The sequence below is a fragment of the Perna viridis genome, chromosome 7 (genome assembly GCF_037379345.1).
Source record: "Perna viridis isolate PV_CMFRI_1.1 ecotype Kerala chromosome 7, ASM3737934v1, whole genome shotgun sequence".
In the NCBI taxonomy this organism is placed as follows: Eukaryota; Metazoa; Mollusca; class Bivalvia; order Mytilida; family Mytilidae; genus Perna; species Perna viridis.
Genome location: NC_142451.1, coordinates 25,836,516 through 25,891,729, shown reverse-complemented (window position 1 = coordinate 25,891,729; position 55,214 = coordinate 25,836,516). Strand labels below are relative to the sequence as shown.

The 55,214-nt window shown below is 32.6% G+C and overlaps 8 protein-coding genes and 1 pseudogene across 10 annotated transcripts; 2 read left to right on the top strand and 7 right to left on the bottom strand.

Annotated features, from left to right (window-relative positions):
• Positions 1 to 687: 687 nt before the first annotated feature.
• Positions 688 to 6,793, top strand: LOC148612006 (flavin-containing monooxygenase 5-like). The gene is made up of 7 exons (XM_088595351.1): positions 688 to 693; positions 1,504 to 1,612; positions 2,125 to 2,339; positions 2,615 to 2,914; positions 3,236 to 3,790; positions 4,239 to 4,404; positions 6,082 to 6,793. The coding sequence occupies exons 1-7, from the start codon at positions 688 to 690 to the stop codon at positions 6,399 to 6,401; spliced, it is 1,671 nt and encodes a 556-aa protein (XP_088451477.1). The 3' UTR covers positions 6,402 to 6,793.
• A 4,769-nt stretch (positions 6,794 to 11,562) lies between these two features.
• LOC148612005 (uncharacterized) lies at positions 11,563 to 12,563 on the bottom strand (annotated as a pseudogene).
• A 1,704-nt stretch (positions 12,564 to 14,267) lies between these two features.
• On the top strand, positions 14,268 to 17,388 carry LOC148612004 (innexin-3-like). Its single transcript, XM_088593073.1, has 3 exons — positions 14,268 to 14,399; positions 15,391 to 16,304; positions 16,852 to 17,388. Exons 2-3 carry the CDS (start codon positions 15,400 to 15,402, stop codon positions 17,093 to 17,095), a joined length of 1,149 nt encoding a protein of 382 aa, XP_088449199.1. The 5' UTR covers positions 14,268 to 14,399; positions 15,391 to 15,399; the 3' UTR covers positions 17,096 to 17,388.
• A 122-nt stretch (positions 17,389 to 17,510) lies between these two features.
• On the bottom strand, positions 17,511 to 19,525 carry LOC148612003 (uncharacterized). Its single transcript, XM_088593074.1, has one exon. The coding sequence runs from the start codon at positions 18,031 to 18,033 to the stop codon at positions 17,575 to 17,577; it is 459 nt and encodes a 152-aa protein (XP_088449200.1). The 5' UTR covers positions 18,034 to 19,525; the 3' UTR covers positions 17,511 to 17,574.
• A 155-nt stretch (positions 19,526 to 19,680) lies between these two features.
• LOC148612002 (uncharacterized) lies at positions 19,681 to 21,867 on the bottom strand. Its single transcript, XM_088593075.1, has 3 exons — positions 21,710 to 21,867; positions 21,160 to 21,285; positions 19,681 to 19,811 (listed from the first exon to the last, which is right to left on the bottom strand). The coding sequence occupies exons 1-3, from the start codon at positions 21,777 to 21,779 to the stop codon at positions 19,699 to 19,701; spliced, it is 309 nt and encodes a 102-aa protein (XP_088449201.1). The 5' UTR covers positions 21,780 to 21,867; the 3' UTR covers positions 19,681 to 19,698.
• A 6,727-nt stretch (positions 21,868 to 28,594) lies between these two features.
• On the bottom strand, positions 28,595 to 31,842 carry LOC148612001 (uncharacterized). Its single transcript, XM_088595438.1, has 3 exons — positions 31,638 to 31,842; positions 29,823 to 29,957; positions 28,595 to 28,766 (listed from the first exon to the last, which is right to left on the bottom strand). Exons 1-3 carry the CDS (start codon positions 31,717 to 31,719, stop codon positions 28,657 to 28,659), a joined length of 327 nt encoding a protein of 108 aa, XP_088451564.1. The 5' UTR covers positions 31,720 to 31,842; the 3' UTR covers positions 28,595 to 28,656.
• A 4,064-nt stretch (positions 31,843 to 35,906) lies between these two features.
• On the bottom strand, positions 35,907 to 37,580 carry LOC148612000 (uncharacterized). Its single transcript, XM_088593072.1, has 3 exons — positions 37,468 to 37,580; positions 36,860 to 36,988; positions 35,907 to 36,060 (listed from the first exon to the last, which is right to left on the bottom strand). Exons 1-3 carry the CDS (start codon positions 37,547 to 37,549, stop codon positions 35,951 to 35,953), a joined length of 321 nt encoding a protein of 106 aa, XP_088449198.1. The 5' UTR covers positions 37,550 to 37,580; the 3' UTR covers positions 35,907 to 35,950.
• A 3,579-nt stretch (positions 37,581 to 41,159) lies between these two features.
• On the bottom strand, positions 41,160 to 48,580 carry LOC148611999 (uncharacterized). Of its 3 annotated transcripts, none has more exons than XR_015924293.1 (3): positions 48,562 to 48,580; positions 41,901 to 42,032; positions 41,160 to 41,319 (listed from the first exon to the last, which is right to left on the bottom strand). XR_015924293.1 is itself a non-coding variant. In XM_088593069.1 (3 exons), the coding sequence occupies exons 1-3, from the start codon at positions 48,170 to 48,172 to the stop codon at positions 41,204 to 41,206; spliced, it is 351 nt and encodes a 116-aa protein (XP_088449195.1). In that variant the 5' UTR covers positions 48,173 to 48,231; the 3' UTR covers positions 41,160 to 41,203. The 3 variants fall into 3 exon arrangements, 2 of the variants coding, with proteins under 2 accessions (XP_088449195.1, XP_088449197.1); XM_088593069.1 differs by lacking the exon at positions 48,562 to 48,580 and adding an exon at positions 48,070 to 48,231; XM_088593071.1 differs by lacking the exon at positions 48,562 to 48,580 and adding an exon at positions 43,406 to 45,169.
• A 3,220-nt stretch (positions 48,581 to 51,800) lies between these two features.
• Positions 51,801 to 54,371, bottom strand: LOC148611998 (uncharacterized). The gene is made up of 3 exons (XM_088593068.1): positions 54,045 to 54,371; positions 52,902 to 53,033; positions 51,801 to 52,137 (listed from the first exon to the last, which is right to left on the bottom strand). The coding sequence occupies exons 1-3, from the start codon at positions 54,130 to 54,132 to the stop codon at positions 52,025 to 52,027; spliced, it is 333 nt and encodes a 110-aa protein (XP_088449194.1). The 5' UTR covers positions 54,133 to 54,371; the 3' UTR covers positions 51,801 to 52,024.
• Between the last annotated feature and the right edge of the window lie 843 nt (positions 54,372 to 55,214).

Genomic DNA, 55,214 nt, shown 5'->3' with positions numbered 1-55,214 from the left:
GCTATTTAATCACTACTGGTATATTCACGCTGCAATGGAAAGGGGAGGTTTAGCGAAGCTGTAAAACCTAGATTTAACCCACCATGTCGTTTAAAATGCCTGTACCAAGTCAGGACCATTGCGGTACCAGCTGCTCCGATGGTGTAATATCTATTTTTCCAGATTTATTTTGGACATGACTTGATTATGGATCGGATTAGTCTTCTGTTATTTCGTTGTAACCCTTTATCATTGTGTGAATTTTATGGTGTGTTTATTTTTTTTTGTTTCATTTCATTGTTGAATTATTTTAATCCCACCGGAGACACGCGCCTGTCCACAGTCAGTATATGATGGTCATTGATGTCCATGTCGTTATTTGACTTTTTAGTTTATTTTGAAGAAGTTACCCTGTATTCTATTACTTTTCTTGTCGGGTCCTTTCAGAGTTTACGTAAGGAGGTAGACCTAGTGTAAGGGACACAACTCTTAAAAATCATTGGAACGTTTGTATTCAGCATTTTATATCAAGCTTATGTAAGTATCTAATTAACTTGGATTCATTTTATTCTGCTTCAAACGAAAGCTTGAGAGGCTTTGGTGAAATTGAATATGATACAAACATATCACTGATTTCATGGGTTATGTCCCTTACCCTAGGTCTACCTCCTTAAAGGTGTGTTTTCACTTATTGAAGACCTTTCGGTGATGTCTGTAAGTATTAAGGGTATACGATGACGCATATCTGTTCTATTTTCTATTAACAGGCTCTTGATAATATCAAATGCATTGCAAACTACATTGTATCTATGATTTAATATAGTATTTAATTGGTAATTTGACATGTTGGGATTATTTGTTGTGGTATTTAGCGGTATCGTGATATAAAATTGGAGTACAAGCAGATAAATGACAAGGGGGCAACCGTTGGATTTCTATGGAGGGATTTTTTTCTGTATGATTTCTGAGTAGTTTTTCTTTCTTTTTTTCACTCTAAACTGTCCTGGAGTTTTTTAAATTTCGCTGAATCTTGGTTCCCTTTATTACTTTTTCACTACGGAGGTGTCATTGTTAAGATCGTAAAGAATGGAAAATTTCCTAACACATGCGATATGTTTATGTGTTAAATGATCTTGATGCATTTAGAACATGTAATATGATGGATTACCTCTCTTAGAATGTCGTTCGGGAATTTATGTTACCATCAACAATGCAGACCTACGTTCTATATTTCAGAGAACTGTATTACATGTATGTTTTCATCCGGATGTTAGTCATTAGTTCCCTTTCAAGAATGTAAAAATCTAAAGAAAAAAATGATCTAAGCACCCCCTAATAAGAATAAAATATTGGCTCCTGTAATCACATACAAAATGTTAGATTCAAAAATAAAATCCTCTTGAATTTCATAAAAGTAGTTCACATAGTTTGTAAGAACCAAAATGAAACAATCTTGAATATTTAAAAAAGCTAGTGCATAGGTAATTATGCATGTTGAATTGTATGTGCGTGTAATGATTTCAGGAAAAGCGTGTAGCTATTATTGGAGCAGGCTGTAGTGGGCTAACTGCCATTAAGGCATGTTTAGAAGATGGTATTATCCCAGTCTGCTTTGAACGATCAAACGAAATAGGTAAACATATAATACGTACAAACATTAACGGTATGATTCTGTTATAAATATGCTATTTAATTTACATGTGTTGATTTAAATAACCTAGCGGCGGATCCAGAAGGATGCAAGGGTTGGCACCCCCTTTTTTAATGGAAAACATTGTCATTTTATGTGTATGATTGACAAAAAATGGCATATAACTTCCTAGCACTCCCACTTTTTCTAAGAAACCCCGGCTGGCACCCCTCTTTTTAAGGGTCTGGATCCGCCCCTGTTTACGGTAGCATTGACCTAATTTTTATAGTACCAATATTACAGACTTTCCTCAATATTCAAGACGTACCACCCGTTGAACTTTTATTTAGTTGGTATATATTATTATATATGTCACAATTTCTCGAATTAAACTAACATGCAACCATTTTACTTTATTTTCCTCTATTTTCCCGGCTATATTCTGGATAGTAATAATTTATCCAAGCATTATTTAAGTGAGAATAAAACCACACACTCCTTCCTTTATTGTATAGGAGGTTTATGGAACTATTCTGAGAAGTACGAAGAAGGACAAGGGAGTGTAATGAAGTCAACAGTGATTAATGTCAGTAAGGAACAAATGGCTTTCAGTGACTTTCCTATACCGAAGGAATTCCCCATGTTTATGCATCATAGTCTAGTTCAGAAGTATTTCCAAATGTATACGGACCATTTTGATCTCAGAAGACACATACATTTTAAAAAAGAGGTATTATGCATTGAAAGTTCGGAGTATGCAGATGCGTAAACTTCATTTTTTAAATTACACACTTTTATAACATGCCAATACACATTTATTTTTTGTATAGATTGTTCTTAATTGTATAGAAATATTGTTCCATTTAATGAATGCAATGCTTATTTATTTGTACACCCTAATCTGCAATGAAATTTTTGGATAGGTATTGTAGTCTCTGTTCCTTTGCCAATCATATCTGAAAAGAAAAAAAGGAAAAAATGAGAAATTCTGTCTGTCTTATTTAGGTAATGCACTGCAAGCCAGTCTCAAATTTCGATGATACTGGAAAATGGACATTAACAATAAAAGATAAAGAAACTGGACAAGTGTTTAATGAGATATTTGATGGCGTCATGTCAGCTTCTGGCCACCATGCTTCTCCTCATATTCCTAATTTCAAAGGCCTCGATCAGTTCCGAGGAAGAACTATACACTCAGTCAAGTACAGAGATGGAAAGGAGTTTACGGGGCAGGAAGTCCTTGTTGTAGGTCTTGGTAACTCCGGAAGTGACATTGCTAATGACCTAACCCGCAATAGTTCTAAGGTAAAATTGTCGGAAATAACTTTTACTGGATAATTTATATTATTGCACATATGTTGTAAAACAATTCCTGTGTTTGATCCGTTTTTACGGACAATTAAGACAATTTACCCGTATGTGATCAAAGGCCGAATTTAAACTAAAGTATGTTTATCGATTTTAACAACTTTTTGATTTACTTGCATCTGGACTTTATTCTTTACTTGGATTTTTTTCCCTGTAAAACAGCTATTTAAGCTGAAATCACATTGACGTTTCTCTGTTTTAATGCATATTACAGTAAAATAAAATCATATTCTTATTCAATAGTATCAATTCTTCTAGGTTGTTCTGAGTACCCGTAGTGGAAGCTGGGTCATCCAACGTGTAGGGGATCATGGTCTCCCATTTGACATGTTGGGGACTACACGCGCCGTACAATACATAGAGAACACTTTACCATTCTGGTTACTGAATAAACTTACAGAAAAGGAGTTGAATGTTAGGTTTGATCATGAAAAATACGGTATCAAACCTACTTATCCACCGAGAGCACAAGATCCGTTGATTAGCGACGAGTTCCACTTGCGGATTGCCAATGGCATGGTTGAAATTCGACCAAATATTGACCACTTTACAGAGACTGGTGTTGTGTTTACCGATGGCACCACCTTTGAAGATATAGATGCCGTAATTTTCGCCACCGGATTTCACATTGGGTTCCCTTACCTAGACAAAACTATTACAGATGTCAAAGATAATGTGGTGAACCTTTACAAGTTAATGTTTCCACCCGACCTGAGCAAACCTACACTAGCAGTAATAGGTTGTATACAGCCATTGGGTTCTGTGTCGTGTATTGTAGAACTACAGAGTCGAGTGTTCACCGGAGTTCTCACGGTATATATCATTTGTTTACATATACAGTGAAACCAGTCTAAACCGAACCTCTTGCAGACTAGTTGATCTCAACCGTTTATGGAGGTGTCCGGTTTACAGAGGTTCAAACATATTGACAAAAATTGACTATTTAGAAAATGTCTGGTTTAGAATAGTGTTCGATTTATTCAGGGGGTTCGATTTAGATAAAGTTTTCCTGTATATCTAATGTAACTAAGAAATTCAAACCCAAAAAGTGGAGAGAACTGTAGGTAAGACTATATTTCTAGAAATTAAAGTGTACAAAAAAATACAGAAAAAAAATTAATTTAGCAGATTAATTTCTGTGCCATCAATTTGTGCCAAGACGAAAACGCAATGTAAACTATTAAAAATGAGCAAGAGTCCTGCATAATTCATTAACAGGATACATTTTAATATTTTTAAAACAATTTATTTATGTTTAAAGGGTAGGATAAAGTTGCCATCGTCTGCCGTAATGTGGCGGGAAATTTTTAAAAGAAGGAGGGAACTTGAACAACGATACCACAACTCATTACGTCATACCGTCATGGTGGACTTTATACCTTATATGGACGAACTGGCAGTTATGGTGGCGTGCAAACCACCAATTTGTAAGTAATGTACGAAAGCCCCCTGAGCTCATTTTGTAAATTTTTTTCGCGAAATAAAGCGAAATATTTTATATATATTATCATAACACGCAATCATAATTAAAAGACGAAGGAGACCGATATTTTATTTTTTTTTCAAATGTCGAACATTTGGTTGTAATGTACATAGCAGTAAGTTTTTCTTACTATCACATTGGTCATGAATAATCTTCTCCTTGAAAGTGAAAACATTATTTTGAATAAGGTAGCCGTTTTCTTATAAAAAAGCTTTATTGAGATCACTATATAATCAGGGGGTTAGGGTGTGTGTGTGTGGGGGGGCGGGGTGAGTAGAGGACAGCTAGATAATTTGTATGCCTAATAGTTTATTTTGTTACCTAGCATTTATTGACTTGCGAAACAAATACATACTTTAAATGTTTTTATCATTTCTGTTCTATTTTTTTTTGTTTGCATTTTTTAGGAAAATGACATATTCACATAATGTTTTTGTTTTTTCAATTCAAATGAGGGTGTTTGAATCCGTAATTTTATGTCTGTACTCATAGAGTAAAACGAATAGTACTTTTCTGTTATCAGTAACAGAGAGCGCCGGCGAAGCGGTGTGAGCTCTACGGTTATTACGTGTACTTTCTAAATTTCCCTTAAGGATCCCCAATGTACTAACGAAAAAAAGTCATGTCCCGGAAGTCACAAAAAGTGGCTGTCCTTACGGAGAAAATTCATCGTTTCCTTCAATTAGGTTAAGATTACCGTGCAGTAAAAATAAATTCATCTTATCTGATAGTTTTTTTTCTAATTTGTTTTACTTATTTAAAGATTGACTGATTGATTGTTGGGGTTTAACGTCTGAGCAGTAATATTTCAGCTATATTCAGACAATGAACATGAAATGGATGATAAAATGAACATGAAATGACGATGAATTGAAAAAAAAGGATGGGACAAGGACACAAGGATAATAGGGTCGGAAAATTTTGATTGCCACTAGAGAAAGGGAGGGATGGGTAAGGTCGGGCGATCTAGCCTCCTGTGGTTCAGCGCAAAGGTTCCTACTCCTATCGAATATCACAGCAGGGTTCTTTATCGTGCGAGGAACGTGGCATCTTTCCCAACACGGTGCACCACTATGGTTTGCGGTCAGGTTTTCCGTATTATAGCCTGACAACCCCAGCACGCAACACGCCAGGGGTACCCAATTCCACCACCTGGTGCACACAAACCAGTTGCTTCGTGCGTGAGCAGAGCGCGTAGCCCCCGGCTAGGTTCCTTAGCACTATTTAGTCGACTTTTACGATAAGCTTAGCGCTGCTGCAGGCCTATTCTTTTGACACACGGACCTGCACGGGGCGTCCTCGTTTCGCAGTCTTTAAGTTAAATTAAACATATAGTTTCCATAGAAATCTAGGCCCGTGCAGGTTCGTGTGGGTCATGACTTCTTACAACTAAGATGGTTTTTACTCTTTTATTCTTGTTATCATTTTAATATCGTCTATTTGTATTCACGAAATAAAAGTTAATTGAATGAAAAACATAACCACTACTTTATATTAAGATCAGAACAGTTTCAATCACTCGACCTCCAACACACAAAAAAAGGAAAATTTAAACTCAAATTTAGTGTTACAATCGACAAATCAAATACGATTAAGACTTTTACTTTACGTTTTGTTTCAGCTAAATTATGGTTCACTGATCCTAAATTAGCCTACGCATGCGTGTTTGATCCGTGTGCGGCATATCAGTACAGACTTACAGGACCAAATCGATGGGACGGCGCGAGAGAGGCCATTATAACTCAATGGGAAAGAACTCTATTCCCGTTACAGACCAAACGCGCTAGAAGCGCCAGTAAACGCAATAACGGAAAATATAACAGATACTTGGTATTAAGCGTTAGTGTCTTGGGAATCATTGCATATATTTCATTACATAGAAGCTCAAAGATTAGTTTGTATCTCCACAAATGCTTAGAGAAAGTAACGTCGGTTATATGACACTTGATTTCCTTTTTGTTCCTTGCTAACGATTTCGTTTTAAAAAAGTAAAAAAAAAAATGAATTTTAGATCAGATTGAATGACCAATTCATTTTTTCAAATGATTTCTAATTACTTGATTCAGTTACTTATTGACACAGTATACTTACTGATTTATTGCATATCAAAAAAGGTATCGACGGAGAAAGAAATCAACAAAATATATTAGTATATAGTTTTTGCCAATACACTAAAAGGACGTCAAAGGAATTTGGACAAATTTGCATTTTTATGTATACCTCTAGCTTATCTTGTATGCATTGAACATAATTAAGAAAAAGCTGAAAATAATGTGAAAGGAGTATGATAATGAATTCCCTTGTCTGGTTTGATTTGCATGTCGTGTGTTTTAGTAAATACTACTACACCCTTAGACTTGGTTTACTTGGTATAACCTTTGTAAACATGTTGGTCGTAGCTATACTGAGCTATTCTGAAAGATTAAGTGACTGCCAGAGTATAGAGTTATTGATTTACTGATCTCCTTTTGTTTTCACACACCGATGTCGTATATTTGTTCTATAAAAAATAGAGAAAGACAATCAAGAAAAACTATCATACAAAATTTCAAGTTACTTGTAACGCAAGAAGCCTTAAAAACAGTTAAATTTGAATTCGGAATGTATCGCACTTATAGCTCTTTCAAAATCATAGGTTGTACTGCTCGTTGAAGGTAAGGTTCGACGAAGCAACAAACGACCATGATAGAGGACCGTTCCTTTAACTCTGAGGAATGTACTCTGAAACCTGTTTGTGTAACATTTGTACAATATGTATCGGCTATATCATACTTCGGTTGATATAACTTTATTGATATTTACACATAACGGTATTCAATGTTTAAGATACCAACGCTATACGTACCCCATAAACCCAAGACACTAAAAGTGTTTGTTTAGCGGTAGCACGTTTTCTTCTTGATACAGAGTTTCTACTCCTCTGAACGTAAATTCCAAGTTTTCAAATCGCTATTTTTTATTTCGAAACGGTTTAAAATCTATAACAAATCCTAACCTATTAACTGTGTTGTATATAGTATGTATAACCATCGTATAATAGGAAACAATTGTAAATGGTTATATGTATACATCTTAAGTTTTTGCATTTACTTCGGAAAATATTTTTTGAAAAAAAGATTTCTGCAATAAAAATCTTGAAATCGATTGACAATTGTGCCAAAGTGTTTAAACAAAGACGGTGGGCCAAGACACATGTTAGTGACAGGAAAGGTATGATGCATACTACGCAGTAATCCAAAGATACTGTTTCCAATTCAGCGGATCTGAAAAAAAATGCACGACGTAAGAAGGAATCTACATGGCACATTCATGTTCAATTGTGAAACTAAGATCACACATAAGTGTGTTGATTGCAATTTATTCATGTGCACTAAATACAGTAGAAAGATACATTCTAAATTCAAGAATGCGGATTATCATAAAATTGTAGACACCAATAACAAAGAAATTAGTGGTGAGTTTTTAAAGAGTAATCAAGGGAACCAAGGTTATAGCGGTAATCAAAAGAATGTAATCCAGGGACAAAGACCCGACATGGAAAACAGACATACACAACAAAGAACATACAGTAACTAAAATCATACATACAAAGTAACAAAAGCAAATGAGCAACTCGGACTCCACTAAAAACTGGGAGCATGGACCAGGTGCACCGGTAGGGTAAGCGTCCTCTGCTTTAAATTTCTAGGACCACCGGCCGAGTTGCTCATAAAAAATCAAGTCTGGGGTAGACAAACGAGGAAAGGAAAACTATGATCCGTTGAATAAATCAGTTTTCATGGTGCAGATGGATACACCATAACAATCCACGAGTTCATGATGACGACCATAGAACTTCTGTAGCGATGGCTTCAATCTTGTAGCAACATAACCCTGTTCCAGAAGCCTATTTGTTAGAGTTCTAGTGCGATACAAAAAGTCTGCGTAGTTTCGGCAAGCTCTGGCATAACGTATGAGTTGTGATATGAACACTCCATACGCAGGTGCTGAAGGTGTTAAAAACATCGATAGACTTTAGAGCAATAAAATGTAAGGCTCACCAAGAGCGTACAGCCGCGTTATATTGTGAATCATGTCAGTATGTCTGTCTTCACTGTGTTACCTAAGATCATTCAGGACACAGTTTCCTTGAAATGAAAGACATTTATGATAAGAAACTTCAGGCGGTGAAAGGAAGACTGAAGTATGCAGAATTAAGAGAAAACGACTTAAGTACGAGTGAAATGCAACTTCCTGCAGCCGAGAGGAATGGACAGGCCAAGTACAGTTCGAACATTCAAGCAATCGATGACAAAATTTCTGCAATTGAAAACAATGTCCGTTCACATGCAAATAAGTTAAAGAATGAAGCAAAACTTCACCTTAATACATTAGTTCAAAGTATTTCCAAGGAAAGGGGAACGTTAAATACGGATAGAATGATAAATACAAACAATTAAGAAGTTTGTGAATGTCTTATTGGTACGAATAACATTTTATATTTTTTTAAATAAAGAAGAAACTTTGGGAAAAACAATGGCGACTTAAGAAAACCCAAAACTTCCATTAGTTCCAGACTTCCTTCCAGGAAAATTGTGTTTAGCTAAAAAAAACATTGGATCGTTTTTCAGAAATAAGTGTTAAAAGCTAATATTGATGTACAAATGAAGATAAAGCAGCGATTAGATATTGGATTGGAGAGCTCTCATCATTTACTACTAGCAGAAGGGTACTTGTGGATAGGAGATTGGACAAACAAAACGATGCTCAAAGTGAGTGTTCCGTCAAGTGAGTTGGTGAAATCGTTGAATTTCCACGTGTAGGACATCGCTGAACATTCTGAAGGAGATATCTTAATGGCAGACGGGTCTCCTGTGCTTAAAGTTCTGGAAAATAGAAGCTGTACCGTTGTTTTATACTTATACTTCGCCCTTTGAATGCAATATCTCTACTTATTTGCGTAAATTCTGATGTATTAGTAAGGGCTATGAGTCCTGGCAAAGCTTTTCCTGTAAAAGGCAGAAGAGTGGTCATTACCATGGATAGAAAAGACGAAATAGAGTTAGACGATTCAGGGAGTCGGATCTTTTCTTACCCAACCGACATTACTGCTACTCGCAATGGCAATATTCATGTGATAGACCAAGTGGATAGCGATGTTGACGGCAGGATAGTTGTGCTTAATAGAAATTTTTCTATCATTAACACTTACACAGGAAACGCGGATAGAGACCCTATGCGTAGTCAATTCAAACCCGTTAGTATTGTGATTTCCCCATCAGACAATATTGTAGTGAATAATTTCTTTGACCAATCTTTTCATATTCTAAACAACACCGGATCTTTTATGACCTCGATCTGTATGAAACGTGTAGGTATAAAACGACCGTTTTCTATGATCTTCAAGAACCGAACTACTTTGTACATCGGAAGTTGGACCAAAGAAGGAAGTAAAAAAACTTCTACTGTGTACGAGGTTGAGTTCGTCGAAAGCAGCTAGACATTTGATGATAACATTTGATACAGTTTAAACACTTAAGTACTTCTCTGTCTAAGAATCAGGCAAAATGTGTATAAGGTGTGGCACATGAAGAAAAAATACTCAGAGATTTTATTGCATTGTCCAAGTATTCACACCTCATAACCTCAAGAAATTACTGTGAAAGTGTTTGTGATTGTGAAGTTTGCCTATATTTGATAGGTCAAATTTAGTTGAAATGTACTTTGGAAAAATGCCTGGAAAATTTTAACGAACTTTTTTTCTTATATAAGCAGTAAAAAAATATCTACCTCTCCAATGTTTCAGGATAAATTTAAATAGCTTTACAGTTGTTTTCCAGATGTATTTGAATATGTTTGAGGCAAAAAAGACCAAATTGAGAAAAATGACGTCCCACACATTGCCTGATTCTTACACAGAATGGTACTTAATTCATGATTTATTTCTAATTTGGCAAAATATATTATCATGCAGATAAATAACATATAATACTAAAAATGATAACTAACCCTTTTGCTTTAATGAAATATGCAATGAATACAACACACACTGAACGATTTCATATTACAGAAATTGAGCATGAGAGCGAATATGGAATGCATCCCACGAATGGCGAATTTCAGTTAATTGCATTGTATTTTGGAAAACGAATGTAGTAAAATGCATTTAATTTTGACGAATGTTGCAAGAGTGTAAATACAAAGTTGTTGTTTTCTAATGAAGATTTGGATATTTAAAATAAAATGCAGGTTCTTCAATTCATTTCGCGTGAAGTCATAAAAAAAGGCTGAACATTTATATGCAATCATAGTGATTATCTTACTGCTTTGACACCGTTCAAATTTGCTATTTTTCCGTTAGATATCGACAATGATAAGATATATGCTAGATGTAAACAGCCATACTCCAACTTGCTTAGTTGACAGGGTCCCAAATGTAGAGCCTTTTTTTAAATTAATTAATCTATGACAATTATCGATATCTAAGGTGTGCTGTTTAAACTCAGTTGTGGATGTTCTCATTGGTTTGACCTATACTTTGACTTAATTGACCGACTATATAATGGTCACACATGTACGTCGTTCTTACAAGACAATGCTTATTTCCCCTATGTCTTAGGATAGTTCTGACTTCGTGCTGTAAATGAAAGGCTTGGTCTTATTTTGTTTTGTTTTATAAATATCAAATGTGTGTATCTCTTGTTTTAGGGTATACTTACCGCCTTGGTGGTCTCGAGGTAGCGTGCTCGCCTTTGGTACGGGGGGTGGGGGGGAGAGGTTGTCATGGGTTCGATCACACAAAAAATTTCAGAAGACGACTGACTGGCTCGGAGTCAGAATATTATTATACGGGTGAGACGACATGCCTACCAGCGGACTGATGATTCTTCAAGCTAGCACAATAAAGATCCGACCAAGCGTGTCGGACTAGTACAATCAGTGTAAATCTCTCTCGTCTTGAAATGCACGAAATATCTGCTATATGACATTAACCAGATTCAGATTCAATATTTTATTATAGTCTCACCACTTGCAATATACATATACAATACAATAAAAACAATAGTTACAAATATAATACATTAACAAGCGCCATTCTAAAAAGAATTATGAGAGACTGTATAAATCTACAATGTATGTCTCGTATTATGACAAACCAATTACATATTCATGAATATAAAAAGGTATTTCTTCTATTTAAAATATTAAAACAGGTTTTGGCAACCATATAACCACAATCATCTGATTTAAAAAGATAAATAATTTTTTCATCTTCATTTAGATATCTAAACATATCATTATATCTATCAATCTCTTGAAATAAATTCAATCTTAAGTCTGCATATAATGGACACTGCATTATGACATGTTTCTCATCTTCAATAGAAGAATCATTACAAAAAGAGCACTCTCTATCTTCGACAGTTTTACCCTCGTATCGACCAGTTTCAATTTTGAGTGGGGCAACACCGCACCTAAATTTTGCAAAAGCACTGCTATATCTATAATTACTGATACTTAGTAAATATTTCTCAGTTTGATACACATTCTTAGATAACTTATAAGTACGTAATTTACCAACACTTTGAGCAATAATTCTATTTTCCCATTCTAATATATACTTCTCAAAAATAAGATTTTCTAAATTTGAAACATCTCGTCTACTTAAGACATTTTCAGTGTCTATAAAATTATAAAAGTTACACTCTGTTATCTTATCTTTAACTTTATAGCACCAATTTTTCTTATTTATATTTACACTCCATTGAAAAATTTTATAGTTAACTCTGTCTCTTTCCATAACAATAAATCTTTTCCACTGTCTAAAAACATTTGACCATTGGTTTGTGTATGGAAGTCTCCGACCCATATCACCACTGATAGCATCATTAGGTGTATACTTCTCTACCCCCATAAAAAAATCTGATAGCTCTGTTCTGGACAGCGTTTATGCATGAAAACATTTCTGGTTCCCCAAATAGCAGAACCATAGTTTATCACTGGCCAGACCAGGGTATCAAATAGTTTAGTAAATGTAGGATATTGGAAACCATCATGTTTTTTACTCTTTACTATAAGAAGACTAAGAGCTCTATTTGCAGACTTGGCCACTGTTTTAGCCATTTCATTATAATCTAAATGTTGTGTAAGTAGTAAACCTAAATACTGATAACATGGTACAATATCAATAAATTAACATTAAACCAATCAGTCATGTGATTGTTTACCTTGACTGCACATTCTACATGTGTATAAATACCTTTAAATGCACATAAAAATTTTCTACTCATACCTAATTGGTCTAAATCTTCAAAACGTATATTTCTATTTAACGTATCATATGCCTTTTAAAATTTACAAAGGCGGCAAAAGTTGACAACTTCTTAAGCTTTCTGATCTCTATAACAGATTTAATAGAGCTTATATGATCTATAGTGCTTCTATTTTTTCTGAAACCATTTTGCTCATCATGTAACTTATCATAAGTCTCAAGCCAAAAAGTTAACTTAGCATTCAGAATACTACAATATAATTTATAAGCACAAGGCGCTAATGTAATTCCTCTATAAGACATAGGATCTTTTGGATCAGACGTAGAACATTTCGGAATCGGACTAATAATTCCTTTCCCCCACGCTGAGGGAACAATACCAAATTTAAAACATAAATTGAAAATTCTATGTAAAAAAAACTATCAGAGAATCATTTCTAAACAATTCTGTAGGTAAAAGATCTATACCAGGGGTTTTACCCTTCTTTGCATTATTTATGACATTTACTACCTCTTCTATACTTATATCATTATCTAAAAATTCATCATAAATATGGTTTTTTACATCAGTATCTACCCTATTTTGTACAAAATTATTACAATTCAAAAGATTTTCAAAAGAAAGTTTCCATTTATTTAATATAAAGTTAATATTATTGCACGTTGTACCATTATCTCGTAGAGCTTCCATAGGAATATGCTTTTGTCTCTCATTGCCAACACCAATTTTCCCTATTTTCTTCCAAAATTCACGGGGGTCATCAGATTGAATGTTTATAAGTTCAGCTTGTTTATCATGCCAGTATTTACGTTTTGCTCTCTGACATTCCTGGTGAAAAGTTTTTCTATCTCTTACATATACTTCACGTAAAAGTTTTTTCTGCCTAGGGCATGCTTTACATATATGCCAGTCATTTTCAGCTTTACATGAATTGTTTCATAAAACAGTTAATCTATCAGACCAACATGGTTTCTTAATTCTTCGCCTTTTATTGTTTATATGACTATAATGAGGGCGTTTCTCAATCATAATCAATCAATCATTGTATACTTTTGCAGATAGTAATGAGCTTGTCAGAGAAAATATTATTTATTTACTAGTTTACAGTTTGTTTAATACATTAATCTAGCTATTTTCGACTTATACGAAGAATGTACTTGCATACATTAGAAATTATAGAACATTAGGGCAAAAAATACTTCAGTTAATCAGGTGCTAGATAAATTAACTTCAGAGGGAGTATAATGTTCACTTGTCACTAATTCTTTATGTTTCATTCTTTATAATTGGCTCAGAAGGAATAAATTAATTGTTTCACCACTAATAGGTTAATCAACAATTATTATGATGTTTGACGAAAGGCATAAAGGTGAGTTACCTCCCCTATCTTACGGAAAGATCGTAAGATTTCTTTTATTATTTTCAAAAGGTGTTTTCTTTGTTGCTAAGAAGTACGTCTGTAACCGAATTACGGAAATTCATTTTATGTAGCAGAAAACAACACGTACAATTAGATCTATAATGTACAATGCAAGGGCGGTTACATGTACTTGTACATCAAATGAAAATTGTACTTCAGATCTCTTAATTCGTATCATTCCCATTTCACGCATGTGACGAGAAACATAAGTTTGTCGTTTCCTAACCGCTTTGAGGAGCAGACTTTTCTTACAGATTCCACTATCTAGTGAGTATTTTGTACATTTTAAAATTGTATCATTACTTGACGCTTAACTTTCGTAAATATTGTTCAAAGTTTATCATGAACTAGAAAAATGCGGAAGCCCTTCTCAGAAGAAAGTTATTGATATTCATTAGTACAAAATTTATCACTTTATCAAACTTTGATTAAACTTGAATCATATTGAACATGAATATTCAGTTAGGTTTTTTTTTTCAGATTGAGGTTAACAATGTGTTTTTAATTTTGTGTGTGTGTTTCTTCTGTTTGTCTTGATATCATATATAATTTCAAGGAATTATTGTCTAATTTAAGTATTACTGATTTGTTTACATCCCAGCTTTTATGATCACCATAGTAACGGAAGCCTATTTACTAAATGGTTACTAACTGACATCATCATTTAAAAGAATAGGCCTGCAGCAGCGCTAAGCTTGTCGTAAAAGGCGACTAAATAGTGCTCAGAAACCTAGCCGGGGGCTAGGCGCTCTGCCCACAGAGCAACTGGGATGTGTGCCCCAGGTGGTGGAATGGGGTACCCCTGGCGTGTTACGTGCTGGGGTTGTCAGGCTATAATACGGAAAACCTGACCGTAAACCATAGTGGTGCACCGTGTTGGGAAAGATGCCACGTTCCTCGCACGTTAAAGAACCCTGCTGTGGTATTCGATAGGAGTAGGAACCTTTGCACTCCGCCACAGGAGGCTAGATTGCCCGACCTTTCCCATCCCCCTTTTTTTCCAGTGGCAATCAAAATTTGTCGACCCTATTATCCTTGTGACCCATCCTTTTTTTTTCATTTCATGTTCATTTTATCATCCACTTCATGTTCATTGTCTGAATATAGCTGAAATATTGCTGCTCGGACGTTAAACCCCAACAAACAAACAAACTAACTGACATCATAGTTTTCAATAGGAAACTCGTATGTTATACTTTATTGATAAACTACTTATTCATTACCAAACTAATTTTCTGTAATTATAATTTTATTTCAGAATTTAGATATGATTTCCAAATACTTTAAACCGGCTGTGAACTACAGTAGTTGGGCTGATAGATTCAGTAGCATTTGGACATTTTTACTTTTTCTTTTTATTGCCTTGGTAGTCGTGTGGCGACATTTCATTGGGCCTAATGTTTCATGTTTTTTACCTTCAACGTTCACTCCACAAATGGCCCAGTATGCGAACGACAAATGTTGGTCTGCACGTCAGCTCAGAGTGTACAATAGAGGTCACACATTATATGAATACTACCGTTTATCTGATGGAGGCTATGACCACCAGAAAGACCGTACCCGAACACTCTACCAATGGCTTCCGGTAATCATAGCTTGTCAAGCACTCCTTTTTCGTTTACCAGATATCTTATTACGGATTGGAGACGCTCTGCTCGGATTTGGCTCCTCCAAAATCGTGGGCTTAATAGGTGGATACAAAACTCTTTCAATAAGGGACAGAATTTCACTTGCCAGGGAAATGGCAAATTATTTCGGTAATGTTTTTTCGGTCCAACCTCTTAAGGTAGTTGGAGTGACAGCAGTACTAATAGCATTTGTAAAACTACTATTTTTTGTAAATGCTGCTGTTCAGCTGATTCTTTTGGATGGCTATTTGGCACCAAGTCACGTCACATCGTATGGATACCACGTTGTCGATGGGATTTCAAGGCGAACCTACTCCGCCATTGAGCCTTCGCCAGCCTTTCCGAGACAGGTTTACTGTTATATAGATCTAAACCGATACCAGCCTTTGTTAAACTATACTCTGCAATGTTCGGTTCTTGTGAACGACTTCAATGAACAAGTTTGTTTCTTCATGTGGATATGGCTACTGATTGTGTGTATTGTAGCCGGTGCTAGTCTGATAGTCTACTTAATCAAAGCGTTTATTCCTAGATTCCGGGAAAGGTAACCTGTTATTTAAAGTTAAACCAAAAAACTGAATTAGAAGTATTGATGAATGTTAGAGAAAGTATTTCCAGAATTTTCGATAAACGATATCCATCAGCACACGAAAGCAGTGGCGGATCCACATAATCATCTAAAGGGGGAGGCGTGTCACAAAAGTATTTCTTACATTGTAAACACCTTTTAAGCGTGCATATATACCCAAAATACGTTATTTACATAAATTTTTAAAATCATAAGGGGGCCCGGGTCCCCCTTTGGATCCCCCTATGGAAAGTTAATGTTAACCTGTTCCTGTTCCTACTTTTGTCACACGTGAAAGAACTAACTGAAAATAAACGTTTTTTTACGAAAAAGTTCACCATGGCGTAATAAGTTCCAAAAAAAATAGTAGAAGTTATGCTGTAAAAAGTGTGAATGTGTTTGTATTTAAAGTCTTACAATTGAAGAGATTTTACTACATGTATCATATTTTGTAAAATCATTTCTTTGATGTACTCATTGGTTTCGTCATAACAATCACTTTATTCAATTTTCCTTATTTTAGGTATATCCTTAGGTACTTAGAAATGGCCAACCTGTCACCTGCCAAATCTCAGTTGACAACATTCACGAAATCTATCATAGGAAATGACGGTGTGCTTTTACTAAAGATGATTGGTGAAGTATCGTCTGATATTCTTGTCCGCGATATTGTGGTTCGAATCTGGTACATCCACTACGACCAGGAACCCAGGAATAAGTCACTGGGTATCCAATATCCAGAAACAGTTGGCGGATATCGGATTTAGCGTCAGTCTCCCATTTATTTAAGTGAGAAATTATGAATTTTATTCATGAAACAAACTCTTTCATTTAAATCTGATTGGTTTATTATGGGAATGATTTTTCGTTGAAATTTTATTTTAGCTGACCGACCTCCATGATACGTTCACGAGAGATGATTAAAATTAAATGTTAAACATATTTTAGAAAAAGATCCTTTCAATGACATGCTGATTTCCTGAGCAGCTTAGTTGATTACTTCCGCAAGAAAAATGATATACCCTCATGTAAAAACCCTGGCAGTTTTGAACCAAATTCTATAGCACTTACCTCGCGGAAGTACCAACTAAGCCTGCTCAGTTTAGTACGAAAGCGTCGATTGAAAACATTTTATGAAGAAAGAACAATTTCCGCCCATGCGTTAAACAAAACACGGAGTACTTGACTGTATAATAGTTCTTTACTACATAATAAGTACATTGTATGAATATTCTTTTATACACTTTTAACGAATTACTTGTCTATTTCGGAATGTTTGTGTTTCTGCTTGATGCAGTCTCTCATATATTAAGTTGACTTCCGATTCAGAATAATTCATTCTTGGCTGTGATTCTTCACTTTTAGTAACACGATCTGATCTTCTCCGTCCGCCTCTTACACTTGGGTGATATAACCTATCAACAATATCGTCCACCGTCGCATCATCAGCCTCACGAAATGCTGGGGCCTTCGGAAGGTATATCTTGTACTCTGGAACATAGTCGTTCAGACGTTTAATGACTTTGTCGTTCATTATTGACTTCCGCAATTCTTCTATCATTTTTTCTCGCTTTTCTAACTTCCTGTTCAGAATAGATTCTTTACACGCCAAGTCCACCCTCGGTGCTCTCTCCGGACCACTGTATATATTTTTTAAGCCATTTCCTGATATATTTCCAAACGATGACCGGAATCCATGAGCCATTATACGTTTTTCTCTGTACGTTTTTGTCCTAAATTCTTAGTAAACCACAATTAAAAAAAAATAAAATCAGAATTAACCATTCATTAGAATGTCTGCTTTATTGGTCTCATTAATTTAAACACTTTTTTCAATTTAGTCAATTTAATATATGTTTTAAAGATTATTACACGGTATCACATAACGAGTAAATACAATATATTCACTTTTCTGTTTGAGCGATTACAAAAAAGACATAAATAAAGGACAGTTGCCACAAACAATTGTTTAAACAACTACGGTTTCGATTAGCCTACTATAAAACTATTGTTATACTAGAACTGCATAAGGTAGACAATTCACCGATTAAAAAATATTATTAAAGGTAAATGTTTAAGACGATATTATGTTGAGTAAACAAATGAATGGAAGAGCGCTATATGATTCGATACATTATGACACCAAGAATATAACATCTGTTAGGATCTCTGGTAATGCCAATATACGTGGAGCAAAAGCCTAAAGTTTAAATGGTACGACAGAATATAATTCAGACATACCCACAAAACAGGGAAAATAGGCACAGATATCAAAAACATTAAATCACCAAAATAACACATACATAGAAGCACAAGTAAATGATCAACCAAGACTCTACTTTAAAATAGGAGTGTACAGCAGGTATGCCGGTAGGGGTAAGGGTGCTCTTAGAAAAACCCATCGAGTTGCGCAAAAAATTCCATGTCTAGTGTGGATGTAGAAGAAAGGAGAACTATATGAAACAGTGAAAAAGCGGTTAAAATGGTACGGATGGTTCACTATAACGATAAACGGTTACATGATGACCTCAATAAAACTTTGTAGTGATGACTTTAACCTTGTTGCAACTTTTAAACAAATCTTTCCCAAATATGTTTCCTTTAAAATAAGCAAAAAAAGGTAAGCATTAAAACAGAAGGATAATTTATATGGAGAACTTTTTATAATCTTTATTAAAGCAATTAGGTCCAAATAAAAATCAGACACAGCCATATGCATGCAATGGTAATGTGATTCATGGTGTAGAAAAACCCACCTAAAATGACGCCCTCTCACTCTACATATGCTTTAGATTTACATAGCTGTATTCCTTTCCCTATTCAGATACATATTTTTGAGAAATCATACTTTCATCTTCCACTAAAAATCAACCAAATCAAGAACAATAACTCTGGCAAAGTTCCGATTTCATGTACAATTCATATATTTTTTTCTCAAAAGTGCAACAACTAAATGAAAAAACCAAGACGGGTTGTGGCCTGCATCTGTTTCTGAACAAGAAATAAAAGTAAGTTCGGTGGGTGTTTGACATGCATGGATCACCTACAGTCTGATTTTTTATGAAGACTGCTACTTAATTACAATACAATTTACTTTCATTTTACATAATAGCTTAGACGTATATCATACTGTGCAACGATTGTCAAGAAATTCAGAGTTTATTAATGTTATTTTAACGTTCAGGCAAGAATTAAACATAATTTAATATCTTATGCACTTTAAATTAACAAATTATTTGCTTGAAATATTTAAAAAATGTTGCAACTTTAATATTTAACAACCAAAAAAAAAAAAAAAACAAAACCAAAAACAAAACAAAAAAAAAACAAAACAAACAAACAAACAAACAAACAAAAACAAACACCGTTTTTATTTCAATCCAACACAACAGCTCATGTGACCTTCACAGGTGACAGCGTGGGGCAAAGATCCAACACAATGATAATCACATGAGCCTCCGACTCGTTGACACGCTGATTCATCTAAAAATAGAAAAACAATGATGAAGAATTCAACATAGAAGGAGATTTACCGATGCAGTATCACAAAATTCAAAACCCCTACGACACTGAGGCTTCATGTATTGAACATGGTACTGGCTTCCCATGGCGAGATCAAGTACTTTTGATATTCGATGTTTTGATATTCGACATTCAAACATTTCAAAACTGAATATCAAACGGTAAAATTTTACCATTTGAATTCTTTGATATTCATTTCTGGTTAATCTAAAGAATTTGAACTCGAAAAGAATATCAAATGACTATCAAACGATTTTTCTTTTCTGTTCGATATTCGTTTGACAATCGTTTCCGGGTTATATATTGAATATAGAACGGATTTGAATATCAAATTAAATATCAAACGTTTTATTTTCTATCCGTTCGTTTCCGTGTTATATATTGAATGTAGAACGGGTTTGAATATCAAATTGTATGGCAAATAGGATTTTTGTCTGTTCGATATTCGTTTCCGGGTTATATAATGAATGTAGAATGGATTTGAATATCAAATTGAATATCAAACAGGATTTTTTTCTGATATACAATTTGATATTCAAATACATTCTATATTCAATATATAACCCAAAAAACGAATGTCAAACTCATAACAAACAAAACGGAAAAAGCCGTTTGATATTTATTTGATATTCATTTAGAGTTCACATTTTTTACATTAACCAGAAGTGAATATCAATGAATTTCAGACTTTTACCGTTTGACATTCGATTTCAAATTGAAAAGTTTGAATGTCGAATATCGAACATCGAATATCAAAGTTTAACATACTTGATCTCGGTGCATCCTAACTAGATATTTTTGTTTTTGAGTACTTCTTCTGTACAATCTACTTCGGATTTAGATCTGCAAAAGTATGTGGAATTACATGAAAGAGTAATTAAGGAAACCAAGATTCGAAAATCATGAGAATATATTCGAAGGATATTAACTAGACAGGGAAAATAGACACACATAACAAAACACGAAATAACCAAAAATTCACGTATCTCTACAATGAAAAATGTTCAATTGATATTGATAAAATAATAGAGGAAGAAATGAAAATGTAGAAGCGAAAAAAGTGTTCTATTACACAGGAATATTTACAATTCTTTAGTATACAGTTTAGCATGTTAAGAATCAATACGGAGAACATACACCATTGATTATAAACGAAATTCGTTTGATTGTTACCTCTAAGACAATAAGGATATGCGCAGTCTTTTATCTGGAATTTGAAAGTCAACTAAAATTAAAACCACTGAAAGTTAGCCAAGATATACACATAAATTTTTGATGGCGTGTGTAAAAATGTTGAAATTTCTGTTACCTGTTTTCTTTGCACAGCAATATCTCTTCTGTCCAACACAAAGCTGTTCATAATATTTACCACTGTAGCATGGTAGACCTACATCTTGACAAGCACCACCTATAGCGTCACAGCCCTCATCTGTAGCTGTTTAAAGAAATTAACTAGGAGTTAGAGAACTGCATACTTATTTTATACATATGTCATCAGACAAATCAATTAACCTAGGAAAATTGACCGATTTCAAAATAAATCTCAGTGAGTAATTCTGATTGATTACGGGTAGCATCAATACATTTTAGTAGCCAATGTAACACAGATTTCTAAAAAAAAGAAACCAAAAAAAGAAACTAAAAAACAAAACAAAAAACAAAACAAAAACAAAAACAAACCAACAAACATTAAATTGAAAAGTTAATTTATGAGTGTTTTTTAACAGGACATTAAACGTACTGCGCTGTTTCGCATTTTGGTGACATTTGAAAGTGTCGTTATCATTGAAAAGGGAAAACATTCTGAAAAACATGCTAAAAAAGACTATGACATTAAACGAATCAAAGAAAATACTTACTCGGTGTTACAGCCAAACAAGCGTATAATACGCATACAGCAATCAGTATCGTGTATTGTATAGACGCCATTTATGAAATGTTTTTATCGTCAATTGATAACAGGGTTAAGGTTTGAAGATTGTCATTGACATGCCTGTTTTCTAACTGCATAGGTATGTCCCATGACTTCAAGGTTGCAGTTTAATTCAAGAAGTACAGGGTGATAATTTATGCAAATTTCATGCCCTTTAAAAGCAAAAAAGAAGAAAAAAGGAAATCGGTTTTCATTCTGCATTTGTGTAAGGAAACCCAATTCTCACATTCCAATCTAGTGATTAAAAACATACATGACTTTCTAACCATCGGACGGTGTTTAAATATCTGCAAAACGGAAATCTCGAGTAGAGAAACTCAGACCTCTCTACACAAGTTTAATGCAACGATCCTGATGATGAGGAAACACTTTCCACCAATTATAAAAAATGTTGTGGTTGTCCCTTCGGATAATATACCATAATTTACATCATTTTAATTTGCAAAAATAGAAATCACAACTTCGTTTGACTAAAGCCATACCAAAAACAAAAAAAAAAATCCCATGTATACAACCGCAAGGACAAAACCTGGAACCACTAGGAAGAAGACTGAGCAATCACGAATAAATGGAAAAAAGGAAACACTTTACCGTTTATAAATTCATTCACTTTGGCAGTAAGAAACCGGAATGACTTTATGTACAGCTGCGTTTAATAAACATACGTAACAAAAAAATAAATTTATAAAGAATATATTGTATATCACGGGCCTTGGGACCAGGATTTTTTTTTAATCACAAAAATTATCATTTAATCCGAGATAGACGAAAAACTGGGAATAGTATAAACGGCATTGTATAGCAAGCGGACTTGTCTGAGAACACACCTGATAACTCAAATACGGAAACAAAATAATTTAATGATATTTTTTGTGATTAAAAAAATCTTGGTCCCATAAGCCTGTATTGTATGTAAATGTTGGAAAATTTTCAAAATTACCGAACTGATAAAATCTAGACAAAACTTATAAAGTATAGTCAAACAGAAAGTTCGTATAACAAATGGCAATACCAGCGTAAGAACTGGAAATTTGGAAAACACCGCAATGGTCCCTGACTTAGTACAGGCATTTCCGATAGAAAACAATGGGTTAAAACAGATTCAATAGCACTAATCCTCCCGCTTCAATGTTATTTAGTTCCGGTATATTTCAATACAAATTCAGATAGAACTGAGAAATCCAACTTGAAGCAGCCAGGATAGTTACAGTTTTAACATCATACGCTAGTAGAGATTCACTTTATCAAGAGACTGGTTGGGAAACATTAAAAGATAGAAGAGAACAAAAGAAGCTTCTTTTGTTGTATAATATGATTAATGGACATTGTCCTGAATATTTATCAGATTTACTTCCCTCATTAGTATCTTGGATATCAGTGTATGACTTACGCAATAACCGAAATTATAGCGTCCCTCCAATTAGACTTTCATTGTATCAACAGTCATTTTTGCCAGCTACATTGAGCCTATGGAACAATTTGGATATCTCCTTACGAGAATCACCTTCTTCAAAATATTTAAATTACGTTTAAAATTAAAATATCGTAATAACAATGCTATTAATAGCCACCACCGTTTTATTTTATTGGTAAACGATTCATGAATTTGACTCATGCACGAATTAGAAATAAGTATAATGCTTTGAAAAACGACTTATTTAGAGCACATATTATTTTTGATATAAGCTGTTCTTGTGGAGCTTTGACAGAAGACGCAGAACATTTTTTTCTCGTCTGTCCAAATTTTACTGTGCAACGAAACATGCTTTTTCAAACTTTGACTGGTCTAGGAACAAATATTTGTCTCAACACTCTGCTTTTAGGGAGATAATTTGAGTTATGAGTTTCACTCATTGATTTTTAGTTATGTTCAAACGTTCATTGAAGCTACTAGGCGGTTTTTACGTGAGTAATTTAATGTCGTTACATTCAGCTCGTAGGGTATATCGTGAACACTACTTGTGTTTATTTTTATCATGTTCCACTGCAACATTGATGCATGTGTGTCTTGAAAAATTCAACTTATAACTTATTTAAACATAATACATTCAATTTGAGTAAATATTTTTCGATATCAATGTCTAAATTTATTCATGCTTAATTCCCAGTGCATGAATCTATGTTTATGGGTCACTACATATTTGTTTGTCTCTATAGTAACTTCGTAAATAATACTATTTATTGTAAATGTCATAAGTGTGTATTATTCAAATGTATATATTAGGAGAAGGCATTGATAAGTTGTACAACTTGTGTCTAATCCAATTGTCTTTGACAATAAAATATGTTTAAATCAATAATACAAATTGTCACCGATCAAATCGGTAAAATCAGTAATAAAAAAAGTACAGAAGATAGAAAACAATAAGTGACAATAAGATGAACTAAATACTGTAACAATTAAAATTACGTAAATACAAGTGAAGAATAATAACAAAGATATCGAACTGATATACCAGTCTCTAAATAAGGGGGATGGCGCATCAATTCCAAGACAGATAATAATGATATTCAGGTAAAAACTACAGACAACTAATTTGTTGACATATGAAAACCATCATCTATTATCTGTTTTTTTTTTAGAAACAGAATATATCTCTATAAGATCTGGAAAGTTGGAAATAAATCATTTTAGGCAGCGTATGAAACGTTTTTCTTTTTTTTTTACAATAATTTTTATCCAAAAGCATATCTTAAGCATTGATGACGCATTAAGAAGTCAAGGAAGCTGGTATACTACTGCATAAGAGAGGGAGGTTTTATAACTTTAAGATAAAAATCGTCTAGTTTATCATTTATTTTGTACTGAGTTGACTACTGTCGTCATATTCAAGGTGACAGTTTAAAACTGTCTTTTGAAAATTAGTCCCTTTAAATTTGGCAAATATGTTGTCAAAGAGAAATCTACCATACTGATTACCTGATGCTCGGTGTAGTACCATATCCTTTTGTTCAGTAGTGGAAAAATATGTAGAAACGTAGCCTAAAACAGCAAAATTATATAAGATTTAGCATTCTTGCAGTGAAATGCTTTATGGGTGGTTTCTTTTAGACGGGTTTCCAATTTATCTTGGGGGAAAGGTAGTATATAATATTGAAAAGTTAAAGGGTAAACTTCAGCGAAAGAGCGAGGTTTAAGACTATATTGCATTTAATAATACACATATGATTAATACTACCGATATTAGGCGAGTAAACAGCTTCATAGTATTTTTCCTGTCCCTCCCCATTGATTGCGGGCATAATTTTGGTGAGCCGTACAGACAGCTCTTTTGTTGAACAAGAAGATGTTCCTGCTATGTACCATTGCTTGTATTGATTTTTATGTAATTTTAGAATCCGATCCAAATAAGGTAAGTCACTTTAGGGAGTATTCAACGAGGCCATAAAGGGCTTGTGGTTGCTAGGATTTCATCCTTGTCGAACCTATTGCGTTTGTGTGTAGGATAATTCGAATTATCTTGTATTCCTGGTTCTTATACTTCGCATTCGCAGTAATGCGCTTTACACACAGAAACGATGTTGTTAGAATAAATAGGTATATATTTCGAATATTGTTGTCAATGCCAATGCGCATGTATTTCTTGTTTCTACATTTCCTGTCATGAAATGGTACGGGAATGGCTCCGATCAATATCAGTATCGTAAGAGGGTAGCGAGAGCAAGGGATCCGAACAAAACTTTAATTTGGAGTATGGTTAGTGTTCTACCCCAATTTTAAAATCCTCGACAAGATTTTTTTTCAAAAAGTCATAGGAAACATGAAAAGATTCTATTGAATTTGTTTCAACAATTTCTCGGAACAAACAATCTCACGGCAAACTTAATAATCGCTACAAACGAAAATTTCATCGTCAATCAGTTTTTCTTGATGACCTTCTTTCCATATTGAAGAATAACGGGCGACAAAATTTTCTTTTTTTTTCTTTCTTATTCGTTTATTTCAGTTATAAAACTTCATACATTGTTAAATGAATGTAATTCTATTTCACATTCTAGTCATCTATAGCTCTTATTATCATTTCTTATTGTCACTATAAATTGTTTCCTAAAATAGAAAAAAACCTGAAAATATTAAGACACTTTCTCAAACTGCCATTTATTAACAAAGGTGTTGATTTACTAAATTTATCTATTATTTTCAGAGATTCTAATGTAATTGAAGCTATACCTTGTTATTTTGAAAGTATAACCCCCCCCCATTTTATCATACAAGACACCTACTAGAATTATCATTCTTAATTACAATTCTGTTTTATACAGAAACAGACAACAATACGAATTGTCCATCAAACTGATTTTATGCCAGTTTAAGATTTCCGTATGAACCCTGTGGCTATATTATTACCATAGATCTAAACACCATTGAAGACCGAGAAATTATAAAGTTTTTGAAAAAGGTACAACATATCGGCATCCTACTAAAATCGAATGGAAAGAATCTCGCAATACCACCAAAGATGCATTAAATGCCTTTTGGAATTAATAAATAAGAAGAGAAAAAAGGAGATAAAAGACCTCTGGACAATTTCAACAATCAAATCATGTCCATGGCAGATATAAGAGTTTAATATAATGAAAAGAACTCTATATCACTTGAAACTCAACTACCAATTTCATAAATTAGAAATCAAATAATTAACATGGAAAGGAATTTGTTTTTTTTTTTGTGCCGGCTAATAATGTAGTTATGATATGACGTAATTATACAGAAGTACTTCAAAACAAAAATAAGTTAATCGAGTACTTTTCGCTTTTCAAATTCTTTGGAGAGTAAAGTACCTATAGAACATTATAAATCAGTTGATTGTTTGTGTAAAAATAACATTCTGACCATATACTGGATACAAAAACTTCACAAAAAGGCGTTCAAATCACAATTTTTTTTCAACTTCCATCAAATATTCTACTACTAATATTTCTAAATTATTAACATCTACTTCAACCACTTTTAAAAACTTTGTTGTTAATTATTGCAATAAATGCTATGAAAATAATGATGTAAACTATTTTTGGAGTGTTAAAAAATCATTTGAAGTAAATGACCTTTCTACTCTATATACAACGCTGCCACATAAAATTATTAAAGAAGCATTGTTAAATTCAATGAAATGATCCTTTGATTATTCAAAAAACATTGTCTGTTGAATGAATTCTATATTACCTTTAGATACCTTGATGATATTTTGACCGTAAACAATCCGTAATAACTTCAGAAACTATGATCAAGATATCTACCCAAAATAAAATGTATGACAAAACAGATTATTTTGATTTTATTTTTGTTACTTTCGCATTCCCAGATAGTGGTATTCCTGAAACACCCTCTTACGGTATTTATATTTCACAACTGGTCTGTTTTGCTCGTATTTGTAATAAAGTGTCCGATTCTAACAAACGCAACGCATTCCTTACAGAAAAGCTTTTGTAACAAGGGTATCGATTTAACACTTTTTAAAAAAAAATACTAAGTTTTTTTTTTCTCGGCACAAAACTTTGATGCAAAAATATAATATCAATTGCAGGTTGTTAATGGGAAATGGTATTGCCTACCTAGTTTTTTATGGAAATATAGTACATAAAGCACATTCTTTCAAACAAAAATCCTCTGAGTTTATCGACTGGCCTTAGTAGATATTTTGGTAAGAGATACTATTTTCAAATTATTGTCTATTCTTTGGACCTTTTTTTTCAAATATAGATATTCGACCCCTAATTGCATCGCTGCTTAAAAACAAAGTCATTTTTTAGTGTTGCACTACACCGAATCTTTGCTATTAAGTACTTGACGTTACTGTTCCAAATCCGGCCCACTGGAATTTTAGTGACCGATTATTTTTCAATACTGGTAGTTTTGACGGTGTTATTCTTTGATAAGTTCTGAGCTAGCTGTCAATAAAAGGACATCTCGTTTGTCTATATGTTTTTTTTAGGTATTCCATGGCGAAAACTGGATGATGTATTAATGAATGAACTTTGTGGTGTATTTTTTTTTTGGTTGCTGTTTCAGTTTGTTTTTGACTTTCCATTAAAGAGGGATAGTTAAGGCCTTATAAAGCAAGTTTAGCTAGTTTATGAGCAACTCGGCGAGTGTTTCTAGCAAAGGAAAAGACGTTTACCCTACCGGTGCACCTGGTCGATGCTCCAAATTTTTAGTGGGGTCCGAGTTGCTCATTTACTTTTGTTACTATTTATGTATTATTTTAGTTAATTTATCTTCTTTGTTCTGTTTGTCTGTTTTCCAATGTCTGATCTTTGTCCCTGGAATACATTTTTTTGATTTCCGCTAGAATCTTGGTTCCCTTGATTACTCCTTAGCACCACCACATATTTCACAGTCTTCACCTGTCCACAGTCAGGAGATATTGGTCATTATTGTGTCTTCGTATCGATATATTACTTTTTATTTTGATTTTGAATAATTGTCACCGTTCAGTTACCGTGGATTTTATTACATTTTTATCTGGTCCTTCAAGGCCTTACTTAAAGGTGTGTTTACGTTTACTGAAGACCGTTTGGTGAATCAATGAATCTATGAAATTTGATATTTTGTATTTTGGTTATACGGTGGTGCATTTGTTACGTTTCACCATTTTGTTTCTTTTTCTGTTCAGAAGTAGCAACTCACATTTCATGCTGTTAAGTGAAGTATGACAGGAGCTTATTGAATGTAATCATACTTTGAACATGTTTTTTTAAGGGGGTGGCTCTTTAACTGGTTATCTGAGAAGATGAGACCAATTGTCAAAGCCATAGCCTGAATGATAATAATGATCCATATGTAAAATAAAAGACCGGGTATACTTTTTAAAATGTTTGTTTCAAATTGTTATTTGCTCAAGTATTTATTTTATTACACAAGAAATTATCTGTTTACGGCAGAGCAATACAACATTTCATATGACCTTCACATCCAGGAAATGGAGACGATCCTATACAATGATAATTACAAGAACCTCCTTGCAAACTGCATGCAAACTCATCTGAAAAATAAAAAAAAGAATATATACAGAACGAAGAGGACACACTTTGATAATTAAAGAAAGCAAAGATTTATAGGGTTCGTCATAAGAAAAGAATTCGCATTTTCAGTTGAAACAGACCATTTATTATTTAGATGTTCCATTCCCGATTTTATAATTTTAGACTGATACGAACGCAGGCATGGCATATAATTCATTTCCTACATCACTTAGTACAACAATCAATAGAAAAATTTTCTTATGCTTATTTCTCGAAATCTAAAGTATCTATAAAAGAAACAGAATGCTTATATGTGTAACATTATAAGCCAAATGTACCAAAATGATATTCATACGATATGACAGTCATATGGTTATAATATGATTCCCATATGTTAATTTTGAAAAATGCCCAATAAAAGATTTCTCCTCTGAAATGGATATATGTCCTGAATATTCCAACTTTAGGAGGTAGACTTAGGATAAGGGAAAGAACTCTTGAAATCAGTGATATGTTTGTATCATATTAAATTTCACCAATCCCTATCAAGCTTTCATTTGTAACAGAATGAAATCAATCCAAGTTACTTTGATGCATACATGAGATTGGTGTAAAATGCTGAATACAAACGTTCCAATAATTTTTAAGAGTTTTGTCCCTTACCCTAGGTCTACCTCCTTAAGATAGAGTATTAAAATGAAGGCACAACGGTAAAGAAAAAAAGATTAATTTAGAGTTTTAATCATTTTTTAACATTAACAGTACATATGTTAAATGATACTTTAAGATCTATAAGAAATTTTATATCTATACTTTTCTACGATAGTTTTCCTTATTGGTCAAATAATTTTGTGACGGTTTTAATCATTTAGTATCATGCACAAAATAAAACTTTGCATGATCGGTAATTCAACATCAGTGAAACTAGAATTCTCTTCAAATCTCGCAAAATTATGTTGTGATTTAAGAAACAATAATTTTGATCACTATTTTACACATTTTTTAGTATATATTCATTGACATCAAATTCAGAGAATCACTGAGCTGATTTGAGATTTTGCAGATATATTGCTTACTTGTTTTCTTAGCACAACATTTAATAGATCGGCCGCGACATAGTCGTTCATAATATTTCCTTCCTCCTGTGTTACATTGATCAGAAACAAAATTCTGACATGTCCCGCCTATTGCAATACATGCCTCATCTGTACCTGTAAATATTGTCATATTCATTTGTATTAGTGAATATTACTTAAAAATACATCCAAATCATCCAAAACAAAGGCGAAGCGTGAGAATTCAAGTACATGGCTAAATGGATGGGAGAACAACAGAAAACAAACAAGATTTACATTATATATGTAGACAATAAAATGAAGAACAATTACATATAACGTTGAGCATTTAGCAGCTCTAAAACCTAAAGTATTGTAATATGAACTCCGACAAAAATACCGAGGTTGACATCTGGTGCTCTGAAATAGTATGTACGTCTTGCTTCGTCATATTGCAAATGAGTAAAGTCCGGTAAACGTCAAATTCGGTAGGTTGTCATTCCATTTTTATGCTTAATCATAATGAAGATACTTGTCTCATCTGTAAGGTAGAAACTTCATATTGGCCAATCAAATTGTAATGACGATGATAAAACCTGTTTATATCAACAAAGGCGCTGAACATACTAATTCCATGGAAGCTTATTTGGTAGTACTCTCGTTCTACTAAGAAAGTCAGTAATCAAATTAAATGCGCAGCAGTACGCGATAAAGTGTGAAAAGATGAATCCATATGCTGAAGATGTTGGTATATTTTTGCTAAAAAGGGGAAGTTTACAATTGTAAAGTCAAAATCATAGCGTTTGTATAAGTGTCGATTTCAGACGTCGTGTAACATCTATGTTTAGTTTAAGGTCTAGGTATTGAACAGATGAACATATATCATGTTTATTTTTTTATTTGAGTAGATCTAATGTAAATATGTAATCATTGTGAATTTGGTTTGTGGAGGATATTATTCATGCATAATACTGTTGTTACCCTTTTATCATGTTGAAACTAATGTTCTAGGCAACATCCCTGTGTGCTTTTATGGACACAAATGCATTCTTTATCAGGTAAATTTATTATTGAACTAGCTCAAATATAGGTAAAAACCTCATGAAAATCTAGTACAATAAATTTTAATTTCGAATTTCCCAGTCAGCGATTTATATCGTTATCCCTTAGTGTTGTACAATGTATTTGATATTGTCTTGTCAAAGGGTACACATTCAGTAATACTACTGCTTACATCATTCTATTTCAACATAATTTGGAAAGCTTCCATGCAAATATAAGTAGATATTGCAGGGAAAGTAAGTTTCGCAGGCTTTAACTAATATATTTACTGTTATGTAATGATATATTGTTGTTATGTTATGTAACAACCCCTAAAATTAAGTAAAACAACAATGTTATTTTTGAATAATTATGTTAAATATAAAAAAAGGTCCGTTCATATATGTGTATAATTTCGTTACTTCCATTTTTAAATATTATGTTGACAGGAGTAAAAACATTTTTTTTCTTTTTATTTGGGGTAATATTGATTACTGAAAAATTAATAAACAGAACGAGATTAATACAAACCCGGTTTGCAAATTGGTTTAAACGTATTTCATTAAAAAAGTGTCAGTTATGTGATTATGCAGAATATATATATTGTTATCAATTACTAAACAATATATCGATAATAGATAATGCCAATATGTCAAAGACACAGCAACCCCAACGGGATGAACATTTCAGCCCCCGGGCACCCATAGGTCTTCAATGATAAATCAAGTATATTTGTTCTTCCCATGAAAATGGTTTCATGAATAAAAAGTATATATGTTTATCACTGTTACTTACTTGGATCAATCACTGTTGAACAAACATAGAATATAAAAACACAAACTAAAACAACACTTAAACTTTTCATGTTAAACACCATTGAAAGTTTGGCTGTTGAAAACGTACATCTACTTATATCCACGGATATATTTTTGACTTCCTGCCACTCAAGACACCAATGGGAATGTTACGTTCTACGATTACGTGTCATTTAGCTTTTTCAAATGTGATACCATGTCTTCGTTGCGCATGCCTTGTTTATAAGACATATCAGTTCTATAAAAAATAGAATTATATTAAGTACATGTCCTTATGAAAATTAGACAGGAGGTGATTCATGCATATCACCAATGTCACTTTTATTTCTTGTTCAGAAACAGCAACGGCTATCGACTACATAACCAGTCTTAGTTTTTCATTTGGGTGTTGAGATTTTGAGATAAAATGTATATAGATTGTACATGAAATTAGCACTTTGCAAGAGTTATTGTTCTTGAATTGATTTGATTTGGTTAAATATAGTGGAAGTTGAAGTGTAGTTTTCTCAAAAGTACACATCTAAACACAGAGAAGACCAATGTCACATCAAAATATAGCATATGAAGACCAAAAAAAACATTGTTTGTTCTGTGGGTTTTTTACACCATGAATCACCTTACCATAGCCACTGTCTGAATTTTATATTGGACTGGTACTTAAATACAGATAAATAAAAATAAACCTACCTCCCTTTCGGTTTTAATTTTTGTGGTTTTAGACGTTCGGTTTACCAATATTCAAAATGTATTTAAGTCGATTTAAAGGAACTTTATAAAGTGTCTGGTTTAGAAAAAAAGTTAGTTTGATACTCAGGGTTCTGTGTAGACAGATTTTTGGCTATTCAGTGTTCGGTTTAGACAGGTTTCAGTCTAGTATTAAAGAATTGTTTTGGTAGAGCTTGTTAACATATTTGGGAGTGTTTATTTTAAGCGGGAATGATAAAGTTACATAATAAAATCATTTAATTTACTTTATTGAAATTCTAATATAATCTTCATTAGACAGTTTGTCCTAATATGTAAAACATGTACTTGCACAATCTAACAATGAATTGATGTATTATATTTGTATATACCTTCACCTGTGACAATCTGACAATCGCAACTTATTTCGAAATGAAAATAAAAGCATTTTGAAGAGTATAGGAAGAGAAACCAAAATCTCATTGATTCAATTCAATGGTTTTTAGACGAGTTTTAATCTGTATGGACGGAGCATTACCGAAATCCTATATATATTTATTTTCGAAAACATGAATGTCTCAAAATAGTTCTGTGTTTCAAAAATGACGTATGTAGTTAGAAAGTAATCAAGCGTACAAAAATGCTAGCAGAAATAAAAAGAATGAAATCCAAGGATGACGACTAGACAGGAAAAACAGACACACGCAACAAAGATCACAAGCAACTCGGATTCCACCAAAACCTGAGAGCATTGACCATGTGCACAGGTATGGAGAGCGTCCTCTGCTTTTCTAAAATCACCCATCGAGTTGCTCAAATAATGTCAATTCCGGAATAGACGAAAGAGAAAAGGTAAACTACGACACACTAAACAAATCGGTTCTCATGGTTCAAATTGATACACGAGTTCATAATGACGACCATAAATCGTTTTGTTGTGGCGACTTCAGATCTTGTAGAAAAATTGTAAGAAGACGAGGACGATACAAACAGTCCGCTTAATTACAGCAATTATGAGTTGTGATGTGAACACGCCGTACACAGGGATTTGCCACAGATGGAAAAAAAGTTGATAATACGGAATGAGAAGCCATCGCATTTGTCGTACAGTTAGTTTAGTTTTAGTTTTATTTTAGATTGAAAATATTTTACTGTACAAATAGGAACAAAAAAGATGAGGTACCAGTGTCCCAAATTAGAAGGGTCCTCTCCTTAACACACACATATATATAACATATATACATGTCGTACAGTTAAACCATGGGTTTTCCTTTACCAGCTGTCTCTTAATGTACATCAAATATAAGGCTGACTTCATAGTGTCTGCCATGTCCTTCATCTCAAGTTCGTTGGGATAGATGCGATGTATAAAATCCCCGTCATTAGAATTAAAGATAATACGTCAACTATATAGTGGAAACTGAGATCACATCGATTGGTCGAATTATAAACGTAGACGCACTGGGTGTATCATGAGAAGTATCGTCTACTCCTTGTGGTCGTGACAACACACAAAACATTCACAAACAGCTCTGTCCCTTATGGGCAAAACCTCTTAAGTACTCTTAAGTATGTCAAAATATAGAAATGGAACGTAAACGATGTTCTACAAAAATGTATATAAGTAGGAGGTCTGAAAAAAAGAAATCGTTCGAAATTGATCGAGAGTGATTGTTTGAAGTTTTAAAGCGGGTGGTGCAAAGCGGTTGTTTCAGGTAATCTGATAATGTTTTTTTAAATCATATATACCCTTAAGTGTAAGTGTTTGCATTACTGACTTTGCTAAAAAAATACAATAGAATGTTACAAAAATGAGGTTTAAGACAGAGTCATCTGCCCTTGAAATGATAATTTTCAATGCATTTCAATAAAATTAATACTCAAGGCACCAACACGGTATGGAAAATGTTGTCTTTTTTCCTTGATTCCGATGGTGCAAATAGTCAAATTACACTATCAAAATGGTGTTTTTTTCATACATTGTTTCATCCACTGCCTGATTCTGTCAGAGACTGACACTTAATGGGCTAGTCCATTGGATAAATTAAGTATTGGTATTCATTCAGTATCTAGATGAGACGTCTATATAATATCACTGCAGTGCTTCACCAAAATAGTTATTCGAAAAGAACCGACACTCATAGGAAAATGAGAAGACAATAATTAAGTTTTTAGTAACCACCAACTTGTCCCTCATTATGATGTGTCAATATCCATCGTAAAGACAAATGGATTGTGTTAAAGTTTTTCGTGTTGCGTATCATATTTGACAGAACAGGAGGAAATTGATATTGCTAGTAAAATAAAAACAGGACATGGACGCTTAGCGGTACACTTGATCCACGGCGTCACCATTTATTATATGCGATATTCTTTTGGCCTTTTTGTGTTTTTTTATTTGTAGTGTAATTCTTTTTAAGCTTTCCTTGTTTCTGTCGCGCATAATTGAAAGCAATTTTTTGTTCTTTTCATCTTATATAACTCAATAGGTAATTTTATTATTATTTTGGGTTTAATAATTTTACAAGGAAAATGTCAACTCCTTTCAGTGGGTATGAATGCGTGAATGCAGTAAGTATGACGTCTCAAGGATCGCCCATTTTGGGAGATCAATTTGTGGGCATATCTAATATAATCTAAACCAAACCGTCGTTTTTGAACTTCAAATAAAAGTTCGTAACAAAGGTAAATGTACAATTAAGCACAACATCAATGGGTATGGAAAAGGCTAAATTGCCGTGTAAGCCCATGTTTTGAAGGCCCCAAAACTAGATGTAGGTATTGAACCTTTGCAGAGAATTATTTCCAGTTTTTCATGAGGAATTATACTCATTGTGCATAAACCTCTAGAATGTTTTATATGGACCAGGCCATAGTATAATAAACAAAATAATTTGAGAATTTCCACAAACCATGAGTTTTTCCTCAGTTCTTCAATCTTAAATGAGCTGCTTGGTCAAAACTTATTAAAAAAAAGTATTTGAAGAAAACCTTAATTTGATTTTTTTTATGAAACTGGACTCAGGTTGCTATGATTTTATACTAGTTGAATATCTATTCAGTGTTTTGTTCTTTAATGCATCATTATATTATCTCTTTAAATATGTGCATTAATCCTGCACGTATCCTGCTGGTATGATACTATTTACATTGCATTTTGATATTGCCATAATTAATTAATTCATTTTTTTCCAGTCTTAAATCATGTTTTTTGTCTCTTTTTTGTCTCTTGTTTTGTGTTTGTGTTCATCCATTTCAGATTTCCTCCGAAAACAGTGAAAATAAACAGATAAGTAACTGAGGTGAAACTGTTCTTGTTTGTTATGGGTGATTTATAGTCAAACATTCATTTATGCTATAAACTAAAATCAATTGAAGATTGACTTCGTGTTGGCTTTAATAAATCCTAATATATATAATGGAACAACTAAAAGGCCGTTGGTTAGTGTTCTGTACTTATGTTAATGATAACAAAAGATGATGATGAAATATCTTACTGTAGCCAAGTAAAAGGCCAATTTTTATACTGTTTTTTTTTTTCAGAACTATAAAATTCAAAAACTCATCGATATCAGATGTTGTTTATTCATTCTTGTGATATTCCACTGTTTAGGTCAAAGCGATGCAACACTTCATATGACCTTCACATCCATACGATTCAATGGATCCAACACAGTAGTAATTACACGAACCACCTCGTGCCTCACATGACGATTCATCTACAATAAATAGTTATTGTAATTTAACTAACATTTAATGACACAAGGCACGACACCCAATACATATGCTTCCATTCGACTCGACTCTGATGTAAAACCACCACCTAGATCTGAAAATCACGTGCCTATTGGCAGCTTTTAAGTAATTTTAATTAATAAGAAACCTTGGAATATCGAGATACATTGAGTGTTTCAAATACGGAAATAACTTTACCCCTTTACCCCACTCGGGCTTAACGATCGGGCACATTTGGTAATAAACTGAAGACAAAACCGTCTTTTAGTATACTATTTACTAACCTAAAACTTATCTAAACTATAATCTTTGCAGATACCTAACCTTTAAAAAAAAGACAATTGATGACTTTTACAGAGGTTTGTTAATTGCAATGCTTATGCATATCTTCATCTCTGGAACGTACATTACAATTATCTATTAGCAAAACCTAAAAATTAGAAACATACAAAGACTTTTGCCTGTTAGAAAGAGTAATCAAGGGAACCAAGGTTATAGCGGTAATCAAAAGAATCAAAGACCAGACATGGAAAACAGACATTGACAACAAAGAACATATAGTAACTAAAATCATACATACAAAGTAAAAAAAGCAAATGAGCAACTCGGACTCCACTAAAAACTGGGTGCATGGACCAGGTGCACCGGTAGGGTAAGGGTAGAAATATTTAAAATGTATTTTTGCTGATGATATTCGTAATGTTTTTCTATGAGTGCCCTATATTTATTTGAACTACTTACATTCAGAACAGTTTCGCAAGGCTTTAAATTTATGTTGCTTACCTGTTTTCTTAGCACAGCAATATCGGGTTCGACCAGCACAGAGTCTTTCGTAATACTTTTTACCGTAGTAACATGGTGATGAAGGATACTGACATGTCCCACCAATTGCCATGCATGCCTCATCAGTTGCTGTAAATGTATGTATCTACACATATCTATATTTTATACAGGAATTTACAGAATGGTGGAAATAATGCAAAAAATATCCGCGCTTTTTCTTTATATCAGCAGCCACGCATATCTACGTCTCAGATGTTTCAGGATGATTTTAAATCGTTTTTCGGGTTTGTTTTGTGTGGATATATTGAATATATTTGAGGTAAAAAGAACAAATTAAGAAATATGATGTGCAACCCATTTCTCGATTCTTTTACAGAATGGTACTTTTTATGGATTTATTAAGGTATTTTGAACTTCTTTAACCGAAACAATACTAAATTACAAAAAAAAAAATCAGTTAAGAAAGTTCAAATAGTTTTCACAGTAAAAGAATTAAAATGTTTCCAAAATATTTAATTAAATTGAATATAATATGAATATCTTATCAAATACTTAAACAACTCTTTATGATATGACTGAAAACTGCTTATTTAACAGTTATTACTTACTTGGATACACTACGGCCGAGCAAGAAGACAAAAGGACACAAATACATACAGCTACTACACTATAACTAACCATTGTGGACATTATTGAAAGAAGTAATGAATGGTTAACTTTTTACAGCTATTTATGTCTTATGTTATTTTGCTGCATATGCGTCATGCAAGGCTCCATTGGGATAATTGCAGCTTTTCATTTTTGAAAATAATAATAGTAAAGACAAATAATGTACTATATCCAAATGGACATGAAATTTATGAAATCATACCAATGTAAGCATGCATTTTTTATTTGTAAATAGTCAATTCTGGAATAATTAGAGAGTGAATACCCCTATATTTTAAATGGAAATAAAAGCCCCACCCCACCTCCATTCTTACACAAAAAGGGAAACAGATGTTGAATAAGTAGCGTAGGCTTGCAAAAAGTTATATTGAACACTGATTTACTTCCAGCGATTACGTGTTTTTATTTGTATATATTTTACTAATATTTTAACATTATTTAATTAACTGGATATGAAAGTCTTTCAGCTAAATATACTCTTATAATTCTCTTATATAACTTATAATCCGGATTACTGTTATGTAAATAATTTTTAAGAGAATAAATGAATGCTCTGCTTGCTGACACATAAATAAATAACTGTGAAGTCCATTTTCTAGTTGAACATGTTGAATTCGGGCGTGTTATGTAATTTCTCATGATGTTTGTATTAAATTGTTTATAAGATAAACACAAGACACTAAGGTGGAATGTATTTATAATTGTTTTAAGAAATCACTGGTAATGGATGCATCTAGACTGAGGCCGATTATACAAGTAAAAGAAACAAAATGTCCATTATTCTCTTGATCGGTTGAAATATCGTTATATTGATTAACGGTTAGGAATTTTAAGCGTGGTTGAAAAAACATTCGTATAATGAAATCTGTCAACCACATCTGTGTCCCATTTTCGTAGCTTCCTGTCCCACCATTTCCTCAGCACCACATGACTTATAATTGAATGATTACTTTTCACGCACAAATTGTCATGTAGTTGTAGTCGGTTTTTTTGCTGGATAAAAAACCTGGCCTTTTAAACATTTTCACCATTGTGGTTACAAGGTAAGATGGTGGCCGATTATTTTCCCATTTTATAAATCTCTGAATCATATGAGCTTTGTTTATGCTGTATTGTAGCCCTTTGCAGTGTTTTGAAAGGTCTATTTATCAATATATGGCATATAATCATTTGTGTTGGCCATGTCAAGAACTTTGATAGCCTTCTATTTATATATAAGTGCAGACCGGTTCGGCCTCAACGTTCTCTATGTTCGCATGGTTTGTTTATCTGTTTATTTTATGGATTGGTTGATGGGGCGAATAGATGCTTTTACATCCCTCTTGAAAGTGGGTAGTATCATGTTCCCTACCCGTCCCCAGTTTTTATAGTATCGTTAACTCCCCCTCAATCGATGAATGGAATTCGAAGAAACCTGCATGCATTCTTCTTTAGTTAATGCCATTGTGCACTTCCTATTCTGCATTTCAATGTAAATTTAATATTTTAGCAAAAACTACGATATTAATTTATTCCAATATGCATGCCTTTTTCAGACAGGACTATTTCATTGGTAAAAGTAGTCCAGTTAAAAGGTGCGTGGTTTAAAGTTCATGACCTTGTTTATTGATCAGGTAATTTTGTATCCATGATTTGCTTAGTGTTTTCTGATGCCAAACATAGACTGTGTCACTTATATCACACTAATATATTGCTTTTTGGGTAAATAATTGAAATGTCTGCCAGGTAAGTATGCCTACATGTAGATTTTACTCAATAATCGTTTACCGTACTTTTGTATCTGCCGATTGTTTATGTACTATCAAATATGATTTGTTTAATTAGTTAAAACGTAATTGAAATAAATTTTGGGAAACAAATTGAATAGTTTTATTATTTCGCATATCAGTGAATTGCAATATCTATCAAAATTAAAGCTTCGAAAGAAATTTGATATACATGTAAACTAAATGAGTAATCAAGAGAGCCAAAATTTTAGCGGTAATTAAAAGAATATATTCCTATGATAAAAACTACACAGAGGGTTGATACAACAATGAACACGAATTAACTAAAATAGCATGTACAAAGAAACAGAACAATAGTAAATGAGAACCCGCACTCAATTTAAAACTGAGAACATGGACCAGGTGCACCTAAAGTCGGCTGCCTTTCTAGAAACATCCACCGATTTGCTAACTAATTGTCTTATTGAGGTATATTGACACAAATTTAAGGAACATTGTCAATACGGAGAGCAACGTCATCTGATATGACATCGACTTTCCGTCACAATGACTTGTGTATTGAATTTGTCAAAGTGTCCCTCCTTCTTCCTCTACTGAAAATGTTTTGAATGATTATATCATATTTAAAATTATATCATTTAAGGATCTATAATAATTGTAGTACCTGTTAATGAATGCCTATTTGAAATAAAATCTAAGAATCTGGATTGTATTTTTTCTTTTGAACCACATTCAATATACATATAAACCAAGTGAAACTGAAATAAACGACAAATTGTGCATGTTTCAACAAAAATACCACACAACACAAGGCAGACTCTCAATTATCACACAAAGATTGCTGACTTTTTCCAGTTTCATTGGCTTGGTATTGTAAATTTTATAATGAACCTAGATATAACTTATCACTTAAATGAAAGACCAGCAGTCATTTTCACGAAAAATTAAAAGTGTAAAATAGTCGTAAGTTATAACGGCATAATAAAATAAACCATTGTGTCTTCATAACTTAAACCTAATTTTATAATTACGACTTTTTGTGAAAAGGACTGTGAGATTGTCGACTGATATGGCCTTTGTATTGACTTATTTCATCGATTTGTCATAGTTCTTTTGATTACTAGTCTTCATAAAAATCAGACATGAGGTGAACACTCATGTAAAAAACCCAACGAATTTACTACCATTTCAAATTCAAAAACAGTTACTGACCACAAATCCAGTCTTAAGCTTAGTTTGTACTCTGTAGATTATTGCAAATTTGAAATTTGGAAGCATTTTACAAGAGTTACTCTTTTTGATTCGGTTGAATAAAGTGGAAAATGAATTTAGGGTTTTGTCAAAAATATAGAACTGTACATGCACACAGGAAGGACTCTAGTTATCTTAATATATGGAGTATTTTGATCGACCAAACACCGTTTGTACAGTGGGTTTTTTGCATCAAAGATCAGATCTACCATTGGCATTGCCTGAAAGTCACTTCAATGTTCAACGGATATAACAGATGCAAACAGTAATCGAGGTAAGGGGGCGTTATGTTTCTCTACCGTTACGCCCGGTCCATGTTCCATTTGAACGGCTTGTTTTTTGTGTGTATTGTTTTGTGTTTGTTTGTTGTTCATTGTTTCACTCCACGTTTCCATTTGTTGTTCGAACTTTAACTTTGCTATACCCATACATGCCTTTAGTCGATTTGTGATACTGCAAATTTTAAGTAAAATTGGGATATTAAATTATATAATAAATTAGCCATTTTTATATTTTCTACGAGGTAATCTAGGTACTGAACCGGAAAACAATAAAATTAAACTAACAAGAAACAGTTAACAATTTTATGCTTATTGACCTCTAATTATCTGATTTGACCTTCATTTGATATGTCATAAATAAAACAATCCAGCTTTTATCCAGCAGTTTTATTGTACAGGGTTCATGAAGTAATCAATTAAATCAGAGCGATGCAACACTTCATGTGACCTTCACACTTATATTCAGGAAAATGTTTTGCACCAATGCAGTAGTAATCACAGGTCCCTCCTTGTGCTTTACATGCGGATTCATCTGAAATAAAAGCACAATAAATTACACTTCATATACACACGCACACGATGGGGCTGTAACTGCAAGAGAATTGCGAAGTTAAGAAACACATCTGAACATTTTAACTATTGCTATTAACGTTTGTCAGAAATTATTCTAATGCTGTTTGGTACATTTTCAAAGTACTATTATGGTTCATAACTATTTGTTTGAGCTTTTTTATTACGTGTTACGTGTGGTTAAGAGCTCAAAATGAGCAATACTTGGTGCAAAAAGCATGGTGATGTCCTCTAAACGTGCTGACATTATGCCAAATCCATTGATATCCTATTTCTATGGAAACTTTCACAACACCTTTGGATTACTTGTGGGTAGAATTTAGATTTCTTGACTATTGTTAAAAATGGGTTTGATATAAATAAACAAGATGTTGAGTAATTATATTATGAGCTGACGTAATAAACTCAACTGATTCATTTGTTTTAAATTTTGTTTTCTTTTATTTGTGCAGAATTGTTTTTAATTGTTTGCTCTATTTATTCCATTTACCGGTCTTAATTTTGAACGCGTGTAAAAGAAAATTTCTTTTATTAATCGTTTACCTGTTTTCTTAGCGCAGCAGTAACGGGAGCGGCCACGACAGAGCATTCCGTAATATCTTTTTCCTGCTTCATAACATGGTTGTGAAACATTCTGACATTTCCCACTAATCGCATTACATGCTTCATCCGTTGCTGTAAAAGAGAGTGAAATATGTCGGTTAAAATATCATTTTAAAAAAATGCTTTCAAGCAGCATACACAAAAATATAATTTATTCACATGATGGATAATTGAAAAAAATTTTATATTTGGTTGTTTGTCATTAATCCACGACTTTAAAAATAGTTTTTACAGCTCAATGATTAATTCAAGATTTAACTTTTTTCCACTTTTGGCAGGTCGGCCTTTTTTTCTCTAAAAATTATTAATCGTAAGAAAAAACGAAGTAAGAAATTGTATTTGTGATATTTATAATATCTGACATGACAGGTATCCAACCTGTGAATCTACAAGTAAAGGTATTATATTTATGGTTAATGTTCCAGTAGTTTAAATCGGATTTACTCATTTCCTATATCGATGATTTTAGTTCTGATTTTTTTAATATATGTAATTAGTTTTAGATAATGTAATTGATTGTAATGGTGCTTATGAGAAGCTACTCTTTGAAACACGTGTACAGCATATCGACATTTGCCATAGTGACAGAATTGGTATTTCTTATTTCTTCTTTAACTTTTTTCTACCAATTTTGTGAATTGTTTTTCTTTTTAATCTTTTTTGTGTTTTCTTAAGTTGTTATTTTCAATCTTTATTTATGATTTTCTTATTTCGCTGAAATCGTTTGTGGAATCGATTTCTTTTTTTGTAAGAGGACTTTATATGCAGTAATTTATGCATAAACTGAAAATAATGTTATTATTCTCATAGAATCGTATGTTATTGCCAGGACTTCGAACACTGTGACGACTTTTCCATGGACAAATTATCCTTTTTAGTCCTTTTTTCTATGCATCTATAGCTAGAATATTGGGATTGTGGTCGCAATTCATAGCAACATTTATGAGTTAAGACACAAGCACTTCATACTTTGAAGAAGCGGATATGTTTCTATACAGGAAAGGATAATTGAAAGGAAGAATTCAAAGTCGTCGTGTTCGCCATAGATTTGAGTTTAAACTTTCTTCGTTTGTTAGTTGTAAAGTCCGGAAAAGAAATTTAGTGTGTAATTTTAAGGTTTTTAAAATAGATGAAATGAAGCCATTCTTAAAATCAAATATAATGTTTGTGTATAGCCGCAACTGATATTATGAGCAGGCGTTAATTCCACAAAAAAATTGTAAGTTTAAAATTGATCGTAAGGTATGACGTTACAATGTGACGTCATAATTTGCAATCAACTTTACATTTACGACTTTTTTTTTAAATTGACGAGTGTCAAATTGTATTCTGTCTTCAGGAAAATAAATAGTACAAAATCAACAAAAGCAAGGTTATAGACCACCTGATTTAAATTAAACAAAAGCTCATTGAAGTAAACAAAATTGTCAAATACTGTTACTTACTTATAGGATCATTCATTGCTGAACCAACATACACGACACTCAAACAAAATAAGAAAATACTAATTCTACACATGTTGAAGTTCTTTAAATCGTAGACGTACTTTTCCCTCAAGACAGCTATAATAACTAGATACACTTTCCTGTGTCGGCATAATATATGAATTCAAGGTTACTTAAGGAGTTCGACATTAAGATAATATTTCTATTCAATTAAAGTGGACAAAATTCAAAGGTTTATTTAATTTCATGTATTGAAGTATTTAAAATAGTTTTATGTACGCTAAACAATAATACAAGACATAAAATAATTATTGTTTTATTTTGAACCCTTTTCCATTGTACATAACATTCAGATGTTGAATTAATTAAGTAATAAAAATGCATTTATGTTACGTAATAACAAAATTCAGGTTTCTCCCTAATAAATTGTACATGGATGTATTATACGTTATATAAGTTAGCGTTATATGTGCAACAGTCTGTATTTAAATACTGTTAAATGATTTTCAAAACAAAACGTATACAGGTATAAGTCGGTAAAAGTTGATAAATATTTTATTTCGATATTATTATATAGTAAAACCGGTTCAAACTGAACCCCTTTTGGTACATAGAATATGTCCGTCTTAGACAGAGTTTCGATTTATCCAGGTTTAAACCGGTCTAAACGGAACCCCTTTTGGTACATAGAATATGTCCGTTTTAGACGGAGGTTCAAAGTATAATCATACTGATTTTAAGGTACTTCGAATTGTCTGAAATTCGGATTTAGAAAGATATTTGGTTTGGATTGGACAGGTTTTATTGTACCAAGTTCTCTGATTTTATTTGAACGAATATTCGTTTGTCTACCTAGAACTTGACTTTTTATGAGCAACTCGGCGGGTGTTTCTACCCTACCAATGCACCTGGTCCATGCTCCAAGTTTTTAGTGGAGTCCAAGTTGCTCTTTTGTTACTTTCTATGTATGATTTTAGTTACTTAATGTTCTTAATGTTCTTTGTAGTGCATGTCTGTTTTCCATGTCTGGTCTTTGTCCCTGGTGTTACATTCTTTCGATTACCGCTATAACCTTAGTTCCCTTGATTACTCTTTTCGATATACGAATTTTTCCAGGTTCTTTTGATTAAAAGTGTTTTTTATAAGTCAAAACATTCTTTTCTATATTTACCAAAAGTATTACTTGTCGTTCAGAATAAGTGAGTCCATAATCGATGTTATGCAGTTTTCATGTGGAATTTTGAAGCAAGCAAGCTATTGAAAGACCACATTAAATATAGTGCTGTGAAAAGTACAGTGCAAACGACACAATAGCTTAACACAAGCTTAATATTATTAATTAAAGGGTTATTGTTATAATATCTATTAATTATGTCGTAGTACTCTGCTAATATATGGACCTCTAGAAAAATAATATTGACCTCGTAAAAAGGCCTAAATTGTGATGAAATTATGTTTCCATCAAGCTTGGAATACGTTAAATAGCAAAAGAAAGTCTGGTTTGTCTTTTTAAGCAAAAATACATAAATATTTACGTGACTGATTAACCAATAAAAATCATCACCATATGTAACATTATTGAATATTGTCTCGAACAGATTCCCTATTGCACGAGGTTAAGTGTGTAATACCATAGTATGCTGGATAATAATTACCAATGTAAATGCAATAACATTTTTATTTTGAAGTAATTAATATTTTTAGTATATCCTTATTTGCGTGTATGAATATTCATTACATTCTTAAACCAGCCATTCATTCTAAAACTACTGTAGATTTATTGTTTTATTATCTATTTAAATGTTAATTTGGCAGTTACAAATTAATACAATGCTGTATATAATATGTAATATATGATAATATTGTAATGATCGTCATTTAACATTATGTATTGACACTTGACAAAAATGCAATATTTTTAGTATATCCTTATTTGCATGTATGAATATTCATTACATTCTTAAACCAGCCATTCATTCTAAAACTACTGTAGATTTATTGTTTTATTATCTATTTAAATGTTAATTTGGCAGTTACAAATTAATACAATGCTGTATATAATATGTAATATATGATAATATTGTAATGATCGTCATTTAACATTATGTATTGACACTTGACAAAAATGCAATATCAATTTCTGAACATTTCAGCTTTTTCGGTAATGGCTTGATACATACCCTGCAATAACAAATACATATCACGTGGTAGCATTATTTTGGCTATTTCTTTTAAAATGATCAAGCAAATATTTATCACTTAAAAAAATGTATCATTTGATATATTATGTAAGTGAAGTTCTTCCTAATTTTTTTGTTCACTATTCGCTATAATCTGACATAGGTTTAGCACACTATGATTGGTGTTTGTCTCAGTTTTCATTCACATATTTGTCAGGTGCCTACGAAAGTTACGTCAAGTCAAGTCTAAGAAAATAAAAAAAAAAAAAAAACACTTTGTCCTCTTAATTTTAGCTACACATAATATGCAGACATTCTATAATTTAGTTTTGATGAGAAGCCAGAGAAGCAGTTTTATGACCTGGACATGATACAATTTGCATTTATTTTAGATTATAATTTGTTGTTATGCCAAAAAAAAAATGTTTTTTTTCCAAATAAAGTCCGATCATATCAGATTAAATTCAAATTACCATTTTAAAAACAGTTTGATATTTGAATGATGGTGTGTTATAATGCCAACGATTGTTTTATGATTAAAGTTTATGTTTGACGTTACATGAAAATGGATGATTAAGGCCTTGAAAAACTAGTTAAATCCCTACGCAGATTCCACGAGCTTGCCCATAGGCATGAGATATTGATCATAAATGTGTCTTTGTGTCGTTGTATTATTTTTCAGGAGCCTGTCCATATAAATATCAGGCAGGTCTTATTATATGGATAGCAGTGATTTGTTTGTTCAAATGTAATGTATACATCATTTGTAGGTCACGTAGTACTAAAGATGTTTTAAATCATCGACGATGGATGGCTCACAAAATGACTTTAAACTTCCCTTACAAAGCAACAAAATTTTACTCAAATTAAAAATGTTTCCTCCTCTCTCCAATGACTTTTTATGCTTTCTAATTTATTACACTTGTTGATAACGACCAATCAATGCCGTGCATGTGATTTGTACACTGAATTTCGTCGTAGAGCGACGATACTGTCAAATACACTTCAAGGACAAGATTATGTTCAAATTTATTTGATATCATAATTACATGTTCTTTTGTCGTTTATTTGCACGGAAGGTATTTTCGTTTTCGAAAATTAACTCTGATAATAGTGTACTGTCGGCAAGTGTATAATATTTTGTTTGCTAATCATTCCAAATTGCATCTATATGATGTTGAACCTGTCAGATGAGTATTATAGAGTTGAGATTTATTTCAATAAATACTTAAATCAGAATTGATTGCATAGAAAATAATTAGAATTAAGGGTTGTGTGTACTGCACTAGTTCAAATTGGAAGTTTTGGTCAATGTTATGAAATGTTCTAATATTAAAATGATTTGTAATTTGTTAAAGAATATGTCTGTATGGGTATGTAAGTCTCGTCATGTGAGAATGGGGCATAATCTATCATTCAAATACATAGAGATTTGTCATTTTCAGAGCGTTGGGTTCAGTAAACAAAGCAAAACATATTTGCATGTAAAAATACCAATAAAAATTACAAATATCTGTTTCCATACATGATAAAAGTGTGAAGAAAAAGCGTAAAATAGAAGATTTCGCATTGTAATACAGTGTTTCGAGATCCCGGAAGTAAACAATAAAATGCAGACCTATCTTTGGATTTCAATACGTTCTGCATCACAAACTCTGGTAAGGAAAATGAAACTAGAACGAGACTTACAGATCATGTACAAGCCCTTAAGAAATATTACTTTATACAATAGTGTCATTGTGTTTGTGTTTAAACAAATACGACAGTGACATGTTTACTAGTACAACAAACGGATCTTTTTTTTTTCATTTTTGCAATTAATGTCTATGCCTATGATGAATACTAAAGTCGCTTTGATTTATTATCAAGCTTCTTTAAACTACGGCTAGATATTCATTAAGTTCATCAATTATATATATATATATATATTACATATACACAAGTATATCGCACTATTGTACAATGCGTTTGTCTAAAGGGCCTATTTAAAGACCTAAGACACTGATGAATTAACGTCAAAGTCAAGTTGCTGGACAAAAAAATTCAGCAACAAAATCAAACTTTTTTCAGACTATGAAAATCAATTAGACCATTTAAATCGTGTTAAAATTAAATCACAGATATGAATAATGAATTTGTGAACGATAGCCACTTTGCAAAGGTTAAAAAGGAACTAAATAAACCAATACTTTTAGCAACTTGTTTTTACATTTTATTCATATTTAATTTGTATTTAGTTCCTTTTTTTTACCTTTTTGGCTGTCGTTCACAAACTCATTATTATTATTGACGTTTAATTTGAGCCACTTCACTACATAGATTATTTTATTATACATCAATAGCATGTAACGAAGTCATAGCATATGTATCAAACAATGATAAACAAGTAAACCTGTTTTGCAATAAAATGAAAACACAATCAGAAGCTTGTAAAAATGAATATAAAAACAAAACAAACAAAACTCGTTTTACATTATTACTTACTTGGATCGATCGCCGCTGAACAAGCGAACAATACACATACGAAAACAAAACTAAAACTATACATGTTGGACATCATTGAAGTTATGTCTGTACTATAAAGCATAAACGCATATATATGTGTATCCACTATACAACCTTGTGCATCTGTGTCACTCAAGGCACCAATAGGAGTTTGACAATATGCATTGAATTCATTTCAAAATAAACATGTAATATTTATTTATTTATTCCCCATACGCTTCCGTGCACTTCTTCATTAAGCGATTATGCTTCAAATGCAAATAAAATAATAATAACACAGTTTTATATTCGAAAATCCCTTTTCCGTTCAACATACCACACAGATACATATCAGATGTTGCATTATATCCGGAGGTTATGATACGTCGGCTGTTAAGTAATCAACTTCTAGCAATTACAATTCAAAATTAGTATATTTTAACGTTTATAGATATAATATTACACAAGCATGAATATAACAGTTTGGCTTACAAAAAAGTTTCCAAGTTCATTACCAATTTCGAAAGAAAGGTTGATTCGGAAATGCTTTATTCTTATATATTGACAAACTTTGTTATGTTTCGAAACGTATCCGGTCGTATTTTTATCTTTACCTTTTCGTCATACTACTTAGTCAAGTGAGTGAGTGTAGGCAGCCCGAAAAAATAATTCCAAATGCAAATTGTGTTTTTATTTTTACGAGTTATACATTTGTATGAAAGAGTAAAACGATCTTTAAAAAAAACAGTCAAATTTAGTTGACATGTACTTTAGCGGAAAATTTATCCACTTTGCACTTGTTCTCTATATAAGCAGTGAATGTTTTTACGTCACAGATGCGTTAGAGAGAATTTGAATAGCTTTTCAAGTGTTTCCTAGATGTATTGAATATATTTGTGGCAAAGTAGACAAAATTGATATATTGTAACATATAAAGAATATAGAAAAGGCTTTGTGATTTGTTCGTTGTAATGACTTCCTAATGAGCAGAATGAAAAGGACATATTGTCTTTTGTTTTTGGTTTTGTTTTGTTTTTTTTTTATCTTTATTTTCATCCACACCAAAAAAAAAACAACTTTGTACTTTCACATAAAATAACATAAAATATTATCATGAATGTAATCACTAATTGTGAATTTGTTTCTCTGGTATGAACACTGTTTCCTTGCCAGAAGTATGGCTGGGAAGTGACCAAAAAGTACAATAGAAGTAGAATTTCTGAATTTTAATGAACCTCAAGAAATTCCTCTGTTTTTTTTACTGTAATAAATGTTAGAAATTTTTTATTTGTCACAGTTGTTATCGATTCAACCAAGTTTACAGTTGACATTCCTAACACTTCATAATGAATGTTAAACTGTGTTTTAGGCATACAAACCCACTTTTCTTGTTTAATTGGGACTTATCTGTTATCTTCGTTGATCAATATTCACTTTGTTTTCAGGACGACTCTTTTATAAATGCATAAACAAATCAGTGTAATTCATTCATGTCAACAGCTTTATCTTTTGATGTGCCTTTTTGTATTTGAAAAAAAAAGACTCTTAATTTCTTTTATATTATTCTAATATATTCAATCATTACCTATAAATATGAGTGATACCTTTGTGCACTTTTTATGGTGCTTCTTTTAGAACAAAAGAGTAATCAAGGGAACCAAGGTTAAAGCGGTAATCAAAAGAATGCAATCCAGGGACAAAGACAAGACATGGAAAACAGACATACACAACAAAGAAAATAAAGTAACTAAAATCATACATACAAAGTAACAAAAGCAAATGAGCAACTCGGACTCAACTAAAAACTGGGAGCATGGGCCAGGTGCACCGGTTAGGTAAGCGTCCTCTGCTTGTCTAGAAATACCCGCCGAGTTGCTCATAAAAAGTCAAGTGTGTGTTAGACAAACGAGGAAAGGAAAACTATGACCCGTTGAATAAATCAGTTTTTATGGTGCAGATGGATACACCATAACGATCCACGAGTTCATGATGACGACCATAAAATTTCTGTAGTCATGACTTCAATCTTGTAGCAACATAACCTTGTTCCAGAAGCCTATTTGTTATAGTTCTAGCGCGATACAAAAAGTCTGCGTGGTTTCGGCAAGCTCTGGCATAACGAGTTGTGATGTGATATGAACAGAAAGAACACATATTTTTCGTTATATTTCCCGTATACGTTTACCAGAGGATTCGGCATAAACAATTCAACAGATGTTCTAAAACAACACAGAGAGTTCAGGGTTTACATTATGGAGGTTTCTAAATCCACATGCGGTATTATAGGTTGAGTCTGAGTTAATCAAATATTGAGCATTTCCGGCTACCTATGTCTAGATAATTGTACTGTCTTTAAAGCAGCGGATTTTTATTTTTGATAGTGTTTTTTTCAGCATATTTGGATGAAATTTTTTCACGACTATATTAAATAACATAGCAAATGATGCTCAACATTTCTTTATATTAGAGTGTCTGCAAATTTTCAAACCCTTAATGCATTTCACAACACGCTAGCTTATTTAACCAATCAAAATGACCTTCAATTACGTGTTATTTATATGCTTACAACAATCTAAATAAAAGTTGATTACATGTCACCACACCTGTATTCATTAATGTTCAAATAAGTCAGTTGCTGTAAGAAACTTGTGTGCAACCTTACTTTAAGGGCACAGCATTTTTTTGGTACAACTTGAGCGAAAGATGCAGTATTGTGTTATTGCAGGGACAAAATTGTCGTAGTAGGTTTCTATATCATATAATATATAATTTAATTTCAAAATGTGTATCTGGTTGGTCACGTGAAGAATAAAGACACAGCGATTTTACAGTATTATCTAAGTATTTATACCTCATACCTTCGAGAATTAACCATCAAAATATTTGTAAACGTTGTCTTTTAAAGATATTGAAATGTCAAATTTTGTTGAAATGCAATGTAAAAAAAATAATGGTAAAATTTTTCAACACTTTTTCGTTTTTTTTTTCGGAATATAATCAGTCAAAAAATATCTATGTAACATATGCTTGCGGATGAAATTGAATAACTTTTCGGTTGTTTTCCTGATGTGCTGAATACATTTAAGTCATAGAAGACCAAATTTAGATCAATGATGTGCCTCCCATTGCCTGAATATTACTCAGAATGATACTTAAAACTTCCAACACTCTGACAATAATAACATTGTGTAAACATGTTTATAACTAACACGGAGACAATCAATCTAACCAAAAATAATCTTTATTTTCTTGTTTGTTTTCGACCAAAAATATTTATAATGTATGTTTGCAATTTCTTGATAAGGCAAGAAAAACATGGTTGTTTACTCAATGTAGAAACTGCCTTCCGGGTTGTACAGTACAATCGCAAGATTTCTTTTACATGCGTCATTTTAAAATCTTTATCCATTCCATGTGTGATATAAAAGTGAATGTTCGATATTTTTTTTTATTTCTTTTGCAAACTGATCAAATTTACAACTCTCTATATCGTGAGTGTGATACATGTACAGTATTTGTATGGGTAAAAATTCCCGTTCTGTGGTATATTGGGGGACGGGGAATGGGGATTTTGAATGGGAAATGTTGGTCTTCCAAAAACACTGAAGAATACAAATAGTGCAAGTTAGCAACTTTTTTTAAAATTCAGACATGAATTAAGAAAATGCACTGTTTTTACTACATCCAAATATGAACACAAAAAGAGATAAAAAATCATTGTATCAGCCATAGCATTTTTTTATTCATTTATTGAACGTATCTATCATTTCGAATATTGAATTAAATTTACAACGGCGGTTGTGATAAAATATGACCCATAATTCGTTAGTGCTTCGATTTTACTGTTAAGATGTGGTTTCTTTTATTTGTTCTAAAATATAAAACCAGTTGTTTGCTCTCATTTCTATCGCCTGTAAAAGCACCGACCTTTAGCATTTACTTGGTAGGTATTTGTTTACACCAAAACGACACAGCACTTCATATGACCTTCGCATTTAACAGAAAAGGGAACAGATCCAATACATTTGTAATTACAGGAACCTCCCACAGCCTTACAAGCTCTTTCAACTGCAAAATAACAATAGCAAAAATAACAGGCACGTATAAGGACAATTTATATAGCAGTCTTTATAAAAACAGACATGATGCGTTTCATGCATGTCAAAAATCCGCAGAACTCACCTTATTTCTTGTTCAGAAACAGTTGCTGATCACATAATCATTCTTAGTTTTTCATTTGGTTGTTGCGGTTTTGAGAAAAAAAGAAATATAAAGAAAGTGCATGACATTGGTTATGGCAAGAGTTATCGTCTTAGTTTGGTTAGGTGTTGTTGATTATAGTGGGAAATGAATGTATCATCCCCCCCAAAAAAAAAAAAAAAATTTGCAGTGTCTGAATTTGAAATGGAATTTTACTTAAAAGAAAAACCCGTATATACAAAACGTAAGACTTGTTGCTGTGGTTATAAAGTAATGTCTAACTGATAAATGAATGAATATGTCTGTTTTCTTAAAATTTACGTCGTAAATTTGGTATATCATATTTGAAATCTTAAACTAAACCAACATTATTGACTTGCTATCCTGAAGCAAAGTCGAGGATGTACAAGCGATCTCAAGATAAGTTTATTTTTAATGGCTGACAATGTATTCTCGGGCTTGAACTTATAACATGATGCACAGATAGATAGGGTCACGTATGAAATGTCGTTCCCCGTGATTTGAAAGATCGGATGGACTAATTACCAAAACAGTTTTTAACCCTGTATGAATATTTCTTTGTAGATTGGTCTCTTATATCTATTATATTTAAACAATATACAATGTCATACCTGTTTTCCTAGCACAGCAAGATTGCGATGGGACATGACAAAGTCCGTCATAATATTTATTATGTTCGTTATTACACGGGATCATCTTACTCTGACAGACACCACCAATTACATCACATGCCTCATCTGTAGCTGTAAAGTCATGCACATATTATGTATTATCGGTGATATCTTCATACCTACTACACATGATTATTTCATTGTCAACCACCTACGCGCAGTTTAAAGTCGTAATGACAAAGGATAGGGTTATTGTATGAATATTTGTCATAACAGATATAAAATTGCACTAGAGTGTGAGTTCAATATAATACTCTGCGAGGGCTTATATTCAACAAATCCCTATAACCCTTTTATTATATAGTAATATTTTTTCTTGTGTTCGTGAGGTTTTTTTTTGTTCTGGTGTGATTTTTACACACTGTTTTTATATCGCATTAGGTCCAATATAATCACTGTAATATTAACACTAGTGGACTTTGATTTCGTAGTTTTCCTTCCACAGAGTGTTATTCGACGAAAATGAAGAAAACATGTTTAATTATTACATTTTATTCTTTTAACTAAAACACGACGAAATAACGTTCATGTTCACGACTGGGAAATCGATAGAACATTGAAATTTAAGTTAAATATACAGTTATTAGATACGAGTCCTTGCCCGAATAAGTAGTCCATATTTTTATAACAGCCGTTTGGTCCCTTTTTGAAAGTTTATGGTTGTTTACGTTTTCTGTTGATCTATAAAAACCTTCCCTTAGCTTTTGTCAACTATTTGATTGACTTCAGTTCGATCTTTTTTCTATGGTTTATTTAGTTCTCCTCTGCTCCAAAGATAGGTGATGTCCTGTTCCGCCATTTTATTTTCGTTGCCAGGCGCCATGTGTGCTAATGAAATTTCTGAACATCTCCCTATTTTTCCGGAAATTATACAAAGAGCGAGAAACGGATTAATTTTTTTCTGCCAGGATTGTCATTATTTTTGTATCGAACTTCAAAACATGTGTTACTATCTATGGTAGAGTAATAACACTATACTCAGGAAGAAAAAATCCTTTGATCAGAAAATATATTCTACCTCTATCTAATCGTAACTACATTAAACCTTGTAATTGTTTCAAAATTATGTATAGATTTACTTACTTAGATCCAAATTGGCAGAACAAATATTCAACACACTAAAAAGCGCAATTATTAGACAAGTTCTGGTACTGTATTCACTGAACATCATTACAGAAAAGACTTGACAGCGGTATATGTCTTCTTAACATCCGTCTGTGAACGTTCCTATTGTACCAATGGGATGATCCAATTATTTTGAATGACTTCAGATTTGTCTGTATAACTTGGATATCTAACACATAAAGTCTAATAAAATATATTGAATAAATAAAACAGTATATGATATAGAATCGAATCAAAATTTTAGTGTAAGTCCTTGAGTAAATATTCAATCATAATGCTTGATATTAAATAATTTATGATTATATAAGAAATAATTCATGCACTTTGATGTATTACGTTTCGAAACGTTTTAATGTCGTGACCCGAAAAGAAAAGTTAGTATTATTTCTCTTGATTGTGGTTAACCTGACTGCCACTTAACATTGTTCAGAATATCAAACAGGTGTTTAATTAGTACTGCATGTAGTGTTTAGGTTACATTGTATTATGATAAACTGCTAACTGAACAACAATTATAAAATTTGCATAATTTACATGAAGAATATTGAATGTAATATATGCTGATATTACAAACAGATGCCGTCTAGTGGTCTAGTTGAAGTGTTTTCACATTAATTTGAACTATATTTATACAATATAATCATCAATTAGCATATACAAACCTTTCCAATCGGGCTTAACACTTGTATATTTCGTGTTGGTTCTGTATTAACTAGATTGGTCGTAACATTGAAATATGTAAATGGTATTGATGTCTCGTGTATTTTTTTCTGCCAAGCAATACTTATCTTAATATAAGATTTTGAGATAAGTAGATGTTTTAAATTCATTTGTTTTTCTTTGAGATATTTTATACAAATCTATACCTTTGAATAAATAATCACCCTACTGAAACTATGTGTTCAATCTAAATATCTTGGAAATTGTTTAAAGAAAAACAATATACATGAATATTGTATGTCCTCCATTTGCAACCTTGACACAAACTAATAGATACAAGTGAAAAAGCGAATACTAAGAAACAATTACAATGACAAGTGTACTAAGACGAAACTGCTGGACACAATGAATATAAAACATACAGTTGAGTCCAACAAAATTACCTTGATTTTTTTTTTATATCCGACA

Bases quoted from the DNA above. Each gene is read 5' to 3' on its own strand.
- LOC148611998 (XM_088593068.1), bottom strand. From the start codon at position 54,132: ATGATGTTCAGTGAATACAGTACCAGAACTTGTCTAATAATTGCGCTT. The intron at 53,034-54,044 runs GTAAGTAAATCT...ATGACTTTACAG, and splicing joins TTCTGCCAATTTGGATCTAA to CTACAGATGAGGCATGTGAT. The intron at 52,138-52,901 runs GTATGACATTGT...GTTATTTTGCAG, and splicing joins TTGCTGTGCTAGGAAAACAG to TTGAAAGAGCTTGTAAGGCT.
- LOC148612006 (XM_088595351.1), top strand. The intron at 3,791-4,238 runs GTATATATCATT...TTATGTTTAAAG, and splicing joins TGTTCACCGGAGTTCTCACG to GGTAGGATAAAGTTGCCATC. The intron at 4,405-6,081 runs GTAAGTAATGTA...GTTTTGTTTCAG, and splicing joins GGCGTGCAAACCACCAATTT to CTAAATTATGGTTCACTGAT.
- LOC148612002 (XM_088593075.1), bottom strand. From the start codon at position 21,779: ATGGCGTCTATACAATACACGATACTGATTGCTGTATGCGTATTATAC. The intron at 21,286-21,709 runs GTAAGTATTTTC...TTCTTTAAACAG, and splicing joins TTGTTTGGCTGTAACACCGA to CTACAGATGAGGGCTGTGAC. The intron at 19,812-21,159 runs GTAACAGAAATT...TTCTATTTTTAG, and splicing joins TTGCTGTGCAAAGAAAACAG to ATGAATCAGCGTGTCAACGA.
- LOC148612003 (XM_088593074.1), bottom strand. From the start codon at position 18,033: ATGGCTCATGGATTCCGGTCATCGTTTGGAAATATATCAGGAAATGGC.
- LOC148612001 (XM_088595438.1), bottom strand. From the start codon at position 31,719: ATGGTGTTTAACATGAAAAGTTTAAGTGTTGTTTTAGTTTGTGTTTTT. The intron at 29,958-31,637 runs GTAAGTAACAGT...CAATATTTACAG, and splicing joins TTCAACAGTGATTGATCCAA to GTACAGATGAGGCATGTATT. The intron at 28,767-29,822 runs GTAAGCAATATA...TTTATTTTTCAG, and splicing joins ATGTTGTGCTAAGAAAACAA to ATGAGTTTGCATGCAGTTTG.
- LOC148612004 (XM_088593073.1), top strand. From the start codon at position 15,400: ATGATTTCCAAATACTTTAAACCGGCTGTGAACTACAGTAGTTGGGCT. The intron at 16,305-16,851 runs GTAACCTGTTAT...TCCTTATTTTAG, and splicing joins ATTCCTAGATTCCGGGAAAG to GTATATCCTTAGGTACTTAG.
- LOC148612000 (XM_088593072.1), bottom strand. From the start codon at position 37,549: ATGTCCACAATGGTTAGTTATAGTGTAGTAGCTGTATGTATTTGTGTC. The intron at 36,989-37,467 runs GTAAGTAATAAC...ATACATTTACAG, and splicing joins CTCGGCCGTAGTGTATCCAA to CAACTGATGAGGCATGCATG. The intron at 36,061-36,859 runs GTAAGCAACATA...TATTTATTGTAG, and splicing joins TTGCTGTGCTAAGAAAACAG to ATGAATCGTCATGTGAGGCA.
- LOC148611999 (XM_088593069.1), bottom strand. From the start codon at position 48,172: ATGCTTTATAGTACAGACATAACTTCAATGATGTCCAACATGTATAGT. The intron at 42,033-48,069 runs GTAAGTAATAAT...TCTCTTTTACAG, and splicing joins TTCAGCGGCGATCGATCCAA to CAACGGATGAAGCATGTAAT. The intron at 41,320-41,900 runs GTAAACGATTAA...CTTTTATTTCAG, and splicing joins CTGCTGCGCTAAGAAAACAG to ATGAATCCGCATGTAAAGCA.